The following is a 69962-nucleotide window of genomic DNA, read 5'->3' on the forward strand; positions in this document are numbered from 1 at the left end:
AAAAAAAAAAGAGGGACCACAGAGGGAATCCTTCATAAGTTCAGCAAATATTTAAATGACATTTAGGAATTTGATGAGATCTTCTGATGAGATGATTTCAAACCTATGCTGCTACTAGCACTTGATTGATCTTTGAAGGCAACATGAAATCAGAAGAATCAAACCCAACCCGTCTGCCCTGAACAAACATGTAAGGTAAGATATGGGAGGGTGGTGACGCAGGCGAGAAAGCCGGAGTGTTGCTGCTGCAGCTATTTTTGGCTGCGAGGAACCATAAATCAGCTCCATTTCTCCGCCCTCACTCACTTCCTACGTCACGTTTTACTCCAAGCTCTTCTCTCTGCTCTGCATCATATGACCTCACTGCTGAAAATGTGAGAGACTGCAGAATACTAAGTGCTTTCTGTGTACATCTCCTGCCAACGACTGAACCATGAAACTGGGCAAGACTCAGATATGCAGCTAAAATCTTCACTATGCTTTTCTGTGCACAATACCAGCCGGGCAATGTATGCAAATCTGGAATTTTCATGGCAATTGATAAATTAAAAGGGTAACTTTTCAATGCACCCCCACAATATGACAGTTTTTTTGTTATGGCTTTATTGCAAAGTTTCACTTTACCAAAATAGTACACAAAGTGGTACACTTGTTAAAAAGAAAAACCTTCACAAAAGAGTGGCACAGTTGCTAAACATGATGAAAGCCGTAGTTACAGCTCCATATCTAAACTTCTGAATGTTGCAGTGAAATGGAAGAACCTCATTCCCTTCACTTTTTCTCTCATTAAATTCCTGATAGAGTCAAAAGAAAACAAAAAAAGAACAAAAACTGCTTTACAAGAGCAAAAGAGCATTTACTGAGAGCTTCCAAAAGACCTAAAATAACTTGTCACATAAAAGTAATAAGTAATGGACTTAACTTCAGTGGTCCCTATACACACTCTCTGCACAAGACTCCACTGCTGAAGAAAAAGTATGTTGAAGCCTGTTTAAAGTTTGCAACAGAACATCTAGATAAACCAGCAAAATACTACGGGAATATAATCTATTTAGATTCTATTTAGAGTATATTTAGATTAGGCCAGTGCTGAGCTATTTTGATTTCACCATTTTTGGAGGACAAATTGTTCCACATATCACTCTGAAAACTCCCCACAAAAAGTGAAGTTTGTAGACGGGAGCATTATGATGTGGGTTACCTTCATATGGTTCTGGCAGGTTCATCTAACTAAAGGAATGCATGATGGAGAAACACACCAACTTTTTGTCACATTTAAAACACAAAGTTCGGGACATATTATTAGGATTTTTGTAAGTCTTTGGAGGTAAGCCTCTACTTTTCCAGGACTTCTCTGGATTCTCATTCATCTTCCCTTCAACTTCAGCTTCTCTGGTCCTGTTGAAGAACAGCAATCCCATGGCATGAGGCTGCCACCACCATGTTTCAAAATGGGACGTACTGTTCCCACCAAATAAAACCTTCTGTGAGTCTACAGGCCACAACAAATTCAATTTATGTCTCATCTGATACAAGCATCCTCCTTGAGGTTTTTGTGTCTCAGTCACTACATTGCTGCGCTCTTTAAGTTGAACTTCTTGTGGCTTACTTTCATCAGTATTCTGGCTATTCTTCCATAAAGTCCAGATTTGTGAAATGCCTGGGTTATTGTTGTATTTTTCAGAAGATTCTCCTACCTAAGCTGTGCATCTCTGCAGCTCCTCTAGAGTTGGCACGGACCTCTTGACTGCATCTCTGTTTAAAATGCTGCCCTATCCAGCCAGTTTGTTTAGATTTTGCAGTTGTATCATACATTAGCATTTTCTGATGATAGATTGAAAATGAACATTGGCCCATGAGATGTTGAAAGCTTGGGATATTATTTTAGAGCCTATCTCAGCTATTTTTAACTTTTTAAAGACTATATCCATGACCTGCCTGGTGTGTCCTTTGGTCTATTTCTTGGTCTATAACAAACCTCTGAGATCTCCACAAACATTCATGACATTTGATTACACACACCTGGCGGTTACAGGCAGACTTCGTTTACCAATTTGGTGGTCTATGAAGGCAGTTGATCGCACCAGATTTTATTTAGGGGTATCAGAGTAAAGGGAACATAAACACAAGTACACAATGCTTTTTTAAATTAAAAAAAATATATATTCTGCCACAAAAAAAACAACATTGAGGTTTATCGTCGTTTATTGTGACAAAAGTTCAACAAGTAAATAATTCCAATGGTGTGCCACAAAATACATTTTTTAGTTGTTCAACAGGTACAAGCGGAAGGATGTGCAGTGTCAGCGAGAGACTTTACTCCATATATACAAAACAACAACAAACTCAAACGTAAAAATTGTAAACTGTGGAGGTGATCTAGTTAACTGCGGGGGTTATTAGTCATTTCTGTTTTATAAAAAAAAAAAAAAAATCTATTTCAATTTTTTCCTTGTGAACTGCAGACAATCCCTAGATATTTAAAGTATGTTTTATGAGAAAAACGGACATTTCCACATAGTGACATCCTGTACGAACCTGATTATGTTGCATCATTTATGAATGGTGAGGAAAGAACAAACATGGGTGGAGCAGTGTAGACACAACGGTATCGGATTGGACAAACTGCTTCCTCAGTAGTGTTGTAGCGCTCACTGATTGGCTGCTGGTTCCAGTGGGCGGGGCTTATTCCTAACAAGGATACGTTTTACTCTTAGCTTAAATCGGCTCTGTCACACTCAGAAAAAGCAGCTGTCACACCGTGTGCTGCAGTTAAATCGCTTGTTTTTGGAGTTTTAGAACATGTCTAACCACGGATGAAGTAGTCTGGCGATTCAGTTCGATTGCAGCTGCTTGTTTTCACCAGGGTTTAATTTTTAAAGACCGACTAAAGCAGTGACTCTGCATGGAGCAGCCGAAGACGCAGCGTCGGGGCTTCCCTACTCCACAGCCTGCAGGCGGGGAGCCACCGATGCGTTTGACCATCACTTCAACAACCGGCTGCCCGGTGGAGCTCAGTGTCCAGCGGGGAGAGACTGCGGAGGGGCTGAGGAAGCTCATCTCCCAGAAACTGGGGCTGCAGACAGACAGAATCATAGTGGTGCATAAAGACAGGTAGGTTAGCTCTGACTGTGTGTGTGTCTATGTGTGAAACCAGTGGGATGCTGGCTTGAGACACTTTACCCGCTTCCACTGCGGCTGGTGGTCGTGAATGGGTGAATGAATGTAGTGTGAAGTATATATGTACAGGTCATTTACCATAAACTTGTACCCTTTTTGTGTTATAAAGCCACCTGACTGCAGGGACACTGATGGAGCAGGGTGTGACAGATGGCAGCAGACTGACTCTGGTCCCAGTTATTGAAACTGGTTCAGTAGTAAGTTTGTCTCCCACGTTCTCTTTTTACAAACATAACAAAATTATATGCAGCCATGAACAAAAACTGAGCTATTTGGGGGATTGCGGTTATTTATTGCAGAGTTCAACTAGAGAGAAGACGGTGATGGACACGTTGGAGAGTTTGACAGAATCCCAGGTGAGAACCTGCATTAGGCGCTAAGCGGACGTTGTTTTATATATAATGAAAAAAATTATTTTCTTGTAAAATATTCTATAATTTTTATTTATAACTGAAACCTGAGCTGAACTGCATGCAGGTGATCTTAATTTGTAATTTAATCTTCGTCTTGCACCAATATTAGCACCACAAGGCTCAGTGTTTGGTACAGTCCAGTTTACTGAATCTGCCCATGCTTCGGTTGAGAAAATGTATATGATCCATAAATTATAAATCTATAATCATTTAATCAGATTAAAAGCTGGTACTACAAACTTGTTGACTTAATGCAGAAAAGAAATATATATATATATATATATATATATATATATATATATATATATATATATATATATATATATATATATATATGTCTTTGGGCTACGTCTTCTTAAGAACAAACTACTTTTTCACTTTGTTATTAAATAAATGAATGTCTGGATGGCATTCATTTGGCTTCAAGTACTAAAATAAAGAAACTTATTATCTCTGACTATATTTTTGACTGGTGTAATATTGCCTGGTCAAATACTTTGGCATTTTAATTGATTTAAAGTCTGTGACTTCAATCATTTGGGCTTACTTTTTAGCATTTAACTGAGTTGTTTCATAACAGATTTGTTGATTTATATGAGTTTTAATCAGAATGTCTATATGATTGGATTGTGTTGAATTTATACAAATTCATTGGATTTGAATATATAAACTTTACACAAAAAATGAGGAACTGTGTGGTATTTTTTTTTAATCTCTCTTAAATTGTACTGCATTTGTAAGGAAAACACAGAAGTGTTGTACCCAAGAAAACTTGACAAACATCTCTGCCAATGCCAAACAGTTTATGGTGGCGGCACTATGATGGTGTGGCACAATACTAATAATGAATGCCATCTGTGTCACCGGAAAAAACAATGATCGTCATCACTGGAGGTAGTCTAGGTTCAGGGGAATGTCAAGATTATAATAATAATAATAATAATAATAATACATTTGAATTATTATGCCCTTTATGTCTTGGGGCAAAAACAAAACTAGCAATTCCAATGGATAAAAAATAATTAAGTAAATGAATAAATAAGAGATTAAAACCAATATCTAAGGAAATAAACCAAAAATGTTGCTAAAAAGAAATGTCTTGATACCTTTTTTAAACAGTCAGTGGATTGTGAAGATTCACAGAGTGTCACGGCGTGTCATAGACGGCAGTAGAGAAGGCCCTACCTCTACCATGGTTCTCAGTTTGGTTTTGGGTATAAGGAGTGGAGGGAGCGTGTTGTTGTGTTAAGCAGTTCTTTGACCAAGGTGGGGCCCTTTCCATAGATGCATTGGTGTGTGAGGAGGGAAACCTTGAATTCAATCCTGGTGGAAATGGGAAGCCGTGAGATTCTTTTTGACATCGGGACCATTCTAAATGAAATAAACAGGGTTTCTAACACAACGCAAATTTTCTTTATTTTGTAAATTGCAGCTATAATAATTGATTTATTATGTTTACTATAACAAACTCATGTTTGTTATTTATTATTTCTTTAAACAGAGTTTTGTCCTTCTTTGTCCTCAGATTTTCTCTGAGCAGTTCTTAACTCACTTTCATTGTCAACCAAACAATGGTTTTCTCATCAGCAACTTTTCTATCAAATTCGGAATGAAAATCTTGAAGATTTCTTTTTCCCTGATTATTTTGCAGATAGAGGACTTCCTTTCGGGTCGCCTGCCTCTGACCCTCAGCCTTGGAGCCGGGGCCCACACGATGTATGTGCAGCTCCAGCTGTCGCAGGAGGTCAGGGAGCTCCAGGGGAACATGGACTCAGTGGTTCAGACCAGACTCAAACCTCAAATTGCACAGGCGAACAATGGGAATCTCCTGGAGGCATCCTCTGCAGGGTCCTCCTTAGGATTCACCAGCTCACAGACTTCCTCTCCACCCTTACCCTCGGCTCGCTCAGCATCCTCCCTCCAATGTAGCACTCAGAAACCCAGAACTTCCTTTATCTCGTCCACAAGCGTAGCACGTGAGCACTGCATCGATCCTCCGTTGGTGCGACACTCGCAATCTGACTGCAAACCTGCTTTGCCTTTGGACTCTACACATCCTCCAAATCTACCTCCTGCAGCTACACCAGTCTGTTCATCCAGACCCACCAGTTCTGAACCAGGACCAACTTCAGCCTTCATAGAGGTCTGTGATGATACCTGTTTTCCTCTTCCAATGACTGTAGTTAACAGAAAACATTCAAAATTCACTTTTAGTTTTTTATAGACATTATTGACTTATTTTTTTTAACAGGGAGATGTTCCTGCACATAAGCCACAGCCTCCAGGGGCGGTCATTGACAGCGTCGTGAATCACTCTCCAGGCGTCTTCTCTGGAACGTTTTCTGGTAGGTCTTTGTAGAAACAGCAGTCTGTAAATACATACAGTAGATCCTTCCAAAAGTTATTTTCACATTTCAGGTTAGAAAAGCAAACTTTAACTAAATGTATTGGGGTGGGGGTTTATGTGTTACACCAACATAAAGTAACATATGTGAAGGGGATATAGTTTTTTTTACTAACTTAAATCTGAAAAATATGGCACAGTTATGGATTCTGTTCCGTTTATTCTAATACTTAATAAAATTTGACACAACACCTCTGGAAGTCATTTACTTAATAAACAGAATCCTGTGTGTGTAGTTTAATCATGACACAGATCCATGATTCATGCTGTGGAGCTGTTCAGTAAAGGCTTCAGAGTTCATTAGTGAACAAACATGAAGACCAAAGAGTGCAGCAAGCAGATCAGGGAGAAACCCTAGGAGAAATCTGAACTAAGTTTGTGTTTAGAACATCTTAAAGAACACTATCCAGTCTATCTACTGAAATTACTGTAGAGAGATTTTGGGACAACTACAAACCCACCAAGACATGGCTGTCACGTAAACTAGGAGAGGAAAGGAGAGCACATAGCGAGGCCACCAAGAGGCCCATATTATCTCTAGAGAAGCTGCAGAAACCCACAGCTCAGGAGTCAGAATCTGTCATCAGGAGCCCTATTATTCATGCACTTTATGATCCTTGCCTTTAGGAATGAGCAGTAAGAAGAAATCCAGATTCAACATGCAATGCAAAAGATTATATCTGGCAGGAAACTAGAACTGCATATCACCCTGAAAACGCTGCGAAATGTGGTGGCAGCATCATGCTGTGGAGATGATTTTCCTCAGTGAAAACAGGAAAGATCGTCAGGATGATGAAGCACATTTTTCAGACTTCATTATTAAAAATGTTGATCATTTTCCATCCTCTGTGTTGCAATATGATATATCACATAAAATCACAATAAATGACATTGATTTGTGTGGTTATAATATGATACTTAAACTTCAATGGGCACTTTAAAAATGTGCCAGACTTTTTTCTTTTTAATGTAATCAAAATGAATAAATAAACATTGTAACAAGTTTACCAAGAAGGTGAAAGTTTACACAAACTGTTACCAAAGACCTAGCTCGACAGCTTTTACCATTTTATCTGTATATCGATCATTAATATTTCTAATAATTTACAATCCTATCAGGGACTCTGGCCCCGTGCAGTCATGGAGGCATCACTCATCCTCGTCGCGGCATCGCCATCATTCTCCAAATCCTCAACGACTTGCTCAGAGCTGCCTGTCACCACCAGGGGGCGCTGCTTCCCCCTTTATGTAACGAGTGCACTGCCTCAAACCTTCCAGGCAGCCATCTCACCGCAGAGGATCCCTGCATGGGAAGAAACAGACAAACACCAACCCAAAGCACAGCGCGCAGCGGTAAACTAACATTTGATGCAAAATTTGGTATGCTGATCCACTGTTTTATTGTTGTCAAATTATAACAAATATCATCTGAAAGCCATTTTTTTTTATTTAGACAAACTGGTCCAGTTTAGACTCAATGTCAATTTGTATTAATTAATTTTATTCCAAAACTATCCAATCATCTACGTAATTACATGTTTAAATACATTATTTCGAATATTATTATAAGATTTTCAGCTAAAGTGTTCAATTAGTCCATTTTCCAACAGAAATGTGTAAACAAATTCAAAATTTTGAATGCTATATATATAGATATATATATATATAAACGTGCAATTTCACTCTTTGCAAATTAATTCTATAAAACCTATTTGTTTTCACACACATGCATTGAGTATAACACAGTTTTTTTCCTTCTCTCTCCAGGAGGGGATGCGAGTCAGACGCTTCACTCTTCTGAAGAGAATAAGACGATGCACTGCAAGATGGAGCGCCTGCAGCTTCTGATGCATCAGAGGCGTCGCCATAGGCGGATTCGTAGGTGTTCTCTCCTCCATGGATTCGCTCAACCAAACCAGCACCGGCTCCACCGTTCCTAGTGTACGCAAACAGCTCACTGTGATTTCTTCTTGTAGCTATTTGAACAGAAGGAAACATGTTCATAATATGCAGTACATAAAACCAGAGCAGGTTTTTTCTGTTTATAGTGACGTATATTAGACATACAAAAACGTATAAGGTTTATACAGCTCTTTTCCTGCGTCCGTTTACCGAGCATGATGGGGATAGCTCTTTATGTAGTATAACATTACAGAAAGTTCTTTTTTGTTTGTTTGTTTCTCTGTTCTACATTTTTTTAGAGTTTAGTTACTGTGAGCAGAATGCATAAGTACTTCTGATAAAGAGGGTTTCTGTCAGCTCTGTGGGCCTTGGGGGCTTGTTATTCTCTGAACGCAAAACAAATAGCAAATCAACCTTGAAAATGATGCAGGACTATGTCGTTTTTAACTCATGAGTTGTGCCTTACAACAACATGCAGTATTTACAGATGGTCCTTCTAGTTTTCCTCCTTCACCAGTAATACTATCCTTAGCTCATGAAATATACATTATGTTTTCCTCCTCATCCTTAAAGGGATATTTTAGGATTTTTAAATTGAGGGTTTTTAAGGTTTTACTATCTCAACTGAAGTTAATAACCCTTCTTATTTAGTAGAATCTTTGCAAACATGTTTTCAAATAACGCCAGGATTATGTGTGCAGGTTAGAATTTAAAACAATTAGTGTTCTAGAGCCTTACTGAAATCCCTTTAAAAAAGGGATTAATCAATAAAATTGATTAATATTAAAATATTCTTATATTCCTAACAAGCCTCAATGGTCATTGTTACTGTAGGACATGATATTTTCACAATCAAAAATGACGACAGAAAATATTCTGCCTTGAAACAAAACATTCAACTTGTTTTATTTCTAAATCTTTGGTGGAAATAACCTTGAAAATGATCATTGGGGATGTGTTTGTGCATAAAATAAGCTGATTTTTAGTTTCTAGCTCATTGAAAATACATTATTTTTTTTAAAAGTCGTTTATGTTCTGTAATCAGAACATGCTTCAGGAGGATCATTGGTGGCGCACCGCCTCCAGCCTACGCTGCTCGTGTACATCAGCTTCTTTGTAAATAACCACTTGATGGCTTGACATTTCATATGAGCATTTGCATAAACTTCTACCACGTTTATGAGACTTGAGTACTTTTAAGCTAGAAGTGTACTTATGTCGTGGCTCCTCTTGGGCCAGCATTAGGTTCAGCCTCCAGGTCTGTCTAATCTGATTATTGAACGGATACTAGAAGGGTTGTATTATATATTTATAATATATTAGCAGCTCAAAATCTTTGACGGCAACTTTAGTTTTAAAATCTTGAATTATCCCTTAAAATATGCATTGATATGTCTGTGTTGGTTTCTGGTTTACCTTCACGCTGTAATTCCTGTAATGTGAACGACACAGTCCAAACACTGTGACTTGTCTTCTTTGACATACTGTTCTGTAAATTTTATGTAAATATTCTACTTGGTGATGTAGTTTGAGTTAATTTTAACTTCAAAAAGTTGAGATTTATCTGTGACTAGATGAGATCAATGTATTTGATCAGGTGACTTACCTCTTTCATGTTTATTAAAGAGTGTGCCTCTTACAACTGACCACAACTCTAAGCAATATATTGCCTTATCGTGAATGTTAAGAGTCTGTGTCATCTTTGGAGAATATTCCCTTTAAAAATGAAGAAGAGCATATACACAATAATAAAAACAGAGACTTAATAAAACCTTGAAAAGACTTTATTAGTTCATTCGACTGTTCTATGTGGAGTTCACCCTTTCATGTTGAGACATTTATTGGAAGAATCAACTGGTTTTTGTGATATTTGTTGACTGAAGGAGTGTCCTCTACGTGCTATTCTGTGTCTTTTTCTCTACCTCTTTTATCTGCTTACACGCACATTATTCCACGCTTACATAACCATAATATAAGACTGGCGTCAGTCACACATAGCATTAGATAAAACTGATAAGGATTGTCAACACTTTTTGGCGAGGGTGGGGAACAAGGAATAGATCAAATCAAAACTGGCTCTTCATCCTTTATGTCATTCAGTGTCATCTTAAAGGTGTGCTGAGTGGTGGACTGTGACTGTATCGCTGCTCCAAAATGAGTTTGTGTTATACACTGCATCATTTGACATTAAATCTTTTTATATATAGTTAGCAAGATCGTCACTTCTTTACGTTGAAAGACAAATCTCTGGTCTGGAAAAAGATCTCCAGGTGAAAATTCTTTTTAAAAGTATTTAAAGGAATATTCAACTGAATGAATATTTTAAAGAATATTCTTACCATAAAAGCAAAGAATGCATATTTGTATATTCTCTGTCTCACTGACAGTGTTTATTGCTTTGCTTCCTGTGTGTTCACGCATGTGAAACGCACAGGAGATTTTTCTGCTGGGTTTTAGTGTGTTGGAAAGAAAGACATCCATTTCCTCCTACACTCTCCTTCATACTCCTCCTCCTTTTAGCACTGCAGAGAGAAGCTCCCCTCCCCCACACCTTTTGTCACAATCCCTGCCCTGTGGTGAAAAGACAAATCTCATTTGTAGTGTGACATGCAAATACCAAGTCTGAGCCAGACTATTCTTCATTAGCATTCAAAGTGTGGATTTTGTTCTTTTTCGAGGAGAACCTCCCAGATCTCCTTCAATCCCAGGATATATTTTTAGCTCTCGGCAGTGTGGCTATTAGGCTAACGCTAGCAACATACATGCTTTGCTTAAATAAAGAGAAACACAGGTTTGTCTAAATCCTGCCATTCATAGCTGTTCATAACACTCTCCTGCCTCATTACTGGGGTGGATCAAAAGTGATGAACACCAAGCGTTGCGAACAGCATCGAGAATACAGATGGCGTTGTAGGTGGAGCTCTGCTTATAGAGACAAATCAGTTGCACTGAGAGGAGCTGCAGCAGCCGGGGGTGTGCTGATAACTGATAAAACACATGAGCATGAATGAAAATACTGTCTGGGCTTTGTACCCAGTGTTAGAGAGGTGACATTATGCTCTGTAAAATGAAGACTATGTGTCACAGAGGCCCTAAAAACAAGAAATGCATTGGTTAAAACCAAAGCAGGGCTGGTTTCAGGTTAAAGGACCATCGCTCAGAGGACTACAGCTTTTGGAGAGGAGAGAGGCTGATTTCTGTGCAAACCTGAACAGCCAGTTTTCAACCAACGGCTCTGTTTGAATGTTGAGAGACCTGAAAGGCCTTTTCAAATGCAACTACATCTCTGCAGGATAGCAACAACTGGCTGATGACCCTCTGGTTTATTGTTAGGCTTCTCACCCCCACGTCCTGTCTTTTTTTTTTTTTTTTTTTTACAGAGACAGCTGCAGAGAGACAGAGCTGAAACTCCTGGGGGTGGTTTTACATACTGAAGCACTGAGAAAGAGCAGTGAGACTGTAACCAAAATTAGTCAAAACAAGGTCATCTGATATGCAACACATTTGATTCCCCAATCTACACTGTCTTGAAAAAGTATAAATGTGCATTTTTATTTTGTCAAACTTCTGCATCACTCTACTCCCAAGTATTTTATTTATTTTGATAGACAACATTCTGAAAATTGTTTAGGGCTAAGAAAATGATTCATGCTTTACATTGATTTTTTAAACAAAAATAAAGAACAACTTGTAATTCACCCTGGTTAGACACAACTAAATAAAACCAGAACCTCTCCTGCTTGGTGAATAGAGTTCACATATGTCCTAACTAATCCATAGTTCGCTGTTGTTTCCTCCTGCTGCTTGGGAGAGTGTCTCCAGTGTTTAATATTTTTTGCCCTTGGTATAAAACTGTTATGTGGTCTGCCTGCTGATGGAGATTTAATCTGACCTGTTCACGGGTTTCTGATCTTGTGGCTCTCATATCATGTGCATGGTATAAAATAAACAGTGCTTGGCAATATTTTTTGTATTTTAAGTAGTAACCACAGTTTTTCAATTTTACACTAAATGCCAAAACAACCTGCTCCAAATATCAATTGCCATTTTAGTTGCTAATATTTGGTGGCCATTGTAGCTTTTTAATGTTATGGATGCTTTTAGAGATTCGTTTACTTCACACACTGCCACGTTGGTTATTGGTCTTCATGAAAATTTACAAATTGATCAGGTCTTGCTGCTTGAGTTCACATAATCTAACCAAAAGAAAAGGAAACAAACAAACAGACAAACAAACAAAAAAAATAACAATTCTAAGAGGGGAACCCTTAAATTCATATTTTTAGTTAATGTAGGGAAATGCCAGTTTGTGTAGCATACACATAATATCTAAGAGATTTGTTTTCTTTTTCATATTAAATATGACACAGATGAAGATAACAGTGAAGTTTCCAATCCTCATTTCACAGGCAAGTGGATTATAACAAAGTTCATGACTGACACCACCCAAGAGAAAGAAGGAAAAACACGTACAAATGCTGTATATTATTATCAAATAGAATATATGTAAGAGAGAGAAGAAACACGAGATATCTCAACATGTTTTATATATACTGTATATATATATATATATATATATATATATATATAAAAGACACTGTGTAAAATAGGCAGACAATGGAAAACAAAATGCTAACACTTTCATACACAAACACATTTGTCGCGGTGACAAAATGACAAATGGGTATTCCAAAATGGGACTTTTGTGTTTTTTGGACAATAAAGAAGTTGGATCAATGAGGTTTGCAAAATGGAGGGAACATGAGGGCGAGAAGTCACGGGAAAAAAAAACACCGCCCCTATAATTACCACCCAGAGATTCGAAATGATAAATGTAATTATGCTACTAAATAGTTTGCACACAACAAATATGGTGGACACTATGAAGAACAGTTGAGGTTTGAGTGCGAAAAGTGGAAAGACTTCTCGTTCCGTAATCGAAACGAAGTGTTTTCAGCATGCCGACAAGTTGTTTTTCAGCCTGGATTAGTAGTTGTTCAATGCGCTGAACGGGAGATGGCAGTAGAGCTACCATACTGTTCAACAGCAGAAGAAGTGTTCTGAGCCCAAGCTATAAAAAGGGGCGCCTCCCCTTTCCCGGTCTCACTCGTCTCTAATCGGCACCGCTTTACGTTCTCCTGTTCTCCACATAAGGACAAAAGGTATTCGCGCCGTTCGCATTTACTGTAATTCTGATATTTACGTAGGGGGAGGTCGACCGTTCTGCATTTATCATTGTATTTTGATGTAAGGTATTGGTGTGTTTGAAAGATGTTATATTTTTAGTAAACGTTAAAGATTAAAATTCTAAAATTTGTTGTATTCTTCGTACAGAACATATGAGAAAACCAGACCAGGCAATTCTTAGCCGGATTTGGTTGTTTTGAATACTTGTGTAACCCTAAAAGTAGGGCAGCGTGCTGCACTTAAGTAGGTCACTAAGACAAAGACCAGCCCGGTTACACAAAATGGCGACGAGGAAAAACCCGGTTAATGGCTAAATCAAACAAAGGCATCCCTTGTTATGAAATCGAAACGATGTTGGGTTTTAATGAGGATAATTAGGTTTACACCGTATATTTCCCACATTTTATTAGCTAAAAAGGCATTTGTATTACTTGGAAAAAACGCGGTGAGCGTCTGACGAAAAAGTGCGCAACTGCCAGGCGCCATTTTGTAACTGACCTACTTTCTGTTAAAGCTGCGTCATGGTGGCTGCTGTTTACTCGACGAGGCTGGAATGCGACTTGTGGGATTTTCTTTAACACTCTTAATATTTTTTTTTAAACCTCTTTCAGTTACTTTGTGAAAATGTCGGATGAGGGTAAGCTGTTCATCGGAGGGCTGAGCTTCGAGACCAACGAAGATTCTTTGGCTGCAGCTTTCGGCAAATATGGAACCATCGAAAAAGGTAGCATATTTAGATGGATTTATGTAACCGTATTCTATTCTGGAAAAGGGTTTCATTATATATTAAATGTAAGTTTAAAACTTAAAAAATATATATATATTTTTTTAGTTGACGTAATCAGAGACAAAGAGACCGGAAGATCTCGTGGCTTTGGCTTTGTGAAATACGACAATGTTGAGGATGCTAAAGATGCTCTGGATGCCATGAACGGAAAGGTAATTTTTATGCCTTCATATACCACCCTAGCCGTCTGCAATTTAATATTTTAAGACACAAAAGCTTATTTTTGTATCATTTAATGCCCTGCAGACACTTGATGGACGGGCAATTCGAGTTGATGAGGCAGGAAAGGGTGGCCGCTCCAGAGGAGGCTTTAGCTCTGGCCCACGTGGAGGCAGGTTCAACTCTGGTGGCCGTGGGGGGAGGGGACGTGGCTTCTCCAGTCGCGGTGAGTATTACAACCAAACTAATTCACTTTTTTTTCTCTCTCCTTTGTATGTAATATTTGCTCTGTGCATTTAGGTGGCAGCTACGGCGACAGAAGCTACGGTGACAGAAGCTACGGCGACAGAAGCTTTGGTGGTGGAGACAGAAGCTTTGGTGGCGGTGGATACAGAAGTGGAGGATATTCCTCAGGTGGTTACAGGGACAACAGGTAAGTCTGCTAACCAGCCTTTAAATGGCAATATCTACAAATGATAAAGACAGTAAAACATACTTTGTCATCTTTTAGGGGACAGGGTGGATATGGAGACCGCTCTGGATCCTATCGTGACAGCTATGACAGCTATGGTAAGCATCTTTTATGATACTTAAATGTAGCTATTTTTGTGGGCTGTCAAACCTTAAGTGATACCATATGTTGTAGTGCTGTACTAAAGATGTTGACAACTTGCCATAGCACAAATTTGGAGGATTTTTAAAAAAAGTTCTTTCAAACTGCCATATTTAAGTAGTATTAAGGATACCTTTTGTAGCCCTAATATTTAAGACTCATGTGTGCCCCTCAGTTCTGTACCTGAGCCCAAGATCAAGCCTCATTGCATACAGTTGCCTGTCTTTGCTGTCCCGTTCCACACTGAAAGAGGCTGGCGGAGACATTTAAGCTCTAAGGCAGATGACAATGCCACCTTCAAAAGTCGCTCACTTCTCAACTGATGGAGCCCTTTGAGCAAAAAAAAAAAAAAAAGGGAGGGTTGTAGCACTAGCTCTAGTGGGTTGAATGGATATTGTGAAACACCAGTGTCAACATTCAGTGTCTTTACCTGTGCCCACTTCTTATCCTCCAGCGACACACGAGTAAACCTCCCTGATTCAAGATTCATCACTTGGCTGGCCGTATTTGAAAGCTGTGCTCCTCAAGGAAAAAAACATGTCCACGTGTATTATGTAGTTCTGTTGTAGAAGCTTGGCATCTGACTTAAATGTAGCCATGAGTTTTGGTTATTTCTCAACCATGTTACAAATTATAATTTACTAGTCTTGCTCAATTGACCACTCCCATCGTTCAAAACATCTGTATGATCTCACTACTGTACGGTCCCCTTCTTTTATTACGTGGGGATAAAGCAGCTATCCACATTGCTTTCTGTCGATCAGTTAATCAGCTAATTTCTTTTGTCCAGCACTTTAAAGTGTTTTGTTTTTTTATAAGATCTTAATGGGGCTTTTTTGTTATCCTTGTTGATAAACTGACCTACCTCCTACCAAATCTTTAAACTGAGGAAAGAACTAGCATACTCAGATTAACCTTTGGGGGATTTTATTGTTAAATTTCTTAAACTATTGAGAACCTTAGCTTACCCAAGGCTCATTTTGTGTTCAATCTCCCAAAAGAGTGAATTCCTGGTGAACTACACATCCGAAGTGGCCGGCTGTTCATGAAGTTGCAAAATGCAGCATGCTACAGTCTGCCCAAGGTATCTTCTGTGCTCTGCTCAACATCTGCATCTTAACTGTGCTGTAAATGGACTCTTGTTTAAAGTGATCAGAAAATGTAACTTCGTTACCAGAGTAAACTGAACGGGAACAGTTTTTTTGTACTTTATGTTCTTTGTATGATCCAAGATTTTTTTTTTCTTTGTCAGTTTGGCTTCATGGAGCCTATTAAAACAATGTGAAATGATCCTGATTCCGTTGCCTCTTCAAAATGATCACATGGGAAATGTTAAGGTGGTGGCTAACTCGTTGCTGCGTGGGAACACTGTTTTATTCCCAACATCACTTAAAATGGATGTTGTGGAAGGGCACTAAAATTTGGCTTTCTTCCATGAAAGATTAACTTGTGCAGCTGCTTAATTTCTATCATGTAAGGTTAGGCAAATTTTCTTTTGATCAAGTGCCTCTTGTACATTTGTTAAGGGAATTTGATTTAAATCCTATCAAGTGAGTTCAAACTTCCAGTGAAATTACAATTGAAAGTGACACGAGTTTTCAAGCCATCAGCTGGTGTCCTGTCAATGCTTCAGTATGTTCCAAGACCTCAGCTCCTTCAAAAACCTACAAGTCCTTGGAGAGAAGTGTTGCGCCTGCCAACAAGTGCTCAAAGATGAAAAGCTGCTCTTGCCTATATCATAAATGAAGAAAGTAGGCCAGTGCACGTGAGGTAAAAATCTCCTTTTGCTTTGCTCACATCCTTGAAACGCAGTTCTCATTGTTTCCATGAATACCTACAATTGTGTAAAGTCCTGTGCTTCAGATGTCTCCTGCAACCATGCCATGGCCTCTTCCCCGAATCAGATAATGCCATAATGAGGGAATGTTTTAAGGAAGCTTCCGGATTGTAGCGCTCTAAAAGTCCGCAAACATTTGCCTCTAAGTCACGGATAGAATTGTGCTCGGTCAAGTTCTGTTCACCCCCATTGCTCCTCAAAATTTCCTCCAGTAATAACTTTCCAAGTCACCCATATTACTGCAACCACACTACTGAAATGTCTGTTCTCCTATGGCAAGTTTAAGTGTTGCATGCAGAATCTCGTGCTGCCTGTGTGTTTTTAGGCCTAATTGATGTCTTTCTCTAGGTTGAACTGACCAGCTGAGACTTGACTGGATCTCATCACAGCGTGGTCTGATGGCTACAGCTGGCACAGTGCCTAAAGCAGACTCACCTTAGCAGGTAAAAAAAACAACAAAAACACCACATATAGACCTGTGCAGGTGAAACTACTTAACATTTTGAGTAAACTTGGCATGTTGATGTGTTGCAGGTCGCTATGAAGGAGTGGGTTTGGTGCAGTCGGCACCGAAAAGTACTGAAGGTCCTTTTGGATGGCTTGTCAGAAACTAATGTGTAAAATCTAAGCAACTGTGAAATGTTTGACATCAAAGACGATTGAGACATTCTGCAGCTAATGCTCCCTTTTATTTTTGTAAAATAAAGCTAAGACTAAATTACTTGGTCTTGTTTTCACTTTAAGTATTTATTTTTGTGATACTTGGGGGTTGGAAAAATTAAATGGTTGGGGTTGGAAAAATTAAAAGCCCAAAAGGCTTTTCTACTTAACTTATAAATATGTTTAAGTTTGATGGCCTTCTCATTTGGGAAAACTATTTCCCTTTGATGGGTACCTGGCAAATTAACGGCTGTTGCTATAGTCCAAGAGCATCCCCTCATTGGTTGCTAAGGCAATTGTCCATAGCAACAGATGACTCGATGCTTTGACGTAATCTGTTACCAAGGGTGTTGACCAATAGGTGGAATGTTTGCACAAGTGCAATAATAGGTGGAGGATTTACAACTTTGCAAGTGAGCATCTCATCAGTCCTGATTTCTCTCATTAGTCTGCAGTGTTTATACTAGATGGGCAGTTTATTTGTAAGACGGGCAGAAGCCAGTTGACAGGCTGGGTGCTTTCAAAATCTCAATTTATCCTGTTGCACTCGACTGGATTTAGTGGCATCACCATCAAGTTTTGCAATTCTAAGCACTCGAATCTTTACAGATTTGTGAAATTTTGACACCTGTCATGCTTTTCAAAAAGCTCAAGTCTACTGCATTGAAAAGTGTATTCCTTTTTTTTAATCAGCTCTTCTGGAGCAGAAAACATGCAGGACGGTGATCCTCGAGCACCAGATTTGAAAAACTGATCCAACATCCATCCCACAAACTGACAGCTGCTATATTTAAAGCTGCCCCAGTGCAAATATCTGCCAAAAATGACTATTTTACAATGAAGAAATTAAGAACTCCAGAATAATTTCTTTGAAAAGTGTACTAAATTAAAATGAGAATTTTTTTTTACACCTAAATCAAAGCCAAAGTTTAAAAAAAAAAAAAAAGCATAAGGGTAAAGAAAGAAAGAAACTTTATTATTGAACATTTACAAGCTGAAGTGAGCGAGGGCTCAGGTCCACATGGGCGCTGATGGAGTCTGGGACGATCTTCATCACAGCTGGAATCACACATACCACAGGAAGCCAAAGCGCTTGTGCAAGTACTGCTCACGTGGCCGGAGGCTGAACATCTCGTCTGACAGAGGGGGAACCCAGCGATCGGTGTGGAAGACCCTCTCACCCACCTGCAGGAAACATCACAGCGGCAGATTTTACTGGGACTTGAATTTGAAGTCAGATAAGATTGGAAAACATTGGAGTCAGAATTTTGATGAGATTTTACTGAAAAGGATATATAATGGTCATCTGGTCAATTTGATCTCTTTTCACTCATTTTCTGATGAATTTATGGCGTTCATGAAAGTATTATCATTTTTCCAACCAGAATATTCATGGGTTTAATTCTACCTGGAAAACAATTTACTAAGTGCTGCAGTGTAGTAGAAAAATTAATATACTTATTGATCACCATGTTTACTCAGCTCAATTCTGTGTGATTGAGTCTTCAATTTAAAACGTTTTCAAAATATTGTGGCGTTCAAGTAGGTCATTTATTACAAGAGAAAATAATAAAGATAGTAAAGTACAAATATTAATGTTCCCTTTACCTCACTTCCTGTAGTTTGATCTTAAGATATTGGAATAGAAGGTGCAGCATTGTAAACTTGTGTATGAAAATAAAAGCTAATGCAAGAATTTAGAAGTTTATGCCTGAGAAGTGCATGTGATGCCTCAGAATATTATATAACAGTTATGAAAAATATAATATATATTATAAATATAATCTTGTGGATATATATTCTCTACCTTCCAGCCCGGCACATCTTTCATGATGATTGACTCCTCTTCCAAGTTTTCCCTCAGCATCCTTAAAGTTCTGTGGGAACGAGAAACACATTTTGTTACACGACGATCCGATCCCACTTCTGAACGTCGCCACGCGAGTCCTTGTCCTCACCTTCGGTCGTGCTCTGCCTGAATAAGCGGCATCAGTGCTATCCTCGCCTCCAGCTCCTCGATCAGCAGGCGCCTGCGACACAAACATCACAACCCCGCTGTGGCCATCGCAGACAATCTGACAGGATCCAACACGAGAGCCGTGCCTTACCTCCTCTCCCTGTTCCAGCTAAACATCCGCCAGTAGCCGAACGCCATGATGCCGATCCCGATTCCAAACATACTATACCCTGGTAATTAGAAAAATAAGTCACGCGTTACCTCTTGACTCTCCTCACATTAATTTCAGCTGTTGGAATTCACAAATATAAAATGGATTACTTTGCATTTAATTTAATTTCCCTTTGGGATCAATGAAGTACTTTTTTTTACTGAATTCCACATGTTTATATATGTGCAAATACAATGAAAGATCATTTTTCTTTAAGTAACACTGATGCATTGTGTGTTAACAATGTAGATTAGATTTGACTACTCTAACTTATCAAGCAACACCCCTCCTGTCAACTACAGCATCAAAACAGCCTTATTGTTTATAAAAACAGAGTAAAGGCTTCAAAGACTTTTAAACAATCTCTAATCAATCTAGAATATTTCAGTCCCATTTTAAATTGTCTTAAATATTGGACTTTACACATTTGATCTGATCTACGGACTCAACGTGATGATGATGTCTGCCTGGAAAGCAGTAGTGAACAGTAATATACAAAGATAACAGAACTACACCAGCAGTTTTTAATGAAGATTTTAAGTATTATGAAGAAAAGTTCATTCAAACTGAGGTACACTTAACAGGCAAGGGTGTGGTTAGTTTATTAAACTAAAGGGGAAAAAAAAGCTCATATCAGATCATTTATAGTCTACCAACCGGCATAATACAGAGATTTTTTTTTGACAAAGTTCCCTCTTAATAAGTGCATCATTGTTAGAGACTGCGTGTTGCGTTAAATCCTGGTTATCTTTGCCTGATATTAAAAGTTGTTTGATCCATTAAACTATTGTTCTGTCTTACAATAGACACATTTGGTAGTCGAGATTCATTCAAAGCAGTAATTAAACCGAAGTATTCCAGGAATTTCCTACTGCAATTGAAGTAACCCTCGCTCAGCTGCAGATATGCGTTAAACGAATCAGATCATCACAGTTTTTCACCCCAAACGAAGCTGCATCCTTGAAAGCGACCGAAGTAAACAAAGCAAACATGCTAGCAGTTTAGCAAATCCCATCGCTTAAAGTGTTTTCTTAGAAATGTGTACGTTTAATTCACTGATACATAGCACCGGTGCAAATCATAATACTGTTCCTTTACGGGAGAAGCACAGCTAGATAAAAAAAAAGTACCAACAGCGAGTCTTTCATTTCAGATTGTCTCTATATGAGCTTTATACACCGATCAGTTAGCATGGGCTAATGTTGGGACACTGCAACCTCTCCAGTCGGACTGGAGTTTCTCTGTTTTCCCGGATATAAGAAGGTTTATATGTACCCGATAATCCTCGTTTCGGAAGATTTCTCTTGTAATCAAAAGCAGGATATCCTCCCGAAGGAGGCATGTCCTGCTTCACCTTGGACCCCGCCATCTTGCCCAGGCCTCCTCCTTCACAGACAGGGAGAGTCTTCTTCTTTAATGCACAGAGAACGGACTGCAGATGCGCTCCACATCGCCCCCACGTGTTCGATCAAGAAAAAACATTTTAATGCACGCCAAAGACCAGTGACAAAATTATGTAGATATACAGTATATACTGTAGAGGTGAGCAGAGTAACTAAGAGTCTTACTTGAATATTATGTTAAAATTATGATAATGACGTGGAAACAAAAAAAAGCAATCCAAGTAAAAGAAAAACAATAGTATTGGGCAAAGACAAACAGCATAAACTCAGACTTGATTATAATCAGACTCTCATTTACCTGCAACATGTCCATTAAATCCAATAAGATGGTAACAAGTCAGACAAACCAGGCATGTCTGAAGACTTTATACATCCAGCTAGACATTAACAGATTTAGCAATAGCAGCAGAGCTGAGATGACAGCCAGATGTTCTTTCAGCAACAAATCCATGTTTGTACTGGAAAATAATTCACTTCCTTGTTTGCTCAACAATGGCACATTGGTGCACAAATGGCTGCTTAGAAATTGTTAATAGAATGCCCTTGAATGACAGAACCAGTGCACTAATAAAATGTCCAAAGATTAGTTGTTTGTTGTAAAACCCACCCCCCACACACACACAAAAGAAATGAAAGGAGCCATTTAAAATGTATATTTTTTTTATTTCTTTAGGAGCTAGGAAAAGGTAAACCAAATAAACTTTAACATAATTCCGAACAATGCAATAAAGATTTTGGAAAGCAGAGACATTTACCCATGATGGTGAGGAATTCTGGATGTTCTTGTGCAGTCCCAAGTCTTGGTAGCTGGGAGGTGTAAGAAAAAACGTCTACCCAGCTTCTTGGATTCTGAATTATTGGAGGCAGGAGCTCTGGCTCCAGTGCAGAAAATTCAGCTCCGTCAAGAGTTTGCAGTGATGACATATTCAAAGTCTTACAATGTTGACAATAATATAAAATAAGTAGATGGTAATTACAGATGAGTTAAGCAATGACACCGCGCTTCTTCTGCTAAGGTGCAAAACAGGCGTAAGGATAGGCATGCTGTTAAACAGGGGAAAAAAACCAACAAAAAACAAACAAAACAAAGCTAGAATAAACTCAGTAGAAAACACTTTCATACTGAGCGATTTTTAACATCAGTCAAAAGCAAAATAACTTACTGTAAATACAACGTAAATTCAAACCTTTAACTACACAGAGAGGATGTAATGAAAATTTTACAACTTGGTGATTTTACCTAAAATAAATGCATTTTGTTTAATGTGAACTCCTGGGTTACAACTAGAACCATTCAAGTGTCAAAAATTAGGGTTCATCTGACCGCCACAATGGCTGATAACCCTAAATCTCAATACTTTTCTCTTTAACAGCAGATGTTAAACTCTTCTCACACCATTTCCCTGCTCAGTCTGAAAGACAGAGCTCAGGGAAAGCCCTTCAAGTATTGTTTATTTTTATTATTTTTTTATTTTTTGACCCACTCAAATAAAAATGGTTTGTCCATAATTACCAAAACAACAGCGTGAACTTCAAAATAAAAACAACAAGAATAATGAAAACTAAAACATAAAATCTTACAAAGAGATTTCAGGAACGTTTCTTCACTTTGAGAGATTGTAATTGCCTAACAGTCCTGTGGGGGCGCTGCGGACCAGGTTATCGGGAGATGGGGAGCTTGGACACAATTTCTGAACAGCAGGGCACCATTTATGCGGTTATTTCCACGTGTTTGCAGTCTGCGAGATGGAAGAGCGAGAGGGGATCATGTCCAGCAGGTACTCTCTCTGACGGGCGTCCACAGTGGCCGAGGTCTTGTGACCGGTCAGGCTCGGGTTCACGTAGGCCATGGTCACTCCTGCGAACAAGCAGCGGTCAGTCTGTGGAGCTCGTTGTGGAGAAATCGGTGGAGTAGTACGACTACTTGAATACGAAGCCACCCAAGGTCCCCACGATGCGCAGGCAAACACAGGTGCAGTCAGAAGTTTACATACACTCGTTTTCTTTTTTGTAATTAATTTGAAAAAGGCCTGGGTCCAAGAGTTTCTTTTTTTTAAAAACGTACAGGCTCAAATCTGATAAATATTTATACACATATAAATGATGTAATGTTACCAAATGTTCATTTGCGAATGGCACCTCGATCAGATGCTTTCTAGCTTGTGGCATAATATTTATGCCTGAATACTTGACCACTCTTCCTGCCAGAGCCAGAGTTTACTTACGTTTATTGACTCTTTGGGAACTGACCTGCTATTTATTTAAATGTCCCAAGGTTTTAAGCAGAGTTGAAGTAAATTCATCCAACATCTTTTCCACATTGCGGACTAATCGTTTGTCTCCTTTGATCATAAAAGCCCTCCAAAGAAGGCATATTTCTGTCCTGATTGAGGATGTCAGTTGTGGAAGCAATGCCCTCTTAGCCCGTGTTGATCTCACCTCCCTTTGGAAATTGGCACTACTCTGCCAAAGGTTTCTAGTTCATGTCAGACTTGGGCCTTGGTGGTTCCTGGGTTGCTCCTGAATAATCCGAGGAAACCCCTTTCATCTGAGGGTCACAGTTTGGGTCAAAACTGTGACTGCGAGTTGCCTCAACAGGACAATGATCCAATCAAAACTGGCTTTGGAATAAATTTAGCAGGCTAGCAGTAAGCCTTCAGAAAGTCCACAACTATAAGACAAAAGTATTTTATAGTTAAAGGCCAGCATCGTTCAAGAACACAAACTAGTTCAAAATATCATTACCTAATTGGGCCTCCTTTAGCTTTGACTGTCGAATGCGTTCACTGTGGTATTGTTTTGATGATGTCTGAAGATTCACTTCAGCACATCCCAAGGCTTCTCAATGGGGTTAAGGTCTGAAATTGACGGTCGTCGACGTATGTGTGAAAATCATTTTTCATGCTCCCTGAATCACTTGTTCACAATTTGAGCCTGATGAGTCCCGACATTGTCCTCTTGGAATGTGAACACGCCATCAGGGAAGGAATAATTAACTGATGGAAAAACCTGATCATTCAGTATTTGGGTAGTCAGCTGACTTCATTATATTGCTGAAGCTGGACCTGGCAAACTGCAGCAACCCCAGATCACAGCGCTGCCCCGCCCCCACAAGCTGCTACAGAACACTCTCCGCACTTCTTGCCCTGATGCGCCTTTCCTTCTGGGTAAAGCTGGACTCAGACCACATGACCTCCCTCCGTCGCTCATGTTTATGTTTCCCTGCAAATTGGAGCTTTTTTCTCCAGTTAGCCTAATGTATTATTAGTTTTCTTATGGATGCGTAGCTGTTCGGTGCTTTTATACTATTAAAAATATGAGTGAGTTCTAGTGGTCTTTTTCTTCAATTTGATTTCAAACATTTAAATAATTACTGATTATTCAGGATTCATTTCTGACTGTATTTCCTTCTCAAAGACGATGGTTTCCCACTTCCAGTTTCTATTGATGCGTTTGACGGTTTGCAACCCAATTTTTGTAGCTTCTTCAATCTCGTCAGAAGTTTTCTCTGCTTCATACCGATGATTTGACCCCTCTAAAACACACCTTAACACCACTTCCAGGACCACAGGACGATACGTGAAATAAGAAGCTACTCGTTGCATCACTTGGGGTTAAATAACTTGTCACCTTGTATAAATTAGAATTGGTTTTCTTTTTCTAACTTTTGGTGTAATCGTATTCCTCACTGAAAACAGGAAAAGTAAAATAAATGATTGAACCATGTTGTAAACTTCCGACTGCCGCTGTGTTGGAAAAACTGAAAGATTTTCTACTCTAACACACTTTACAGCAGACACCCAGGAAAAACATGAGCTCACCAAAACCAGGGGACTAAAGTAGGAAAAATGGGATCAATTCCAGGAAGGGAACTCCAGAGTGGGTTTGCCTTGTCCGAAAACATTTCCTCCCGTGTCATTTTGTCTTTCTGATCTCAGCTAATGTTTTTCACTTAATGCGTTTCTAGGCACTACTAGAATTTGGACGAAACGTGCTCAAGGATTGCTTTTGGACCAGACAGGAGTTGAAAGAGAGGAGATGTCAGGCGCCAGAGTTGGGCTGGCTTTAATGCGGGTCTACCTGCGTTACTGCTGCTCTGCTTCTTCCATGCAGCTGATGAGGCACTACCTCCGCTGACATTCCTGCCGCCGCTGATCCCACTGCTGCTCACCTTTGAACTCTGGACAGAGCGGTGGGAAACGTGGGCATGCTTACCTGGCCGGCTAACCAAAGCTGCGGCCGCCACCGCACTCTGCAGCTGCGAGGAGGAGGAGAACGAGTGGGGGACGCCCCTCATCCCCAAAGAGGAGACGCCGTGGGACAGGTGGCCCTGTGAGCTCTAAGGCGGACACAAACGGACAGCTTGACTTGCACCGACATTTGCTAAACAAACTCTTCTCTTAGATGAAAATAAAAGCATTGCCCCCCCCCACCTGCTTAATGGAGTGATGATGGAGGATGTTGGCTCCCCTGTTGGCCTGGTGGTGGTGCTGGAGGGAGGAAACTCTGGCCTGAACCTGCTTCAGCTGCTGAGACACCAGCTGCTCTGCCTTCAGTGACGAGGCGGCAGATGAGGCAGATGACGAGGTACTGTGGGAGACCGGGGAGGACACCTGCTGGATAATGCGCTGATCTATCTCTTGCTCCTGCTGCAGCGCTTTGACGAACGCAGCTTTCAGCCGATTGGTGTGCTCAGCTTTCAAAGCCTTTTTCTGATTGGACGACATGCAGTCTTCGCAGAGCACAACCCCGCCTTTAGCCTTGTCCTGCCTCCAGCGGCAGGTAAAGTCAGTATTGCACTGGGTGCAGATGAAAGGGTCTCGGATGACTTGCTTAGAGAGTGGCACACCTGTTTTTCCTGGGTAGGAAAGGACGGAAAATTCTTTAGGACTGATGGAAAAACAAAATCTTGGACTAGAATGGTTTGCGATAATAAAAAACTTTCCTCTGTCTAGCCAACACACCTCTGTGGATGGTATCAAGCAGGTTCTGCACCACTTCCTCCAGTCCCACCAGGTAGATGAACTCATTGTTAGCTGCAGAGGGCAGGAAGTTAAACTCTGGCGCAGGTGGCTTGGGTGGGGGGATCTCCAGCAGGGTCTTCTCCAGTTGTTTCCGCAGGGCTAGCTTAGCCGCAGCCTGGCGGCTAGCTGGAGAGTCGTTGACACCGACAACAGAAATACCACCGCTTCCCAAGGAGGAGGCCTTCAGACCGGATGCAGACGCCTTCGTAAACAAGCAGAGGCAGGAAGGAGCTAATCATCAGGAACAGCTTTGATTACTGTGAGCTTTGACAGTTATGAAATGGTTCTTTGTTTCACAACGCAAAAATAATGACACTCCACAGATCAGCAGAGGCCTGTTTAAAACCTAAACTGATTGACAGTTTTACCGCCATCATTGGCATAACTGTATTTTAAGATTTCAACTGAAAAAGGATCATTTCTAGACATCAAAAGTCGCTTTAGTGTAAACTTTCAATGCACTTCTAGTGAAAAGATTTGATTATCATATTGTGAAAATTTTATGCATAATAGTGCCACTTGATTAATTTTAGAATGTTGATTACTGTTTTAGTTTGAAATTAAGCCGCAAAATATACTGGATCACAATTTTAATTGCAATAGACTGCTTGGATGCAATTGTTTGTATACATTACATATAAATATACATATAAATAAAGCATCATTCATTCAATCTCTGTATGCAAAGACCTTCTTTGGCTGGTTGGAGGGACTAACTCCCCTTTATGCTCACGTCAAGTGTGTATTTTTAGTGGCCAAGATGCTAAACCTCGTGTAAAATGATTTAGCTATCACAACGCTGGTAAACACCTAAACAAGCAAACCGTGGACTGGCTTATATTGAAATGACGCAAGATTCCAAGTAGAGATTAATAATACTAGAAAATCATGCAACTGCAATATTACTGATGAATACGTTGATGAAGATGCTGACTGTGGTTAAACCACATTCTCAGTCCTTCCTGGGCGCTTTAACATCTTGGTCACCAAAATCATTAGCAGGCAGTGAAACACTTGCTAAAAAATTATTAGCAGGAGATACGATTACTCGAGCAATCGTAAAAATATTCTATAGAGTACTCGATTACTAAAATATTCTTTTCCAACAGCCCTAGCACAAATGATGGAAAAAAGTAGATAAATTCTGAAATTTATAGCGTAGGAATATCACGTCTGAAAAAATATATATGAAATAAAAAAAGGGGAAAACAAATGCATGACTGAAAAACAAGACTTTTTTTTTTTTTAGATTACCAGTTCCATACTGACGGTAGTTTTACTACTTTTTACTGAAATGACATTATTATGACGTATTGCTACTATTATCTGAGCAAAATTTCTGGATATTTTATCCAATCCAAGTAGCTTAACAGAATGAAGAACAAGTTTGTTTTAACCATCCATTGATAGTTATCCTACTACATGTATTCATTTTAGTATATTATTGAAAAATGGCTGGGAAAAGCGCTTCTTCTGCCCGAATGCATTAGTTTTTTTTTGTTTCCCATACTTTTTTCATTTTAGTTTTTAAAGTGCCACCATTTGCATGTAACTTCACATTTTTAGATGAAATCAGATCAGATCATCAGTTACTCTATAGCCTTTTTACATGAGTATTTTTCTTTACATTTACATTTTACCTTTACTTGAGTAAAAATATGTTGAACAACAGAGAAAAAAACAGGTTCTCAACCAATGGCCCACTTAAAGACTGTAGGCCATTGGTAGTGATTTATTGGATGTCTGACATTCTAGGGATGTAAAACAAGTGACTTAAAACCTGTTTTCTTTTCCATTTCTAAAACCTCTCCTTCAGTTTAAAGAAACTCATCTTGATCTTTTATTTCCTAAATTACAAATCTGAGCCCCTGATAGATACGAACCAGCGTGTTTGCACTGTTGCCGACCCGGATCAGGCCCGACTGGACCATGCCTCTTTGTCCCTGGGCCGTGGTGGCCGAGTTCCTGGTGCCCAGTAGCAGAGGAGGGGGGCCAGATCCTGAACCTCCGGTTGCTGCCAGCTGCTGCTGCTGCTGCTGCTGGCGGAGAGCGTGGATCTGCTGTGGAGACACGGAGATGGGCTAACCAGGACAATGAGCGGGAGGACACGGAGTCACGTCATGGATGAGGGAAGCGGAGGACAAGGGAGGGGACATAAAAAGCACCAAAGCAAAGAGAACATACACAAAGAGACAGAGGTGCAAAGAGAGATAAGTTCTAGTTACCATAATTACTTTGCAATTGGTCACTTGTGACCCAACTGCGAGCAGTAAGACTGAATATTTAGACTGTGTATATCCAACAAACCTAACTGTGTAAAGACAGACAGATTAACACAGTACCAGTGAGATTATTGTTACTTTCGTGGCTTACCTGTGCCCCTCTAACCAGAGGAGGCATTATAATCTGGGAGCCATGTTTGGACGACACTTGCTGTCCTCCTCTGACCAGAGGGGGAGGGATGACGGTCCCTGAACTTCTTCCTGTCAAAATCTGGTCAGAGATAAATGACACCAATGTTAGATGAACAATGACTGTCCTTTAAACATCAATGACCAGCCTGAAAGCATGCGAGGAAAATAAAACATTAACCTGCTGAGAGCCTTTATTGCTTGAAATGGTTCCTCGAATTAGAGGAGGAGGAGCAGAGGAACCGGATAAACCTGAGGGCTGAAAAATTACAGAGAACATTAATCAAAAAAAAAAAAAAAAAAGAGTGCTCATCAAGTATTTGGCGCTTTTACAAAAATCCAACACGCAGATTTTGTAACTGCTGAACAACTCAAAAAGGTTTCCTCCATCAGATTATTATTGCTTTTGAGGAAGGAGTCATACATGGGCGGTGTCACACTTTATGTTTTATTATTTAATAAATCAACTAAATACATGACCATGAAATATTTAGATGCTCCTCCAGTGACTCATTATGTTTGGCTCCACACTGACCTGCAGTGAATGACTAATCATGACTCTCCCCTCCAACTCCTCTGATCTTATAGTGGCACATTTGACATGACCTCAGCCTCATTCAGGTTCACTAGAAACGGACAATCTCACAGGAAGCCTTAGCTACCATCTTTGTCATCCCAACACAAGTGGAGACACTATGAACCTGTGCTCCAGACTTCATCAGAAGAGCAGCTAAACCTCTATTCAGGTATCGGTCACTTGCACAACCGTAAGTGCGAGATACGGTGGCTGTTGGTGAAACGTATCGTTTACCTTTTGCAGAGTGTCCCTCTGAATTTGGCTCTGTCGAAGTTTCTTCAGCAGCACCAACTTGGCCTCCTCTAGTCTCAGCTCCTCTTTCAGCTGCTTGATGATCCGTTCTCTTTCTGCTGGGCTGCTCTTCTGCACACAACAGTAAAATCAGAAAGTCACTCATTTTGAATGCAAGATAAAAACATTTTTTAAAAACTGTAAATATGTCATACTATGATCAATTGTTCACTGAACGAACATTGCATTATTATTATGATTGCATTATTTTTTTGAACAATAAAATGTTTAGTTTCTTATTTAATAAAATGCAGTGAATTATCTGTTTGCTTACACCATCTAATGTATTTCTACAAAAAACGTGCCAAATTATACAATCCAATTAATCACCACAATAACGGCCACAATTATTAAAATAATTTTAGGATTTATTTTAATTACTAAAATAAGCTAAAATTGTAGCAAAATGCAGTCTAAACACATGAATACACATTTTTCTCATTTTGTTATGTTATTGTTTCACAAGCTTCAGTGTATTGTATTGTATTAAACTTTATGCGATTGGCCTACACAAAGTAGTGCAGGAAAATTATACGTGGTTTTCAACATTTCTTTTTTTACTAAAAATAATCTTGGATTCAGCTCCCTTTACTCTGACACCCCCTCAATAAAATCCAAGTGTTTCATTAATACCTGTGCAAAGAATTGTAAATGTGCAACTTATAAACATTGTGTGTTTTTGTCCAACCATGAGCAGGTCCGTGTCCAGCTCCTTGAAGTGGCTCAGGCCGTTCATCGGTGGACTCGGGGAGTCGTTGTCAGACAAGATGATGACGTCGTCGTCTTCTGGGGACGGGGGACGCTTCTCCCTTTTTATACTGCGAGTCAAAAAAGAAGGCAGCAACATTCAGCATTATGTTTGAATACAAACTCAAAGGAAGAAGTGAAAGAGACTCGTTAAAATGTTTTTCAAGAACGTCATGAAAAATTTCGAAGAGAAGCTTTTAATCCTGAATGAATACGCTGAGAGATCCCGCTTTCATTTTTATTATTTAAAAAAAGGCTTCAGGATTAATATAATTCAAATAGTGTCCCGCCATTTTCCTTCAAGGAGGTCTGCAATACTGCAGCAATTATACTTTATGACCACAGGTTTATCTGCTCCACTGTAATCTAACAAGTCTAGTCATGTCTATGCTATTCCAACTAGAGGAAAATACACCTAAATGCCAAGGAGAGGCAACGTAGTCCCTTAAAGCTCCAGAAAATGTCTTAAAGTCACAATGAAACGGCTGTTTTAGAGGGAACCCATTTCCTTCTGGAATGGGACAGGAGCAGGGTTTTAGAAAAAACAAAAAACAGGCGTCTAAGGCATTTGGGAGTGACCCATACAGGGGCTAAATACGTCACACAAAGAATGCAAAGAAAACGAAAGCAAATGGAGATCCAGAAGAGAGTATGAATCTACCCATGGCGATCAGCCTTCGCTCTGCTAAACCACACTGTTGCACATATTTTATTCAACCCCTCCGCTGTATCCTCTAATGCAAAGTAACAGGTTCCGCTGCAGGGTTTTAATCGCTTTTATTTGCTCAAAAACCAAACCGGTGTAGAAATGTTTCCAGAAACCAAGCAATGATTGCAGACATTAAACATTCCTACAAGGCATAAACATTTTCTTGACAATATGAGGCCTGCCTCCACTAACTGTCCTCCTTGTGTGTGTGTGTGTGTGCAATAATCTCTCCTCAGGGGCTTAGCGCCATCATCATCACTTCCTGTGGATTAATCACGACTCTTCCAAAGAAGTCACATGACCTCAAAGTCAGAGTCACGTGACACATTAACTCCCCCCTGTTCCTTCCACGGTGGAAACCATGGCAACAGCCGGCTGGAACCAGTTTGTGACACACGGCTTCATTTTGTGTGAGGGGAGTTTTTAGGGTTCAGGTGGAGAGTGGAGGGAAAATGGAGGTAGACTAAAAGATGCGCCCCCACGCTTAGCCTCCCATCAAAACAGAGTCAGAAGCAACACAAGGGTTTCTGAAGTGTCCCAATACAGCCCTATATGTTCACATAATTAAAGCTTCAAAAAGTGAGGTGTAAAGAAAAATAAAGTAGACACCAAAGTAGCTGGCAGTCTTCCAGTGAACAAAATAACTTTTGAAGCTGAAACAACTGATCATTCATGTGATCAGACACACGAGTTAAACCTCGGTGGCATCAGGATCTACAGCTGGGAAAAGCCAGCGTTGAACACATCGAAGTTTTTCCTCAGTAAATGTGTATTTCTATTACAGCTATTGACATGAAATTCACAGCACATGTTGGGAACAAGCCATGTGACTTGCGTAAAAGAAATCAACACAAATTAGTCCGTAACCTATGAGTAAAGAAGCAACGCATAAGGTAGAAGTATTAAAAGGATGAAGAAAAGCTGCAAAAAAGACCCAGAAAGCCAAGAGAATAGTCTGAATCTGTCAGTACTTAGAAAGGAATCCTGCTTCTTATCCATAATGGTTAATATTCATTGGTTTTGTGCAAACTAATGGCCTATAAAAAGGTTTCTCATTACTAAGGTATCCCACAAGCACCACGTAATGATGGGTAAAAGCAAACAGTTCTTATAAAACCTTCCTAACCCTGAAGTTGCAAAACGCAGTGATGCAACGGTTTTAAAGGCATATTTCTGAACTTTTGGAAATTCCAGTGAGCACCATTAGGGCAAAAATTCAGAAGTGGAAAGAACACTATTTCATCATAAACCCGCCACAATCACATGCTTCTCCCAAGATTACCAAAGGAAGAGTCAAGCAATTATCACAAGAGGCTCCAAGAGCCAATGACCTTCTGGGGCGACCTTTAGAAAGACCTGGAATTAGCAGTTTTTCCCTGATCACATAAAAGGTACAGTGCCCACTATGAATGCTCACTGCGCAAAACTTCACTCCTGAAGAAAAGGCTAATTTAAAAGTTTGCTGTAGAAAAATTGGACAACGGCAGGAAATGCTGAGAAATCATCATCCAATCACATGGCACTTTCTCTATAATTGGGCAAAATTAAAATTCTCACTTTACTCCCATTAAATTTCTGTTATACCCAACATAGAAAAAGAATTGACGCATTTTAGTTCAAACCTCTTTTAACCTGTGAGTTGGTTCGATCCAACTCACCCTGTGCACTACGGTCTAAAGATGAAGTAAAAAGCCTCTTCATCTTGATGCGATCTGTCCAGTGATGGAGCTCTGAGGAGGAACGGTAAAGGAATCTGGATCTCAGTTAGCTTTATGAGGGTTATAACAGTGCTGAAAACCTGGCACAGCTTGCACTGTTCAGGAGGAGGCTGCTCAGACCTACCAGTCTGCAGCATCACCATGTGAACACACACAGCCATCTTGCATTCTCTGACTCCAAACACCCTGGCATTTGTAGAAACAGAATCCGATTGACTATTTTCTGACCAAACCTAGCTGTGATCTCTTTATATAGTTTAAGGCATGCCAGAGATCAAACTCAACATCTCCCACACATTAGTAGAGTTCAGTTACGCTGTGCGACTGAAGCATCTTTTGTGTCAAAGTGGATATCCAAAGAGAACATATCCGCACATAAAAAAAATAGAATAACTTCTTTTTTTGTGATTTTCTTTTCAACCCACAAACCACCACGTCAACAGTAAAGTTAGAAGGCCACTGGGGGACCATCATGGTGTTTCAGCATATTGTATTTTCCCATTCATGTAGCTGAAGGAGGAATGTCACAAGGATATTTTTGATAGGAATCTGGAGAAAAACTAAACATGGATTTTTCAGAAAAAAAATTCCTAATCATACAACCAAAGGAACTCATTTGGTTTTCGAAAAAAATTAAATATACGAAGATGAAAAAATGCCTCAGTCACTCACCTGACCTGAATCCAATTAAAAATCTATGGAAAGATCTAAAGATCAGAGTCATGGATGGAGCCCCAACAACCTTCAATATTTGGTTGTTTGGAAGGATGGGTCGGAAACACACAATTCATGTGACTAGTTTCTCCATTTAGGAGACATCTTGAAGTTCTCACTACCAGAAAAAGGATTTTCTCCTAATTATTGGGAAAAAATCTGTTTATGTGTTAAATGCTTAATCTACCACTGCCCTTTATTATACATAACTTTTAAATTGATCTGTTTTCATTATTTTTCTGTGAGGACTACTTGTTTTGCTACAGACATCTGGTGTGAATAGCCCCAATATAAATAGATTCACTAAGAAAAAATAGAAAACTACCATATTTGGAAGTGTATGGACTGCATAAGTCTTAAACAAAGCACGGCAAAACTATCAAAGGTTTCCTTTAAGTTTGAAATGCCTTCTACTGTTTGGTTGTAACAAAATAATCTAAAATGTCGATAAAGAAACTTTGAGAGCGTCATTGCTTTGCTTTGTGTCTCACCCTTTAGTGGTGCTCATGTCCACAGGCTGCTCTGTCTGCACTTCCACTTTAATGGTTGCCTTCACCTCGCCTGCAGCAAGTATTCCACCTGAGGCCTTCGGCTCCGTCTGCCGGAGCCGGCTCTTTTGGTCCGTAGTCGGCTCCGTCCTTGCTCTGTCATTGCAGTGAATTCGATTGTCTGAACCGGACTCAGCCGTCTGGTGTCTCTGTGTCCGATCCCGATCGTCCTTCACCGACTGGGAAGTTGGGGGTAACACTAATGGTAACGGCAAGCGGCTCTGCTCAGGCTCCGTTTCAGGATCTGATCCGGGTCTAGTCCGGCTCGCAGCGTCCTGTGCCAGTAAAAGATCAGACTTGGGTTTAGTTTGTGCCTCTGACGCAGGGTCAGAAGGGTCCAGTTTGGGTTTTTTGCTTTCATTGTCGACATTGGAGAGGTCCACAGACTGTGGGGCAGCCTCCCTCTCCAGCGCCCTCTTCTGGCTGCGAGTCTGGCGGACAGCCTCCTCAGACATCCCCTGCAGAGAAGAAAAAACATTAACTGAGCTGCTCCATTTTCACACAAACCGAGGTTATATAATAACTTGGAGTTATATAATAATTAAAACTTAGAATATTAATTTGAGCTCAACTTAAAAGTAATGGCAAACATTTAAATCATATCAGGTCTATAGAAAAGGTTGATTTTACACAATTAATCTGTGAAAAATCCAGTTTAATCACTTTACATCAGTTTGACAGTTCCAATAAGAACAGGCAAAACATAATTACACACAGGATAACTCAGAGTAAAGAGGGAATATTAATTTATGAATATTTTTTACACTTCCATTCAGTACTTTCTGATTTTTTACACTTCCATTCAATACTTTCTGATTTTTTTTTCTTTTCACAGCCATCTATTTTTCTTAAATTGGGTCTGTTTTACATATGGCTATTTTAAAGGTATTTTCTATCCCGGAAGACAAAAGTTGGACTTTTTGGACTTCAAAAAGTCCAAAAGAAACAAAAGTTGGACATGGACATGCTGGATAGGAAATACTGGCAAGCTATTGGAAAGAGTTAACATTTGGGTCCACAAAAATACACATGGCGCAGAGTTGATCACTAATTAGATTCTAAATCAATTAACAACATAATCACATCTCATTTTAACACACATGCATAGAGTGAATAATATTTTTAAGGTAATTATTATAATGGAAAGAAAAGAATATCTTGGATGCGAGTCAAGGTTGAATTTTTAGAACCCTCATGATTTAAACTTCAGACCTACATAAGATGTGAAATATAAAGTAATCAAATTAAACAATATAAGTACTAACTATATACTCATTTAGATATAAAGGAGCCCTAAGAAACAAGAGCAGGATTTCTTAAGGGTGAGCCAAACGTACGACAGCCATTGCAATTACCCATAAACAACAACAAAAAATCACTTTAAAATATTAAAATTAAAAAAAGAAAGTTTTGGGATTAGGTAATTAATGAACAAAAACAAATTTAAGATGCAACTAAATGCAATTTATGGCCAAAAATCTAAAATGTGAGCAACTCTGATTAATGTCTTCTGGTCATTAGAAGAACATTAAAAATCAGCAAATCAGACTTAAAAGAAAACCTAATATCAGCACAATCCATGTATTTGTACTAAATACATTAATATAACAACTTCAGTCCACAATAGTGAAATCTAATCTGTCACCTCCTCCTCTTTAACTGTCATTGTGAAACCACAGACCTCCATTACTGAGGGATTACCTCCAACAATATGATTCTCTCGTTCTCCCAGCCAGCACTGTTTTGAATGCACACCTACCATTAAGCAACTGCTGGAGACAAATCTGACCTTGAATCTGCAGCAGGGCACAGAGCTGCACTGACATGGCCCCAAGACAAAACAAGTTGGATTAGAAGCCCGGTCACATGACCGAGATGTTGACTCCAGCGTAATTCCAAAACATCTAATTATCCAAATTTCAGTCTGAACCAAAAACCAAAGTAAGAAAATCTGACGCAAACATGGTACTATTTAGCAACTGTTCAACGCTACGTGCAAAAAAATAAATAAAAGAAGAAAGAAACTGAAAAAGACATCTGAGGATCATTAAAGTGCTGCAAGTTTTTTTTTTTCTTCTCCTAGAATGACTTTTAACAAACATGCTGGGAGTGAGACAGACAGCTAAAATGACAACATTATCATCACTTCAACTAAACTAAATGATGGACTATTTAAGCACAATTTCAGTTAAAAAAAAAAAAATCCTCCTAATTTCAAATTTTATTTGTAGCTTGTGGGTCTCAGACCTTTTTCTCTGGGTCAGATGATCACCAGATCCATTACACGGAGCTATCCCCCCCTACTGCAGATTCTACCCAATCAGATGCTGAAACGCCACCAGGAGTTGAACCAAAGACAAAAGGCAGCTCTCTCTCTGTCACACAGATGAGCATTACAGAGAGTCCTCGCAGAAGTGCTCCAGTGCATGGCACGCAGTGACACACATTAACCCCGACACAGACTGCTCTGAATCCCTCCTGTCATGTCGGAAATAAGAGAGAAGCAGGCAGACGGCGGACAACATCAGTCAATGCATGATGTCTGCTGCTCTGGTCGTAACGATGCCCTCCATCACCATGTCCCCAGCTCAAAACTCGCATTCCCCCAGTAGGCTGAAGACCACTTACACTTTTTTCCTTTTCAAGCAACAACCATATTAAATTTTAGTCCCACCTATTTTGGATCACAAAACAGAGCACAGTTGTGAAAATGAAAATTTAGAAACAAGAAAGAAGAAAACAATCTGAAAAGTGTGGAGTCCATCTGTTTCGTTTGCCCCCACCAAGTCAGTACTCGTGCACCTTTTGCGGAAGAAAATTTAAAACTGTCTTCTGTACAGCTTAAACATAAATGTCACCATGTGAAGCAATGTAAGAGATTATAGGATAAGCTAATTCACATCTACAGTCTCTTTAAACAGGACTTCTAACGTCTATCTTTCCACAATGCCTTTATTGGTGCCACTCTTCTAATAAAGGCAGATTTATGGAGTGCCCGACTCCCACACACTCGGGCGTACTTCACTCCGCGTAGGTTCACGCCTGCTCAAGGAAGATGTGAAGCAAATATCCACCGAACCTATCCGTGCTTTGTGGGAAACAATGTTCACATTGAACTGTTTTGTATGTCACACCGAGCAGATGAGGTTAAAAGTCGTCGCGACCAATCACAAGGTCCTGCATCAGCCAGACAGTCACTCTCAGTACTACACTGGCAGGTCGGTGATCTGATCTGATGGCGAAGATCAGATCAGATCACTGATCTGATGGCGAAAAAACGGGCTAGGCACTCAACTAGTACAAACTTGCTAGTATTGGCTTCGGATTGTGGGAAATGAAGGAATTTATCACGAGAACTGTAGGCAATTGGTAGAATTGACTATGAAATCTCAATCGTCCACAGACAGTGCACGCCGTGTCGATGTCGTCACTATTGCGTACTATGTGCATCAACCGCTTTACATTTTTCAACTTTGTGTTGCGTCGTTAACCCGTGTGCACGTTTACATCAACATTCCGCGTGTACAAATTCCACTGGTCGCTTAGCTGAAGGAAGGCAATAGACAATGAATGGAGAAGGAGCGACTTCGCTGCTTGTATGTTGAGAACCTTACTGCAAGGAAACAAGAAGGGGAGAAATAACTCAATCCACTCTTTGTCATCCAGCATCTTTGGTAGAGAGAGAGAGACAAAAACAACCAAGCATGCAACTAGAATTATCGCCCTCATTTTAATGTATCATGTGATTAATAGATTTATTACTTATCATGACAGACCTAAGCAGCATAATTCAGACGAAGCATGTCTTAGAAGACTTGCAAGTCAGTCAACTTGCAAGTCACCTTAATGAAAAAGCACCCAACTTCATTATAACAACCATTTCTAACACTTGGATATATTGGTTTGGATCACTTTGATACACACACAAGTGGCCAGACGAAGAAAAAAAACCTTATGAAGTATCACATCAATGGTGCATCAGGATGAATGTAGCCAGAAACTGGGCTTGAACCTCTGACTCATTCCTTTCTTCTTCCCTCATATTTTCTTTGTATAGTTTGTTTACACTTCATGAATGCATTCCAACAAGATGTTTGAAAGTGCCAACACATATTTTCCTACAATGTACCTACAAATTTTAGTCAAAACTTACAGCATAACCAGAACATAAACTGAATCCACTGATATTAGATGAACAGACAATAAATCTGTCATCAGTGGTAATACAGGTATTCAGGAAAAATGTAATCAAATTGAGCAGGAGTTTCTTAAATACAGCCTATATTTGAGCACTTAATAACAATAATCAGAGTTTGAACTGAATTTAAATATCATGAAAGTTTAAAATTTACTTTATTTTGAAAAACCAACAATGCCGGCTGTTTGTCTGTCTCACCGTGAAGCTGGACATTGTGCGCTGCATTCCTCTTATGAGTGAAATGATCGGTGGAACGAATACGAGTTTGACTTTCTGAAATATAACATTTTATCATGATATTTCGATTTTTAAAAATCAACTTGAATCAAATAATAAATACTCATGTCTAATGCAGAACCACTATGCGATTTTGCATGCAGATACCTTGGATCGACTTTAGCCATTAATAGATGTGTTGTCCAGCCTCACATGATGCAATAAGAAAGGGTCCGCTCAAAGGTCACTAAATGTCGAACAGGAACAGCAGGTAAGACTCAAACACATCTCAGCAGTCACTGGGTGATCCCAAGTTGCAAAAGCTGCACAGCTATGATTCAAATCATAAAAAAAGGACCCAGCCCTTCATATTTGTTGAGGCATGCCTGGAGTCATTCTACAGGAAACTATTGTTTCTTTTGAAAGTGGGGTAACAAATGAGTACAACCAACCCCAACAACCTGGCTGCCCAGACCTTCTATCCCCTCCCCTTTCTCTGCTCCAAGTTGTTACAGTGGTGAGCATCCAGTCCAGTTGGCATATTCAAAGCATACCTATACAGGACATGCACACAGTGCCACAGCTCAGTGTGCAAAGCAACCATCTGATAACCTAGAGCTGATGAAGTTTTTTTTAATACTCTGACATCACTGAGACACACATGACATGACCCTTCCCAGGATTCAGTGGGACACACAAAGCACTTTTCCTGGGAACCGGTTTAAACCGGTTGTCTGGTGTGTGTGTGTGTGTATATATATATGAGTGTGTATGACGGAGAGAGGCTGAGGCTTTTGTTAACCCTTCAGGTGCTGGAGTGAGAGTGGAGCTTGTACACAGAGTCATTATAAAGTGTGCGTGTGTTGATTTGCTGTTATGATTCTGATAGATTCAGAGGTTTGGGGTAGGTGGTGGGGAGTCTGTGGCAGGGGGATGACGCTGCTAGAAGAAGTTTGGACACAGGACATGCCAGTACAACCGCCTCAACCTTACACGGACACCAGACCTATCTTTGTAATGGGGGACGTGAATGGCTGACAGGTCTCGCATTTCATCTCCGTGGCAGTTTACACATAATTCCTTGTACCTCACACACACACGCGCACGCACGCCCACACACCCCAACCAGCCCAAGAAACTGACCTCACAGACGCCCTAAAAAGAAAAAAAAAGCCCCTAGAAGCCACTCCCAACAAAACATAACTTCACCATGTAGCCAGAGTTCAGATCAAACGGCCTTTGTCAACAAATGCACCAGGAACCCCAGCAAAATAGTCCATTTCACGATTATGCAGTCTTTGAAATCAGGAAGTGCAATTCTCAAAGTGTCACAGCACAGTTATCTGTCCTGTCTAGCATACATTACCCTGATAATTATTCAAAAAAGATGAAAATACTCTAACAGCTTTCAGGAACAATGAAAGCCACCACTGCACTGACTACTAACGAGGATGCATATTATTCAGATTATTAACATGCAGTTGAGGCAAATTTCTCAATATGGGATAAAGAAACACCTTGCGAACTATGTTTCTCTTCAAAGCAGAATATACAGCTTTTACAATGGATAGATAAGTAAGATGGATGCAACACCTGGATTAAAAATTGCTTTAAGGTTGTACCATGTGTCCAAAATATTGTTTCTCTTTAAGAAGACATGTTAGCAAAGAATACTCAGACGTGCTGCTAACCTGTTTAGAATGAGAACCGCACAAAATATCAAATCACAAATGCCATGGTAATAATCAATATCTGCAACAACGCAACCAGAAAGGACTAAAATTGCAGCAAAGAATTATCATGGACTGTAATTGTACAATTTTCAGTTTTAACCTTTTAGGAAGGAAGCTTCAAAAGCTGATCTTGAGAAAAATACTTTTTATTCAAGTTTGGCAAAAAAAATAAAAAAACACTTTCGACCTTCGGGGGGGGTTTTTTGTAGTTTTTCCTTTGAATCATTTTGATAAAAACTAGAACAGAATTTGAGCTAAATGTCTAAAGGCATCTATAAAATACTTCAATAACATTAAAATGACAACCCCCCCCCCAAAAAAAAACACAAGGCAAATCTGTGTGCATTTACAAAAAATCACAAAATTATTTTTCAGGCAGAGTTGAGTTGAAATTTCATGAGGAACTCTGAAACTAAAGTATGAGTATCACCATGCTCGTATTGATCAGACAATGATTTTGAATTTGGTATCAATATTTGCGATATTTTGGATCGAGTTGTCCACCTCTGATAACTACTAAAAGATCTCTTGACAACACATTTCGGTGTTGATGCAGCTTAAAAGATAGAGATTTTAAGTATCGGTGAGGTATTTAAAAGGTCAAAGGATGTTTATAATATGTAGCCAGCTATTTGAAAGGTAACCATTTTACACAACATACTGAGTTCATTCAATATGACAAAGATAATCATTTGCTACCAGATATCCAATAAGAATGTAGCTGTCTATATATTTTCAGCTCCATAAAGTTAAAAGTCTCCAAACTTAAAAGAAAAACTTTGACAAGGTAAAACCTCTTTGTCACTTTGCTAAACTCCTTTTTGAGGGGATAAAGAGACACATGAATAGTAGCTTCAAACAAACATGTGGACAACATCTGCACATTAGCTGGTGTTGCAGTTTCTGCAAATCGTAGTTGTCACAGTTATCGTCAAGAATAGAGGCACACTGCCATTTTCCAATTCTTCCCCATGCCTCACTTGCTGACTTTGGTTCTTTAATACCCCAAATTTTTTAAAAATAAAAGTAAACTGAAAAATCTGTGCTTTAAGTGTTGCGACCTGTTGAGTAAACTAACCCAGTTTGCACACAGAGGCCAGTGTCATACATCCAGCACAAAGCAGGGCTTGTTTAGATGAAAGCTGGCCTGCAGTTTCTCTTACTGCAATTGGACAGAGGAAATTTTAATGTCCAACAACAATTAGCATGCGAGTAATTAATATGGACGCTAAGTAGAGATAATGCTCTGAGCTAATCTGTTCCGGTTTTCAGGACAGAATTATGCAAAAACATTTCAACAAATTGTGAGATTAATGACAGAAATATTTATAGCGTGGATCAGGCAGTGATATTATTGACTGTGTCACTCTGTGTGATGTAAACTGCAGCGTGGGTGGTGTGTAAATCATCTATGTGGTCAGGTAACATCCGAAAATTACCAGTCATTCACCAAACAGGTCAAGTAACAGCCACTTAGCGACTCTGGTCAGTCTATGTAATTAACCAACAAGCATGGCCCAGTTCCAGGTATCAAAGTATACCAAGCTTTCTTTTTATTTTTAAGGATCGCTTCAGTCTTCCATAGCACCACTGCTGGTGTTTTAAGGTCCAAGTCTTTGGAGTACAGGTGCACCGATTGCTGTTTTGTGGCGGATTACCAATTTTTTAAAAGCCTGCCTATGATGATTTATATATATTTTTTTAGAAATATAGCAACATTTCACTAAGTTGGCAACAGCAGGTTGACTATTGTTAACTGTGCACATGAAGACGTGTCCTGCTGGATAATCTGTCGGTCAGCCCTAGCTCAAAATAGGACACTGGGTGATTTTCAGACCTTTGAAGAGGCCTGAAAGGAGAGGCCGATAAGATCGGTTTTTCATGCAAGTGTCAGCCGACCTCCGATCTCCCAAAATTAAAAAAAAAAAATCAGGATCGATTTATTGGTGCACCCCTAGTTTGGAGCATAGAGCAACACAGTGCTGCTCCATCCCAACTTGTTGCCTCACACTGACATTCTTGGGAATGTGTATGGGTGCAAAAACTAAACATAGTTAATGCAAGCAACAAAGATAGCTTATTAAATATAAGAATATTCATTGTAGTTGCAGAGTAGCTCAGCCATAAAAAATGGCACAGAACTCATTAAACAAGTTTTAATTGAAGGTTACCACTAAATTTGTGGCTTAATATTCAATATTCTTGCTGTGAAGAAAAGTATTAACATGTAACAAATATTAAAACTGTAATCAATAAGTCATGCTATTTTACCAGCAGCTGTATTGATTATCCCTTCCTAAATAAATAAAAACAGTTACAATAAAGTAATATATCAAGATATTTCTCCTAATATTCTCAATATTAGCCTTTTCGAGGGACTTTATGAAATACACTTTTCTACAGTGTCATTGCTAACTAATGCTCATGATTAAAAACGATATTTTTTATGTTAGTTCCCTATAATTCAACGGCAGTGAAGGAAACTGCATGGTGGTTGCTTTGCTCTAGTCACTTCATTGAAAAGGCTGAGTGCAGAGATACACAAAAGAGACAAAAAGATCGCAGTTCTGCTGCAGCCCTCGCTTCTATGTGTATTCATTGCTCAAGGTACAGTAGCATCATAAACACAGGGCTTACTCTGTGGAAAACATCAGCTCCGCCACGTCCCTCCTCATTACACCAGTAATACGAAACATTATCGTGTTTAGATATGTTTTAGAAATCATACTGCAACCTATATCGCAGGTTGATGCTTAACACGTTATTCGTCCCCGTTATTTGGGGTGATGGTGAATTTAACCCATCATCTCACTAATATCTGCTGTGTAATGAAGTTGCAGTTTTCACCAGCAGATTTCAACATTCCAACATACACAACCTTTCGCCTGGCCGCTATCGTGGCACATTTCATCTGATTTTTTGTTTGGAGGTGAGTGTTTATACTGTCGCTCTCAGATCCTCAGTCGAACCTACAGTATGTGCTCAGCATGCTATTTACACACAGACAGACCTCTAGCCTGTGAAAACCAACGACTGGATCACACAAAGATTTCAAAAAGAGAGCAAGTATGCAGCCACACCACCTCGTCAAACTGCGGCGCCTGCAAAAAAAAAAAAAAAAACCTTTCTGAGAACCTTTTTGACCCGGCTCTGTCTATACAATGAATTATATCGAACATACTTTCCATAACTGACCGTAGAGCCAACCTGTGACCCCGAGTTGTGCTGTGCAGCAACTTAAAATATGGCCAGCAGATGACCCTTTACAAAAGCATGGATGATTACACAACAGCACTAGACCTGAATCATGTGTGATCGCTGGAATGGTGCTTTCTGGGAAGGTCATAACTTATGAGAAGTTTCTGACTCACATTTTTAATGTTCATACAACGATAAAACCAGCACTCCTGGGTGGACAGTACTTCTACGGCACCAAATTTCCACTTAACCGCTGTAGTGGAGAGGTAGTCCAATACAGCTGGCCCAGGGTCAAAGCAAGGCCTTTTCTAACAGCTGGCATATTGTTAACATGTAAACAAAACTTTACATGGCCTTTGTTCAGATAAACAACTGATGGTTTATTCTGGATCCTGACGGAAAAAAAGGCTGATTGTGTTTTGGAGCAATCTGGTTATAGTACTAAGTATCCAATAATGACTGATAAAAAAGACTAAACATTGTCTGACTGATTACTCAGCAGAACTGATAGCTAAGTTTTATAATTCTTCCCACAAGAGAGTTAGAAACATGATGGAAAATTTTGAGCTGTTGCTTTAAATTAAAAAAAAGCCCCAAAACTATTCAATTGTAAAATTTCAAAGCTACATTATTCATGATTTAAACTTAGTAGTGGCACACCTGCAATTCTACCAAATAATGGTTGTTTACAACACCAATGGAAACTTTGGAAGAGAAACTTTGCAGAGATCTACAGCTCTGGCTAACATAAAAACTATTAGTTGTGCACAACAATGGAAGAAAAGCCATAGTTTAAAGAAAGCAATAAGAAGCCCTATTTACAACATACCATGTAGTACTTGGTCACAGACGTAACTGTCTGAGTTACGTGCAGAATGTTATATGTGGATAAAATCAACACTTCATATCACACCAAATATTTTTTTTAGCAGGACTAGACATGGAAAGACAATGAGAGGATGGATGGCAATAATCACAAAGCAGGCCTACAACTACTTTTGAATATGTGGCAGGACTTAGAAATGGCTATTTAGAGATGTTCTCTATTAAATCTGGTTGAGTTTGAGGTACTTTGCGAGGATGAATGGGAAAATGGTTTCAGTTTATAGATGTGCAAAGATGGTGGCAACACACCCACAAGACCCACAGCTGTAACAGAAGAGAACGGTGGGTCTACATAGTGTTAACTCATTACATCAACACACTTTTCAGATTCTCCCTAAACCACATTTAAGCACTCCTTTGTGTTTGTCTGTTACATTAAATCCAAATAAAATACAATAAAAAAAATGCCAAAATACTACCACAAACAGCTGTTACATGATATAACTTTGTAAATTAAGGACAGTATTTACCATGAATGCAAATAAAAAAAGTTGTTATAACTTAATGTAAGAGCAGCAGACACCAGAGTCTGCATGGCGTGTTGCTGGATGCTGAACGTGGTTCCCGCCGGCTTCAGTCATATTCAATCATCAATTATTAAATGTTATAAATCCACCTTGGCGCGTCATCATAAGCTAGAGATCAACTTCTTAACATAAACCGGTTCGATGGCAAAGAAAGCCCTGAGATACAGCTTTGTCCTGAAGCGCTGGAAACTCGTGTGGAGAAATGTGTGTGTGGCTGTCTGGCTGAGAGGAAGAAGCGGAGTGGGAGTGTGTGCGTCGTGTGTCACCGAGCGAGTGTGAGTGTGTGTGTGTGTGTTCAGCTTTAAGAGGAGGAAGACTACGGTTGTCACAGAGAGAAGTAGGAAGATTAGCTATCAGATAGCAGAACCAACGGTGGTGCCACGGGGCTTAAAAGCGGGCAGCCGCGTCCACCATTACCGTTTCAGCAGCCTCCACACCGTCCAACACCACAGTCAGCCCTTTAAAAACTAAACCCAGCCCACAGTACATGTGCAACTAGCCGGCTTTTTATTACTGACACCGCCTCGGAGGAGGTGTTATTAGTTAGCGAGCTAACGTTAGCTAGGTCGCACAAACAAAAACACTAAGACCCTTTAGCTTCGGATAAAACACGGTCAACGTCCGAGCAGCACCAGCTGACAAGACACTTTGACTCCAACTAGTAAAAGTCCTTCATCCCAGCTCCCGTTCGACACTGCGACCCGAACCACCAGAACCGAGCCCGAATCGCTGACCTGGCTGCACCCCGATGCGGGACAGCTCGAAAGGAGGCACAAACTTTCACCGTAAAGCCCTGAAAGTGGGATTTGCTCGACTCTGGCTGGGACTGTTTACCTGTTTGCCTCCTCCCGAGGTGAAATCTTCCACTCGGAACTCATAAATTTCACCCACCGGGCCCACGGACTGAGCTTGCCGCCGACGAGCCGCCGGCAGTGCGACGTCGTAATCCTCACCTCATTTAGCGACTTCTAACGCACGGAGCCAACTCCGGCTGTCACATTTACACACCGGCGAGCCTGAGGAAGGGTAAAATAAAGCTAAATTTCGGCTGAGCGAGCCCCCCCTCTGCCTGCCCAGCGCTCAACCTTTGGCTCTGCGGAGAAGTGTTACTTTTCAACAGCCCATCAGCTTCTTTATCGTCACAGATAGGTGGAGGAAAACCTGGCTCCTCTCGTCGAGTCCGAATAAAAGGCTCCCCTCGATCCACTCACTAAAAAAACTTAAGCTTCGCATAAGTCAACTTACTTTGAAGCTTTGTCGCCCGTTCTTCGCCGATGGTCGAAGAGGGAATGTTTAATCTGCAGTTAACCTCGATAAATCGTTGCTTTTTTTGAAATCCAGGGGATATCCTCTTTTTTTCGGCCCTCCCCGCTGCCGCGTCTGTTGCCAAATAATGCGCCTCAACACACATGGAGCCGCTGCGTCCTCTTAGTGGGCATGCGCACCTCGGCATACCAGGGCGACGGGAGAACATCATGTAAGCCGGTGGCCACCAAGGGCCAAAGCGGGGCCAAGGTGTCAGGGTCTTTGGGGTGACCCGTAGAAGGACCAGCGAATAAAAAGCACATGCTCACACTCAGGATGTCACAGTGAGGGAATAATCATCTGAGTACAACTAAAGATTTCCCCTCCAAATACTTATGTTTTCGTCGTAAAAATGCAACCTCAAGTCAAGATGTGGGACTTAAGCTCTACTGGGAGAGCACTACACTTTAGTGGCAGAGGCCATTGGGGCGCCACCTGAAATAACCTACTAGTTCAAACTTAAAGATGCTTCAGAAAGCTTCAGAAGAAAAAGAGGTCAACTCCACAGGTTCTCTTCCATACTTCTGTGGAAGTTGCTTCAATGAAACATACTTGTTAGAGAAAGTTCTGTTAGCCACCAAGACAATCACCAATTAAGCCAAAAAATATATCTAAGATAAGACATGCCACAAATCGATCATAGAATTGCATGAAAGTCTGCAAATTAAGTTGGGTGGAGCTGCCTTGATTTGGCCATCTGTTTTTGATCAATGTCCTGATTAAAGACTCATTGACAACCTACTATCATTTTCTTTCTTTTAATAGGCTACCTGTTTTTTATTTGAAATTTCCTCATACCAACATCTTGGTACTAACATTCCTACAGCTTTTTAGAGAGAAGCACACCCTCAGCATAATGGGTCCTCCACCCAACCTAATAGCTGGTTTGAAGTCCTTTTTCACATTATTCATCCTCGCTGTAAGGTGAGGTCCAACCAAACTGGAGTATTCTTTACAGATCATATAATTCCTTATTCTTAAGCTGCCTCTTGTCCTTCATTAATCACCAATAAAACAGAGCTTGTAAAAAGGGGAAAGAATAAATCCACTAAACTGCCAAAGTGTTTTTATTCCAACAGATCCCTGAAAGAGTTATATCCACTCAAATTTTGATGAATTTAATATACAGATATCAGAAACAGATAACTGTCCAGTGGAAGCAGTTCCACTTAGACTTTATTTATGTGGTGATATTGGGCTCGACAAATGCAAGAAAATTTAATCTAAGAGATTCTCTGTGTGGTACTGATACAACAATAAAGCTTTGACTATGCAGTAATCAGGCATAACATTATGACCAGCAAGGACACTCTGACATGTCTGCATACACAACAATGTGTAATGTGCTTTGTGTTCTGACAGAACCAACCTCAACTTATCCAGGTATTTGAAACACAGGTTGTCTGTTGAATCAGACCACACAGCCAGCCTTCACTTCCCTATGTGCATCAGGGGCCATGGCTGCCCATGACCCTGCCAGAGGTCACCGCTGTTCCTTCCTTAGACCCTCTTTTACTAGATAGTGGGAGCTGTAGTTTTGGGAATACTCTGACCTAATAGAATACAATGTGGTTCTTGTCAACCTCACGCAAATCCTTATGCTTTCCCATTTGTCTTATTTCTAATCCACCTTGAAGACAAAATGTTAATTTACGGACTAATATATCCCACATGAAGAGATCATTAGTGGTATTCTCTTCACCTGCTGGGGATGAGTAGGTGATGTCTGATTGGTGGAGACTTTAAAACACCCGGAAGATGGAGGTGTAGAAGTAGTCAAGTCAAATCCTTCCTCTGAAACCGAAGCCACAACGTAAATTTCTGTAAAGAGCACATGTTGCATTCCTGTGGAAACATAATACATTTGTGTTTCCCCCTTCTCAAAAGGTTTATGAACTATAGCACCCAGTTATCCACTGAAGTCATGGGTTCACCATAACAACCCAATTTGTCCCTGTGACCTCAGATTAAGATCTAAATCACCTCACACGAGAAACCATTCAGTTTTCTCCTCATTCAAAACCTCTATTACGTAACTACAAATAAGGGTCAATGAGCTACGGTCATGTCTCACTTTTGAGTTGTCTTCAGAAGAGTTTTGCTTTTATAAAGGTACATCCTGGTCCAAACGTGCAACTCCAGAGCGTTTGTAGCAGGATTACTCCATTAACAGCATGGTCGTCTCTGTAAAGACTCCAGTTGGCATCAACTCTCCTGATGACAACTCTGTCCACTTAAAGCATCCCTCTCTGAACCAAACTAATCCTCACTTATCCACAAGCAGCCACGGAAAGACACACATACAATATATGAAATGCTGCGATCTAAGTAAAAGCCTAAAGTGGGGAAGCTATTCTCCAGCCCCGCAGAGTGGGGGGCATGAAGTGCTTTGTCAGCCTCACCCCTTCGTTCTTTAAATGACAAAAAATAGCTCTTTCTAGATGTTGCTGTGTCATCAGGTCTAGTTGTTTGTGTCCTCATCCTAACACTCCAGTCTCCTGAGGTTGGACAGTATGTAGAAAAGCAATCAATGCTGCAGCAAAGGTCTTATTTTAGTATAACTGTAACATTGTACGTTAGAAAATACTCTTAGCTAGTACATTTGTTCATGTGGATCCAGAGACGCACAAAACCTACCGGCCAGAATGAGCTCCACAAAAAAAAACTGTCAGGTAACATTAATTATAAAGATAAGGTTAGTCTTTTTAGATTATTGTCATATGCATGCTTTTTTATATGTTTCTTTCAGAGATTTTGGCAGTTTTTTTTATGACTCAGGGAGAATTAAAATAATTGAATTGTCATAGTTTGGTGAGGTTTAGCATAAACTCAGGGACTCAGCATGGGGCTACCCTCAGATATAGTGACAAACTGGATAAGTGACTAGTTTACCTTCAGCCGTTGATCCATAAATGATTAGACAATGCTGTGAAACCCGTTCTCTGAGGGGTGAGAATGTCTGTGAAACAAGTTCTTTAGATCAGTTTCACATGTTGTTGTTTCACTGAGTGGTTTCAGTGCAGATTTAAATGATCAGAATTTTAAGGACTTATTGTGCAATAAGTCAATATTTACCCACCAGAATGGCTTTGTTCAGAGCACGGAAGAAATGAAATCCACATATGATAAGGATTTTGGTGTCTGGTTCATGTTCTTATAGGTGAGTGGTCCAACTCTTACATGACAAGGTTATTTGTTGTTTAAATGAAAAAAGAGCAATAGCTGACAACAATTAGCGGCTTACAATAAAGTTTATTCCAAGTGGGTTATAATTCCTTTAAACATTTAGAAAAGGTTACAGGCAGTGGTGTATGTTTAAACAACCCTGAAAAACAAAGTTTGCGTATTCAGTAGGCATAGCCCATATAAATCTTTAATTATTTTTAACAAAATCGCAAGCAACATACTCCTCCAGTGGTCAGAGGAGCTGAAAAAACTACCCTTAGCTGAAGTCCAGTTATCCAGTCTGTTCTGTCTTGACACACTTCTGCATTGCCTGTCAAATGTGTGTTTATGGCAAGAAATGATGCGTATGTGTGTGGCATGTAGTTGTTTCGTTGTGTTTGTGGCACAAATTCCCTAGCCAGCTGGTCACACATTTGTCTTTTTTACATCACATTTTCTTGTCACGAAGCCAGAATGGACCGTTATGAGACTGTCAGTTCGCACCTCTGACGTTGTGTGAAAGACTATTCATACGCCACAAAAACAAAGAAACGTTTATTTTCCTCAAAGTGGTAAGAATAACAACACATTTGTTTTTGGTCAAGGTTAAATCAAGTTAAGATTCAAGTACAGAAATATTCACACAATTATGCTTACAATGTCAAAGACGGCTTTTTCCAGGCCTGCTTTCTTGAAAAACTGTTTGGCATATGGACTTTTAATGAATGTTATGGGAAGATGGACACCCAAAGTTTTGCAGCATTTCTCTAGTGAGCGGTGGAGAAACCTTACCCTGCTTTACCTCTCAGTGCATGAAGACTGGTGCATGATTGCAAGATAAAAATACATATTGTCACTCAACCTTGTATGTCGTGGTTGTTTCGTTAATTATGGCTCTGACTGTACTTGTGGGGTAGTTTAGGTGGGTCCAAATTTTCCTGAAGTCATTTCCTGCCTTACAAAGGTCGCATCACATCTCTCTTACTCGAATGACATGTTCTATTGTCTTTCTTATGTTTAATAGGATTAAGAGCAGAAATGAAATTGACTTATGTCATGCTATTCATACCCCAGTAAAACGGATATGTGTGTATTACTAGAAAGTCCTAGACTATATCATCAAATAATAAAAACATGCATTAAAAACTATCTATCTATCTATCTATCTATCTATCTATCTATCTATCTATCTATCTATCTATCTATCTATCTATCTATCTATCTATCTATCTATCTATCTATCTATCTAACTAGACTGTGACTAACACTTGCGGTGATGGGGGTAATTTTCAGTTTGCAGATAAGACTTGAATTTTTCAGAAATATAAGATCAAGATATAAATGGGCACATGTATTAAATTAAGCACATCTGTATTTGTTAACAGAACACAATTAGTGAGCTGGTCCTGTGCAGGTATCAAACCCTAATGAGATCATCAAGCCTCCACGGAGATCCTCCGTCTCTTGCCCTCCGTGCGGAGCACCATGACAGCTTCAACTTAATCCTCATTAAGCACTGTAACAATGCAGGAAGTAGCTGCTGCAGTCACGATTATAAGGGCTCACTATTTGGCAGGAAATGGCTTCTTTCAGCTACTGCGTCCAAGACACTTAGAGCGTCCAGAAACTTTTCTCTTCTCGGAGTCGCAGCCTCTCTCCTCTCTGCGGGGGGAGGTCTGCCGTGGGGGCCGCGGGGCACGAAGACATACAAAAGCGCAGAAGGAAATATGTTTAGTGAAATCAGGGCAGTTTATGAAGATAGATATGTTGATCTTTGTAGTTTATTTTTGCACAAGACAAGAGCGCAGGCTGCATTTCATCCCTAATTAAAATAAAGCCAAAAGGAACGCATATTTAAGTTAGTCGACTTAAATTTGCTTATTTGATTCAGACTAGTTGCACATAGATGCATTGTAACAATAGAAAAAAAATAATTCATTAATCAGAAATTGAATGCTTACAACATTTTTCACTCTGATTTTAAATGATTTATTTGCGTAGCGAATTAATAAATTCATTACACTTTAACATTTAAAGTATAAAACTGATTTATTCTGTCTGTCCCCAGCTGGGCCCTTGGTTGCATTTACTTATAACAATAGCATCAAAGGCAGAAAATTGGCCAACACATATTTTAGCTGGTTCTGCTTAATACATTTCTTCATCTGTAATCTAAACTGAAACTAGTCCGAGTTCAGTTTTAGTTCTGCAGGAAGAGAATTACACATTAACTTTCCTTAAGAGGAACCAAAAGGTGTCTGTGCTCCCAGTAACCCTTGCGCTTAAAAGTGAATGTAAGATTTGATATCTTCATAAAATTTTCAAAATTAATCAAATACAATTTTTGGACCACATGGCAGTGATGTGCACTTCCTGGCTTCTTGTCCAAAGTCTTTGTTGCTTGATTATTAATCATCTTTAGTAGTTGTTTGGGCAGCTTATAACCGCAGGCCTTTAAACAGTAACTTAAATGTAAAAAAATAAAAATAAAAATGTTGAAGCGGCAAGGACTGGCAGACTCATCAGAATAAAGAGAAAGAGGAATGCAGCGACATACAAAGACATTCGGGATGAAAACTTGCGTTCGTTGTTCAGGAGGACAAGGCCTCAAAGCACATGGCTAAGATCTCAAAGGAGCAGCTTCAGAACCATTCAGTGAATGTCCTGGAGTGACCAAGACAGAGTCCAGACTTGAATTCGATTGAACATCTCTGGAAAGATCTGAAAATGATGCAGAGACGTCTCCCACCCAATTTGATGGAGTTTGAGAAGAACTGCAAAAAAATGAATGGGACAAAATGCCTGAAGACAGGTGAGCTAAGGTGGTGGCAGTTGCTGCCAAAGGTATTAAGCAAAAACTGAATACTTTCTGGATGCACTAACCAAAAAGAACTGAGTGTTAATTTTTAAAAATGTTGATTTCTCACCATCTCACCACACACTTTTCACAGTCAATAAGATATATTTGTAACTACTATAAACTTAAAATAAAAAACTTGTTTTTTTTCAAATAACTATTCCGAGATTTAAAGTACCAAAATTATTTTTAATGATAAACTCTTTCAACATCTTTACTTTGATCAAGTAGTAATTTAATATGCTAAACTAAAAAGCAAGACCACATGTTTAATAATGTGGATGATATCCAGATTGCAAATGATGCAGATAATTATGAACTTGTAAGGATCTAATGAGTTTATTTGCCATCTTATCCAGAACCTTTGGAAAAACTGGCAAAATCCCAGCTCCCCTGTTGTAATGGATAAACTAATGACACATGTGAAAGGAATTAAAAGTACATCTTTGTATTTTGTTTAGACAAGACATACCTTGATAATTTATTATTCATTGCAAATATAGTTGAGACCATAGACAAGCAGAAATGTGCTGGAAGCATTACTGTTTCCTCGTAAGCTCTATGACAGACAAGCTATAAGTGTGTTTGTGTGTTTCCAAGGTCTTCTCTCTTCTAACAATAGACTTATGCAGATGTATTACAATGGAATGAATTACTCAATATTCTTGCAGGATTGTTAATGTTTTTCTTCTGTGGTACCATGTTTGGGAAAAATTAAACAAAACCTTTCTATCCTCTGCACGTTGTCTTCCTTTGTTATTCTCACGTCCAGCCAGTCAGACTCCGGAGGGATAGCAGATTTTCAAAACAGCTTTACAATATTGCATTTCACCAAGGGGCACATATATTATGTGCAATAAGCTGGTATTGTTCTGTCTTCAAATTGCAAACATCTGGTTTCAAATATGTTGTGACATTTACACCACATTCCTACATCCTGTGGAGCTCATTCCTGTGCAACTCATTCGCTGAAATGACTCCAGATGACCTCATATGACCTCTCAGATAAATGGCTTTCACCTCCCATGACCTGAAACAAGACGCCTTTTGATGACGTTTGCTTCAAAAAGGCAATGGCCATAGTTTTCTCTAAAGTTCACATCCACAAGTGTTAAGGCTTTGTTGTTTAGATTTTCCCAAATCATTGGGTTTGCTCAACATCGTTTGGTACAGGACCAGCATGATGGTGCAGCTGGTAGCACCGTTCCTGGGTTTGACTCTGAGCCTGAAGTCTTTCTGCATGGGATTGCAATGTTCCATCTGGTTTATCTGGTTTCCTCTCTCAAACAAATCCTAATAGGTTAATTGGTCTGGCTAAATTGTCCTCTGGTGTGTGCATGGATGGTTATTTGTCCTCTGTCTTTTCCAGATTTATTCCTCTCAAATACTTGCCCCTACTTCTGTGCAATATAGACTCCATTGAAAGTGTCTGTGGAAAAACAAAAGCAATTTTCAAGTTCTACCACTACAAATTGTCAATTGTATTTTTGGTCTAGACTTTGACTGGGCCATTCACACACACCATCATGCTTGAATCTGAATCATACCCATGTAGTTCTGCTAAATTTTTATGGTTGCTGGCCTTTTGTAAGGTCAGTTTCCATCTAGTCTCAAGTTTCCAGAAGGTTTTTCTTCCGGGATTGCCGTGTAGTCAATACTGTTCATCTTTGCAACAACTGACCACCTAATATTCTCTAACAAACCTCTGAGGCCTTCACACAGTAGTTGTATTTATACACAGAATAAATTACACACAGGTGAATTTGTTATTTATGTTGTGAGTTCAGCCAGGAGGTATTGCTTTGGATTTTATGTATGGGTGTCAGGAAAATGACTTTGAGTGGAAATACACACCCCACTTTTCAGACAGTATTGACAGCCATGTGTCATTTTTCTTTCACATCACAATTATAATCGACTTTGTGTTGGCCTATCACGTAAAGCTCAATAAAATACAATAAAATTTGTGGCTGTAATGTGACAAACAAGGTAAAAGGTTCAAAGTACAGTATACCCGGTTCTTACTGCCTCGCATGCCAACAATAAGTTTGATTACTGAACCTTTCAAAAACGTTTTCTTTGCTCCACAAACTTTGCTTTATGGGACTTAAGACTTTTATGGAAAACTGAAAGACAGAGCAAAGAACAAACAAAATTACATTTTTAGCCATTTTTTTTGGTCTTTCAAACAAAATAACAGACACATGATTTGTGCATAAGCTTATAATTTACAACACTACTTCACATTTCAAGTGCTACATATGACTAAGTTGTACAGCTTAATAAACTAAGAATGTTAAGAATTAGTTTGTTTTGCTAATTCTTAAACAGCTGCAAAATCATTTTCAAAGGCTAACATTACTGTGAGAAAAGCATTTTATATATTCTCTATTTATTTTAAGGAGATAAAAGCATCGGCATCACATTTCAACCACAATAAACCCTGTGCAAAACTTCTAACCTGGTAGCCTACGTTATCCTCCATTTCACTGTCACTCTGAAATATGTGCAACAGACTGTACAGAATAAAACAAAAACTTTAATTTTCAACTCTGGCAAAATAAATTTAACATCTGAGCAGTAATTTTACATAATATTGAAACTTTAATCAACAATACTCACAAAGTGCTAGTGTTTCTGATGTGACGAAAACCACCAAATATACATCAACGCAGATTTATACTGCCACCTACTGGAAGAGATGAGAAAAACAGGAATAGAAACAAAGGCTTTTCCACGGAGTTGAAGAAAATCAAGAAAACAAATAATCATTCATTGTATAAGAAATAAGACAAATATGTATGTCTACAATAAGTAACAGAGACCTTTAATGACCAGAGAAATCATTACATGTCTCTTCAGCCCAGGTAAAAATGATGTAACATAGAACAATGGAGAGCAACCAACTATGCACTGCAAAATTAAACTGATTGAAAATACCTCAATATTTTTCTGATTAATAGCAGTTTCAGTACATATTTACACTTCGAACAATGTGGAACATCAAATTATGTATGGGATATCAACAGTTTTACAGCCTCTCTTCAATTTGTCCTCCATGAAAACTCACACTTAGTTTTCAATATTTAAGCACAATACTACAAAACATATAAATACTTACACATATTTAAAAAACAGGATTGTAATTCTAAACTTTCATGTTTAATACAAATATGGTAGGCATGTTTATGAAATACACTAATGGAAGAATGTCACTCCTCCAGATGCTTCAATGGATTAAGATACACACATAATTATGACACATATACGACTCAAAGTCATGTGTGAACGAAAACAAATAAATGCTTCTTCTGGGAATATAAGGTATGTCAAACTACATTGTCTGACATCCCCACATTTCTTTCCTGTTTATGACACAAACAAATTACACTTGTGGTAAGTTTGTGCACACAAAGTCATCACTCAAAAAACAAACAAACAAAAAAACAATGATTGGTATTATGAGTCAAGTTTAAATCAGTTATCAAATGTTTGGGGGAGAAAAGGCCTTGTTCTACTTGGCTACAAAAGTCCTGAAATTATTAAAATAAAAACTATGACAGTTTTAAAAGAAAAAAAAAAAAGCTAAAATAGGTTCAGTGCAAATCACAAAAATCACAATTAAAACACTAACATCTAATAGAACAGAGAAGAAATACATAAGAAGAGGTGCATTTTTAGAGCAGCATGTGTTTAATTTTATTCATTGTCAGGTTTTTAGAGTTTTCACATCAGAATTGACTCATTAAAAACACATTTTAATGTTAAACATTTAAGCTTTAACATAAATATACAAGTTTTCCGTACAATTCTGCTAAAGGCAGAATGTGTCCCATTCTGAAAAGTAGTTGCATCACTTTGTTTGTATATCAGGAAGAACACTTTCTGAAAATGTGAAGCTACTAATATTTTAAGTCACTAAAAATCTATTTTTGATGGCCCAAAACTCTTAAGATTAAAAAGTAAGGATCTTAGATGTAGTCTACCAAATGACACCATGACGCTATTTCTAATTTCTTAAATTTTCATTTCTTCTTACACTGCTCTCAGTGGCTCTTCCTTCTACCCTCTGCAGTGTGTTATGACTGTGGCGTTGCATCAGCTCTCCTGTGTCTCATTGTCCCAGACAGCATCTTGTTCTCAGAGCACACTGCACATGCTGTTAGTGGGTCTGTTCTGACTGAGGCGGAAACTAAACTGCAGGGGTCTGCCTGTTCCCGAAGTACTTAACACACCACCAAATATTTTCACTGTCAATCCAATTAGGATGTAACAAGTCATGATATAAAAGGCTAGTGTTGCATTCAAATGAGCAGGATCTATATTCAAGAAGCCTGAATGCAGTTGCTGCACAATTATTCTGTGGGGTCTTTTATATTTTTTTATAGTGATTATTTGAAACTGGTGCAAGGAGGGAGTGCATAACATGTAATGTCTTTGATAGCAAAATATAAGCATCTTAATTCTTTGAAAAGGTAAAGTGTTGTTAGTGTCTTTATAAGGTTGCTTGTCTCTGATAACATAATGGTAGCAGCAGTTTGCTTTAATATAATCCTGAGTCTGGTTTGCAAGTGCAGCTGGCGACAAACTCACAAAACATAAGTAATTGACCGTAGTAGAAATATTCCTAATTTAATTGTAAAATCTTCAAAACGAAGTAATGCAGAGGATTAAAAATAGCAAGGTCTGTATTAAAATCGGTCCACATATCTTCAGCTGAATTAAAATAACATGTGAGACCAAGTTATTATTTTGAAACAGTACTAATATTTATACCCAAATAAATGTTCACAATTTTATTACATCATTATCAAACATTTCAATGTGATTTATTGTGATTTTATTTGTTAGACCAGTAAAAAGAGACCTTTTCAGGTTTTTATTTTCAAATAAACATCTACAAAAGTGTGTTAAGTGTATTTGCATTCAGCCGGCTTTCTACTGATTCTCCAAAAATAAACATCCAGAACTTCACAAGTCTGAGATCTTGGTGTTGCCATGTAATTGCTTTCTCTCATGCCTTCATGCAGAGCAACAGCTGCAGTTATGATCCCATCTGCTGCTCTAAGATTGCTGTGCAACTGTTTGCATGTTTTGATGGATAAGGGATGTAGTGATCAGCAGACACACCCTGTGGTTTCCCAGAACAAATAAGATGGGGGAAGCAAAACTGGAGCAGATGGGCCAATCTCTTTAGATCCTCTGCAACAGGCATCTCCAAACTCCTAAAAAAAAAAGCCTTGCTTAATTACGTGGTTCTAAATCATTTCATCTTGAAATTTACAAAAAAGTGGACTTACGAAACTCAATGTTGGAATAAAACCAAACACTCTTCATCCTCTCTAAAAAAAGAAGTTTGTGGCTATAATGTGACAACCTTTGTGAGAAATGTACACAGACATAGATTAGATTAATCTGTTTTGTAAAATTTACAATTGTCCCACTGTGGTATTCCCAGTGAGATACACCAACAACAGGAGAATTTGTTATGTAGAGTTTATCTCCAAATCTAGATAAATCCACAAGTTCAAATTAATTTAATTCTGACACCTAGGATGAACATGAGAAACTGAACTGTAAAGGAGCCGTTTGCCTGTGCTTTAGCACCAGAGGCCATGAGAAAGAAAAAGATTATATATTTGTTAACATGTTGTAGCTCCTGCCAAAGAGTTAACTGAAAAAAATAGGAGACGAATAAAGAAATGTTTCAGTATGCTCTTCTCATGCAAACGACCCAACAGCATGTGAAGCCAGTAAATGAGAACCTGGGTTACAAACCGTCATAACTCAGAGAGCATTCACAATGCATCCAAAAAGTCTTCACAGTGCTTCACTTTTTCCACATTTCTTTTTCCAAATCAAGCCACATCAACTGAATTTACCACAGGTGGACTCAATTTAAAAGATGATCAGTGGAAACAGCTCAAATTTGAACTTCATGACAAATGAGTGAATATTTCTTAGTTTCCTGTTTTTAATATATTTGCAAAACTGACAAAAACATTTTTCCTGTCCTTATAGGTTGTTTGTGTATGACATTTTTAAGGAATAAGATTAATTAAATACAATTTGGAACGAGGCTGTAAAGCAACAAAATGTGGAAACAAAGAAGCAATGTGAATACTTTCCAGATGTGCTGTAAGAGACTAAAAGTGTTTTCTTTTTTTCAACAACAGTCTGATGATCTCTACAACTTATGACTCACTTCTTAAATGGACTTGTGCCTTGACAAGTTGGTGCATGACAATGGACTCCAGATGGATGATCTGGAACGTGGACTGGATCAGAATATTATCCCAAGAGTTGAGTAAAAGCAAGCAGATCTATATAACTTAACACTTTCATGTTAACAGATTATAATAAAAACTTTAATAAAACTTTAAATTTGAGCTCACTAAACATTAAATTGTCTAATATTGTCGCCACACTTTTTATACATTTATTTAATCACCATGTTCCCTTTATTTTGAAAGGACGTTCATTGAAATAACCTTACAAAGAAACACTGCCGCACTCTGCATTACTTTTTTTATATGCATTTTATGCATATCTGCAGAGAACTTTACTCACCTAAATGAAATGTTTGTTTATTTACTTAAAACTGCTTAAAGGAACGAATGTTTGCAGTCTTTGTTTTAACGGGCAACATATCTGCGTGCACAAAGTTGGGCGGATTTTGCTATTCACAAAACTCACTTGCGTGCTAATGCCCGCTTACTGTGTTTCCAGCTGCGCTACTTTCGTACATCCAATCACACCGCGAAGCCGGTTGTCTGTTACTACATAGAGGTAACTGTTTGCTGTTTTTCACAGATGTTTTTCCAGGTTGCTATTTTAGATAAGAGCTTTATACTGTACGATAAAGACTTTATTTAACTGTGGGCTTACTGCTGCTAACACAGTGAAAAGGAGAAATAAAATGAGCCATCCCATTAGCTAGCAATAGCGAGCATCATTTGTGGTTATCCAAAGTATGGCTTGGTTAGCATTAAAGAGTGATCATCTTTTAACACCGCCATGTTCGTGTTTTATGTCAGAGTTGGGAAGTAACAGTGCGAAGAAATGTCGAAGCGACGCATCACCCAAGAAACATTTGATGCTGCCGTCCGGGAAAACATGGAGGAGTTTGAGATGGATCCAGATGAGGCTCTGAGGGAAGCCGTGGAGCAGTTTGAGTCTCAGGGTAAAATAACTAAAGAAATACACACTAAAATCAAGAGGCAAAGCCACAACAACATGTGGCTATTTAAAATATCACTTGTACTTGTTTTTGTGTCACTGGATATAAAAACATTACAATGATCTATGCAGTATTTTACAAGTCTATGTAAGCATAGAAAAATTCGGGATTCTATTTCATGCAATCCATCCATTCATCCAACCATCCTCTATCCATTCTGAAATGTGATATTTGAACTAGAGCATTATTATGTTGAAAAGCAGTCATAATCGCAGTACTCCTATGTGGAAAGTACTTTTTAGATACAATATTCTGAATAGCATAGAATAAAATCTTAAAGTCCTTACACTGACTCCTTGTATCTCAGAGAATTTACTTTAAAAGACGTTTTTTTAGTTTTTGAATTACTGAATGGCATAGCCCCAAGATACCGTAACTATTGAGCGCATCTAAATACAAGCTGCAGCCGCTAACTTTAAAAAGAAAGTTAGTGGGTTTTTGGCCAGGTGCATGAAGAATAGCCAAAAACCAGTCTCTGTATACTTAAGAGACAAATATGTTAAAGTTTACAGAGAGTGATGGGAACCTTGTGATGATAGACAAGAAGGAGAAACCTGGGGCAAAGTTGGGTTGATGAATTTCCAGCATCATCATCACTATTCAGCAATGATATCCCAGCAATCTGCAACCCTAATTCATACTTTAAAATTTCAGTTTGTAAAAGGTTGTTATTTTGACCCGAAAAATGTTTAGAGCCCGGCACCAGTGAGTCACAACGGATGAATGAAACCTCTGTCTCCTGTTTGCATATATTTTAACTCAACACAATAAGACCGAAATGATATTCAAATCTATACCAATTCAAATTATGTGCAAATTACATATGAAAAGATGCAACAGTTGTCTAAGCTCTAAAACAAAAGCAGCAACACTGAAAATGAACATCAACAAATATTGAACATAGTTTAATAGATGACAAGGTAAAACATAGGTGAAACACTCAGAGATGGAATGCAAACACAAATCTGTTTACAAATTGTTTTGGAGCTTAGATCATCTTAACATGGGAATATGGCTGATAACAGGTTTATTTGCTGATGCAGGTGTGGATCTCAGTTGCATAGTGAAAGTTGTTCCTGCTGCATCATCTGATGACAATCAAGAAGAGCAAACTCACGAGGTCTTACAGGTGAGTCTTGATCCAGCTGAGAAAAACATTTGTTTTTTACACAACCTGCAATTTTTACTGTGTTCACGTCTTGTCCTGATCGCAGGCTTTGGAATCTCTCCGGATTGGAAACGACACCGCCTCTCTGCCTGATGCGATAGCAGACATAAAATGCTTCACTGAGCAGTGCTCACTTGGATTTGCGCAGAGGTACTTGGCTGCTCAGAAAGGCGCGTATCCTGTCATTCTCTCCTACTGCAAGAAGAGCGTGGAGGAGCGAGATTGCGCCTTGGCTGGGCTGTCTGCTCTGGCCGCGCTGACAGACGGACAGCCAGACCTGTTGGACAAAGAGGGACAGCAGTTTCTTGTAGATGTTCTTCAGAAGTACCAGGCAGATTCATCGGTGACGTGTGTCGCCATCTGTGCGGTGCGTCACTGCTGCATAAAGCATGAGCAGAACAGACAGGATCTGGTAAAAGGCGGAATGCTGCCGCTGCTTACCTGTGCCATAATGCGACACAGCGGCTGCGCTATGCTTGTCAAAGAGGCCTCCTGGGCCCTTCGGGTCATGACATTTGATGACGATGTCCGGGCTACTTTTGGGCATGCTCACGAACACGCCAAGAGTATTGTTCTAGAGCACAATGGACTGAAGATTTTAATTGAGGCTGCTAAAGGTGAGGCCATCTGATCAAGTTTTTGGTCTATAAATAATGCACATTTCATTGCTGTAAGAACTTTTATTTTGTGTGTATCTGCTTCACAGCTCATCTTAGCAACACTTCTGCTCTGAGTGAACTGTGTGCCACTATATCCCGACTGGCTGTCAGGAACGAGTTTTGCCAAGACATCTGCGATCTGGGAGGATTAAAATTCATGATGACTTTACTTGCGGACAGCTATGAGTCACCGGTAGCGTACACAGAAAAAACAAACAGATTCAAGTGTGCTTTTCTTCTTCTCTGAATTGTTTATTTCTCTTGCAGGAGTTGGTCCGGCAGGTCCTTAGTGCCATACGGGCAATAGCAGGAAATGATGATGTGAAGGACACAGTCGTTAATGCTGGTGGGGTTGACCTTATTGTTATTGCCATGAACCGACATATCAACAACCCTGCTGTGAGTCCTACATGAATATTACTTGCCTGGCTTTAACTTTAAATGTCTTGTGCAGTACCTTGTGAAAGTATCCACACCCCAACCTGTTGACATTTTTGGAGATAAACAAATGACGATGCTGGACTGTGTCCATGCTGTCCTGCAGGTCTGTGAGCAGGCCTGCGCGTGCCTCTCTGTTCTTGCACTGCGAAAACCCAACAACTGTAAAGTCATCGTGGAGAACGGAGGTGTCGTAGCTGCTGTGCAGGCCATGAAGATCCATCCGGGTTCTGTGAATGTACAGGTAACACGAGATGACTAAAACTAGTTATGCTCACTTAAAGATTGTCAGCTCTTAATGTCTGATTTTTTTTCTCCCTTTTATTAAACAGAAACAAGCATGCATGCTGATAAGAAATCTTGTTGCGAGAATGCGTAACTACTGCCAACAAATCCTGGAACTGGGAGCAGAAGCTCTGATATGTCAGGCTGTGCAGACACACGAAGACTGTGGAGACATCGGTAAGGCTGCTCTCAGAGATCTGGGATGTAAAGTGGAGCTTCGTGAACTCTGGACTGGGAAACATGGCAGCATTACCAACTAAGATTGGAATAAAACAACAATGGTCATGTTACAGCTTTAATATCGTCAAAGAATGCTGTAAGATTGCTACACTGTGTTAATGGACAATGATGAGTACAAATACACCTATCTGGTTTCAATGTAGATGTTAGTACACAGTTAATGTCCATCCATTAGAATTAATGTACTCTGGTAAAACCCAAATATCAATATAAAAAAAAACAACAACAAAGAAAAAAGAGTGATACAGTATTGGAAACATGAGAAACTCAATGCAAATAGGATTTTGTACAACTTTTTTATTTCATTTTTTTAATGTTCATTAGGTGTACATTTTTGTTCTTTCTGTATGAATTTTCTGTTCAATATTGTAATAATTTATCTCCTATATTGGCTGAGCCTCAACACCAATTGAACGCCTTGCACTGCTAATTTTCTTTTTTAGTTGGTAGTTTCTTTCTGTTTAATTTTTATTCTCCACTTACCATCAAACATCTTCATATTATTCAATTTTGTTTACTCTTCTAATTTGCATTCATATAGGCATATTCAATATAACTGTGAATATGTCACGTTCATAGTCTTTGTGAATATGAATGTGGCATTTCCCAGAATGCCACATTCATATTCATAAAACAGGCACTACTGAAGTTATGAATTGACCCTAAATAAAAAAGTAAACAAATGCAACATATTTTATTTGGTTATTTATTTTGTACCTCACCTCTCACCCCATGACTGCTGAAGATAGGCAACATCATCCTCTTGTGTTACATATATAAGAGAGAAATACATGTAACATGGATTCCAATTGAGTTGTGTAGAGTCAGATTTGCATACTAAAATGTATTCTTTGAAAAGTTTTATCAAGCTACTAGAATGGAGCATGTTACTCAGAACTGACTGTCACCGAATTAGTTAAGTCAAAGTTTAGAAAAAAAAGTAAATCAAAAATTGGCCACAAAATTTTTATCAGTGCATTTCTAAGTAAATATGATTAATATCATCAGCGAGATATGTAATATTTTTGAAGATTATTGCAGATATGGAGGTATTTTTAGCTAAAAATAATAATGGAAAAGAAAATCCCATGGAAAGACTTAATTTTTCCAAAAATAATATCTGAAAAGTGTGATGAAAGTTAGAAGGTTTAAGACTTCCTGGCTAAGACATTACTCTGTATTATGACTTATTTGTAAAAATCTAAAATCAGAAATCTACTAGAATAATCTCAATCTATAGAGTAGGAACAACTTAGATCAATTGACAGATTATTTTCCTGAACTTTAGTTTGCAATGTTATGTTGTTTTACTTACAGGCTATGCACAGAAAAATAGAAAAGTGTTTTTTTTTTCTAATATATATATTTGTGTATTTTATTTACCCCGGATAGGTATTATTGACTAAATAGCCACTAAATGACTGAAGGCTGTTAAAAGTAACTACATGATCTTTTCTCAACAATCTCAATTTATTCACAGCAGAATAATTTTCCACAAAAAAAAAGAAGAAAAAAACATCAGTGACCTGGAAACATTACAGTAACCATGGGAGAAAAATAAAACAAACGGGGAAGGCGTCTTTTAAGGCTGTCGTTCACGCCCCTCTAACCCACCTATCCAAGCGTGCTTCGTCTCGTTTACACTCCATTTCCCACAATGCCACGCTGCTCGTCCTTGTCAAACCTGCCTTGGGTGGCTGACAGGAGTAGTAACGGTGGAGATACAAGAGCGTGGATGATGTCTGTCACATGAAGTCACTGCTGGGCGGCTGGCGTTTTAAGCTGTACAGAAAAACAGTGCCGTGGAAGTCCAGATATAACTTCTGTTGGCATTCCTCCATAGTTCATGTCTGAGCTGCGCTGTGGAACAGAGTAGCGTGGACGGTAATGTAGCGGGAGGAGCTAACAGCTAGCTTACATTACTTAACCTAGTACCAGTTGGTTAAACATCCGCTGAAGATCCCGCAGACGACTCAAAGTTAAACATCAAGAGTGGGATAACCGTAAGAACCATTCGAGCTGGCGTGAGCTTCGAGGTAAGATACCGGGTGAGTTTCTTTTATTTTTTTATAGATGGCTTCATCCAGCTGGATGCAAATATTCACTGGGTTTGTTTGTGGACGAGTTTCAATAAGCCTGGGGCACCAAGGAGAGCTAGACACTTAAATTATTTCAGCAATTAACTTTATAAATGTCGTCACAGCCTAGTTGAGTAATATGAACAGTCACAATACAGAGTATTGAGTAATAAGTATAAAAAGAGCCCCATGTTTTATATGTTGCTCCTCTTTAACACGCCAGATTCAGATGACTGCAGCTCAACCAAAGCCTGCTAATCAGCCATCAAATGAATTCAGGTCTGCTAGAACAGGGAAACGCCTAAAAAACATGTAGAGCAGCGTGCCTGGAGGACCAGGGTTGGGAAATACCGGTTTAAGGGATGAGTGGTGGTTATAAGACTTGTCACTTATAAACAAATACCAGAACATTTTAACAGATTTAAAGTAAAAAAAATGTTTAGGTGGACAAGTTTGTTTGTTTCATCAGATAAGCTTAAATTATTTCTCCTAAATAATACAATTTATTAGCGTGGGGAAAAATGTAGGAGCCTTCTTTCAGCCAGCTGAGCAGCAGTTTGCAGCAACAAGTGAGGTAGGGTTAGCTTAGTTTTTCTTTAAGTGCCATACCTCCTCTGCCATTTCATTAAAAATACTTTTAAACCATACCATAGTGGTGTTATGGAAATATTTTCTCTGCTTGTCTTAACTAATGAGTCTGTTTTTGCATTTTTCATCCATATTTTTCTGAAATCTGTTAGTGATTTTCTTATCAGCCCAGTTCAACCAGAAAGTCGGCTAAAATATGAGGAAGACTTTATTAGATAGGCAGGAGTATTAGTCAAGAGAGGAGAAAAATCTCAAGCATAAGGAAGAAGGAAGAATTGGGGAGGATGTGAAACAAAGGCCTCACCTGGCCTGTTCATCTGAGAGTCTGTTCTCTTAAAGCTCTGGCGTACTGAGGCCAGAGTTGGTTACCTCTAACAACACGACTTTCCAGGAGTCTCGCTGTTTGTACTCATGTTTCATTGCTCTCTTTGTCGTTCTGCTTCATTTCTGCGAAATGTTCATTTTTAATTTGTAAAAGTTTTCAGCATCCAGGGAATTTAAACAGAGAAGTCAGCAATCTACCACAATAAAATTTTCTTAAGTTTGGGTTTGATTTAATTGTTCTGAATCTCTTGTTATTGTTTATATATTAATCTGAACTTAAGCACTGCTTTTTGCAGATGAACTGTGTCCTAGTAGACAGTGACTTCAGTTTGTGGCTCCTCTCAGGTCTCAGAGCATCACAGAGGTTTTTATCTCATTGTCTTTCTGGCTAACCCTCACTATGCTGCTTTTGTTCCCTTTTGGCACAAAACAAAGGATGCTATTGTTCTTCAGGGCTTTGGTAATGAGACACACAGCTAAATGCTAGCTGGGACAGAGTAAAGAGCTAGAGAGAGATTTCTATCTGGTCTACTATCCTTTTTTTTAAAATCGCTATCTCAATTTATTGTGCAAATAAAGTTTTTGGATTAGTTGTCAAAAGGTATCTTGCCAGAAATTTTAGGATCTGTTCTATTAATTTTATTAATGCATGCAAAAACAAATAAAATTTTTATGGAATGCAGGAATCTTTTAAAATAAATGTACATGTTAGCACACAGATTTACATTTAAAGAGAGATTTTTTTTCACTGCATCAAACAAAATATTTGTTCCCTGCCTGTTTAATACATTGTCTGAGCTTTTCCTGTTCAGGTTGAGTTAGGATTACTGGAATAATTTCTAAACGTAATTGATGACACCTAAGATTGTTTTACTTTTCTAAAATTTAGTACTTGACAAAAGTAAGATTACTATGCCTTTAAAACTTTGGAAAGCCCAGTTGAGGACATTACTTGTTTAGCTTAAGCTAAATGAAGACACATATGATGATGTATTTTGAGGCACACCTTAAACACACTGCTTCCTTAAGTGACATCACAAAAAAACTATTTGCAATAAATTACCTAAACTATAAACAGATTACTCAAAACATTACACCCAAGTCATCCAGTTCCCAAGTTTAAGCCTGAGCAATTTAAAAATTGCCCAGTCTTAAAGGGCAATTCTATCAAATACAAAGAAGGTTTTTCAAAACATTTGAATTTAAAAAAATTCAAAAATAACCCATGTTGTTATTCTGGCAACTGAACTGATTTTAATGTCTGACTAATGTCTTTTTGTTCACCTTATTTTAATATCTGCTTTAAATTGTACATAGCAACACTCTCAGGCTTACGCATGTGATTAAAAGTTGTGAAGCTGACACAATGTTCAGCAGCCACTAAAAGGGTTAAAGGTTGCATGAATGACCAACTTGTGTGGTGAAATGATTAGCTCATGGGAAAGCAGGCAAGTCCCTTTGTTTCCAAAAGTAATGGCATTTCACCTCAAAAGGTTTGTCACTAAAACCTGATCTCAGTCAAGAGTTTTCAGATTAGATTGTCCTGATAGTGGAGGACGTGTTGTAAAGCCGAGATCTGGTGTCTTTGGCACTGGAGTTTGCTGAAAAACACAACAGACGGACACCTTTCACCTACTTACAGCTGGAAGTCCTCAGCTGTGTCCTTCCAGGTCCTGTTTTCTTTACTACAGCATAACATGTTGATGGTTTTCTCGGCAGTCATCTGACGCAACATTTTGACTACTCTGATTCTTCTTGCTCATAGTGTCCTAAATGGAATAGATCTGTTTGTGTTCACATAATGTAGCTGTTCTTAAGGCAAACCCAGGTTTGTAAACAGTGTTTGCATGGGAGCAAAGTCATGCTTTGTCACTTGGTCCTGATGCTTTTCCATAGTAGCAAGAGAATACATTTAGTCATGACACCATGCTTGTTTTATATTTAGTCCAACCTGAAACTGAACTGTCTTTTCTTTCTGCTGATCTCTTGCAGCTCTCACCTTTCTGTGGTACTTGCACCCCCACCCTCCTCGTGAGCTGAATGCATGAGTGGTGAATCCGCGGGGATGGGAAGTGGAGTCCAGAAACAGCTGTCCCCGCTGACGAAAGGAGAGGTGCTGCCTATCACTTCCTCCAGCCAGTCGGAAGCAAGCTATGAGGTGACGTCCCTTTTTTATGAAGTTCTATGCATTCACTTATCTTGAAAAGGTGAAAAAAAATAATTTGGGCTATTTGAGTTAGTTGTCCATTAGACTTAACACGATTGATTAAGTTAATAATCTGTTATTTTTAGTAAGCAAGCATTTGCATCGTTCTACATCACGTTTATTTTTTCCAATAGTCAGAAACCTAACTTGATAAAAAAAAGGATATAACAGTTTGGTATGCATTTATAATTAAAGCAAGTCATTATAAAGAAATTTGTAATTAGAGATCCAGTGTCCAAAACTTAACATCAAATCACCAGCCAATACTGATTCTTGCCTTTAGCCACTTTCATTTGAAGATAAAATGTTTGAAGTAAAAGGGAACAATGATTCACAATGACTTCCATAAAAAACTATTTAAAGAAATCCAACTAAAAGCGGTGAGCCTCCTTTATCATTAAATGTAAATGGTTGTCTCTTTGTTTCCAGAATTCCAAAGTCTGCCAATATTTCTAAGTCCAGGATGTTCCATTTCAGTTTAAAAGTGATGAAACTTTTCTGTATTTTAATCAGTTACTACTTCCAGACCAGAGTGTTGTTGCTGGCATGAGGTACCTCAACCAGTTTGGCTAAGGTGAATTCACTGATCACAAAATCTGAATTTTGTGTTCTTGCCTGGCTAAACACCTGGTAGAAATTGTAAATGGTCCATTTCCAGTTACAAACTATTTTTTGGTGTTTAAATTATAGACTAAAGTCTTTCTTTCAAAAGCTATGATGACACTAGGAATAACATTTAAAACATAAGCATACAATAATTTATTTTCCTCAGTTCCTCAGTGGGAATAACTGCTGAGTTTTGTTTCTTTATGACATTGAACTCGTTGTACATTAAGGCTGTGCCTGTATCGCTATCAGAATATCAGTGTGTCCGATGTTCGTAACAATTATTACAGACCAGATGACTGTCTGGTCTGCAATAATTGTTACTCAATATATTGTAAGTGTTATGAACTTACATTTTACTTACCAGTGTCATATTTAACCAGTTAGAGTCTCATGGGAAAAGATTCTCACCCTGGACACAAAATGCTGAAAGTCACAGAGTGACGGAAGCACAGATGAGAAACAGAAAGAAGAAAATGGGCATATATGCCAAATGATGACATCATGACAAGCGTAGAGACAAACTACAATATAAGATTCAATTGAACCCAAACTTGTATGTAAGCAGACCCTGGACTTTCATGCCAATTATTCAGTGAATCTGGTAACCTGGCCAAGAGGTAAAACACACAAATCAAGCATCTCTGAAGAACACATACATTCAGTTAAACATTAACTCACTTAACATTATCTGCAGCCACAGTGAATTAAGGCGACATCTGAAAGCGGAGGGCTTGACTCTCTTAAGCGTTTTTCTTTTCTATGTGTATTTTTATGCTGAAAATATTTTGTTTTTTATATTCCTAGTAGTACCATAAATTCAGGTTTTCAATTGATTTCATTATATGATGCAGCCTTTATTAATACATTTTGATATCAGTAAAGGCATCTTTTTAAATATTGCGTTATGAATGCCTTACAAGGCTAATATTTTATTTATTGTAGGATATCAAGTTCTACTGCCTGCAATCCACCCCCCTCTTACTGGATCTCAAATCAACTATCTGATTTTCACTCTGCTTCATGCTAAGTTTGACTAATTTAACATCCGTTTATGGGATGATTTGCGTTTATCCAACAATAACTCTGGCTTGATGGTAAACGGCATTTCAAACACACCTGTGTTCCTGTACGGACATTGTTTAGAATAACAGGATTTCTCCATGGCTATGCAGGACATCAAGCGCAGTCGATCAGTCCTCAACTCGCTTTTCTCTGGGGCTTTAGCCGGAGCCGTGGCCAAGACCGCCGTGGCCCCGTTGGACAGAACGAAAATCATCTTCCAAGGTGAGGGACATGCTCTGCTGAGCTGTATTTAGTTTTACATGGTAAAAGACCTTAAGGAATTGGAGGTTTATATTATTTTCCTTCAAAAAAATTGGATGAATGATGTATGGAGATTAGTCATATTTTCTTCATCTTTGTGGTTTTCTTCCAGTGTCCTCAGCAAGATTCTCTGCCAAGGTATGTTCATTAAATATTTGAAGCTACTCGAACCAAAAAGTGGAATTTATCACATTTTAGTCTGGATATAACAATCTGATTTAAACCGTTGACATATTTCTTCAGACTATGATATGGTTTAGAAAGCTATGAAGGTAAATAAATATCTTCTATGAACTATTACTAATTATTTATTTTGTAAACACTATGCTACAGGAAGCTTATAAGCTGATCTACCGCACCTACCTGAAGGATGGCTTCCTCAGTTTGTGGAGGGGGAACTCCGCTACGATGGTGCGAGTCATCCCGTACGCTGCTATCCAGTTCTGTGCACATGAGCAGTACAAAAGGCTGCTGGGGGGATATTATGGCTTCCAGGGGAAGTAGGTGTACTTTATTTTGCTCAGCTTGTTGGTGAAGTTTATTATTCATGACGAATTGGTGCCGTTATCTCTTTGTTCCAGGGCCCTCCCTCCAATCCCCAGGTTGGTGGCTGGGTCTCTGGCTGGGATCACAGCAGCCATGCTGACCTATCCTCTGGACATGGTGAGGGCCAGAATGGCTGTCACTCCCAAGGAAATGTAAGGCCATTTTTCATAGTTTATGCATATTCTTCTTAAATGTTCTTCAGTAAGCTTCACAAGATTTTCTTAGTTGCTGCTGGACCAGTATGTACAACCACTTTAGCACAAATAGGATTAAATATGCAGCAACATGCCAGAACACCTGTGCCTGGACATAGTCATGCACCTTCAGAAATAATTAATTATAGTGATTTTCAAAGTCTAGACTCAAGACTTAATTAGAAGTCAGGCTAGGCCCAGTTCACACTTCACTCTGAGGCAATGTGAGTTCTGTGGTGCAAAATGAATAAATGAACTGGACAAGTAAGAGCAAGAAATGCTGTACAATTACACAATTTGTAGAATTGAACAATGTTTCAGCAATTTGTCAGTGTGCGATGGCAGACCTCAGGGGACTATTCCCTGGTTAAACACACCTAATTAAATTAAATGAATGATTCATTAGGCATCTGCTACACTAGACATAAAGCTGAGTAGGTAATTCAGTTCAGCCATGTTTGATGAGGGGCACAGCTAAAATATGTAGGATTTGGGCACAGAGTAAGATTGTTGCTGCTTCCTCTTTGT

At 39.0% G+C, this 69962-nt stretch overlaps 6 protein-coding genes across 21 annotated transcripts in view; 4 read left to right on the forward strand and 2 right to left on the reverse strand.

The window, feature by feature from the left end:
• Positions 1 to 715: 715 nt before the first annotated feature.
• LOC106700472 (midnolin) lies at positions 716 to 9580 on the forward strand. 2 transcript variants are annotated; one of them, XM_023334773.1, is made up of 7 exons: positions 716 to 3114; positions 3290 to 3377; positions 3480 to 3536; positions 5245 to 5736; positions 5845 to 5938; positions 7117 to 7377; positions 7765 to 9580. In XM_023334773.1, the coding sequence occupies exons 1-7, from the start codon at positions 2906 to 2908 to the stop codon at positions 7935 to 7937; spliced, it is 1374 nt and encodes a 457-aa protein (XP_023190541.1). In that variant the 5' UTR covers positions 716 to 2905; the 3' UTR covers positions 7938 to 9580. The 2 variants fall into 2 exon arrangements, with proteins under 2 accessions (XP_023190541.1, XP_014331490.1); XM_014476004.2 differs by having other exon boundaries at positions 719 to 3114; positions 7117 to 7350.
• A 3385-nt stretch (positions 9581 to 12965) lies between these two features.
• Positions 12966 to 17203, forward strand: cirbp (cold inducible RNA binding protein). Of its 5 annotated transcripts, XR_312682.2 has the most exons (8): positions 12966 to 13061; positions 13698 to 13810; positions 13919 to 14025; positions 14120 to 14258; positions 14333 to 14465; positions 14544 to 14602; positions 16831 to 16925; positions 17017 to 17203. XR_312682.2 is itself a non-coding variant. In XM_005797106.3 (7 exons), exons 2-7 carry the CDS (start codon positions 13711 to 13713, stop codon positions 15111 to 15113), a joined length of 552 nt encoding a protein of 183 aa, XP_005797163.1. In that variant the 5' UTR covers positions 12966 to 13061; positions 13698 to 13710; the 3' UTR covers positions 15114 to 15935. The 5 variants fall into 5 exon arrangements, 4 of the variants coding, with proteins under 4 accessions (XP_005797163.1, XP_005797164.1, XP_005797165.1 ...); XM_005797106.3 differs by lacking the exons at positions 16831 to 16925; positions 17017 to 17203 and adding an exon at positions 15100 to 15935; XM_005797107.2 differs by lacking the exons at positions 16831 to 16925; positions 17017 to 17203 and adding an exon at positions 15647 to 15935.
• An 894-nt stretch (positions 17204 to 18097) lies between these two features.
• ndufa13 (NADH:ubiquinone oxidoreductase subunit A13) lies at positions 18098 to 20725 on the reverse strand. Its single transcript, XM_005797109.2, has 5 exons — positions 20586 to 20725; positions 19251 to 19329; positions 19101 to 19172; positions 18950 to 19019; positions 18098 to 18327 (listed from the first exon to the last, which is right to left on the reverse strand). The coding sequence occupies exons 1-5, from the start codon at positions 20677 to 20679 to the stop codon at positions 18208 to 18210; spliced, it is 435 nt and encodes a 144-aa protein (XP_005797166.1). The 5' UTR covers positions 20680 to 20725; the 3' UTR covers positions 18098 to 18207.
• Positions 20726 to 21355: 630 nt separating this feature from the next.
• LOC102218595 (transcriptional repressor p66 alpha-like) lies at positions 21356 to 45618 on the reverse strand. Of its 10 annotated transcripts, none has more exons than XM_014475997.2 (11): positions 45455 to 45618; positions 33396 to 33910; positions 29705 to 29834; positions 28960 to 29088; positions 28330 to 28407; positions 28111 to 28230; positions 27621 to 27818; positions 25678 to 25939; positions 25147 to 25571; positions 24794 to 25052; positions 21356 to 22571 (listed from the first exon to the last, which is right to left on the reverse strand). In XM_014475997.2, exons 2-11 carry the CDS (start codon positions 33905 to 33907, stop codon positions 22432 to 22434), a joined length of 2253 nt encoding a protein of 750 aa, XP_014331483.1. In that variant the 5' UTR covers positions 33908 to 33910; positions 45455 to 45618; the 3' UTR covers positions 21356 to 22431. The 10 variants fall into 10 exon arrangements, with proteins under 10 accessions (XP_014331483.1, XP_023191479.1, XP_023191477.1 ...); XM_023335711.1 differs by lacking the exon at positions 45455 to 45618 and adding an exon at positions 45163 to 45338; XM_023335709.1 differs by lacking the exon at positions 45455 to 45618 and adding an exon at positions 45044 to 45337.
• Positions 45619 to 58243: 12625 nt separating this feature from the next.
• On the forward strand, positions 58244 to 62258 carry armc6 (armadillo repeat containing 6). Its single transcript, XM_005797168.2, has 8 exons — positions 58244 to 58325; positions 58574 to 58719; positions 59820 to 59905; positions 59991 to 60561; positions 60651 to 60796; positions 60871 to 61002; positions 61148 to 61285; positions 61374 to 62258. The coding sequence occupies exons 2-8, from the start codon at positions 58599 to 58601 to the stop codon at positions 61584 to 61586; spliced, it is 1407 nt and encodes a 468-aa protein (XP_005797225.1). The 5' UTR covers positions 58244 to 58325; positions 58574 to 58598; the 3' UTR covers positions 61587 to 62258.
• Positions 62259 to 63231: 973 nt separating this feature from the next.
• Positions 63232 to 69962, forward strand: part of LOC102224724 (mitochondrial coenzyme A transporter SLC25A42-like) — a 10508-nt gene continuing 3777 nt past the window's right edge. Inside the window, exons 1-6 of one of the 2 annotated variants that reach the window (XM_014476002.2) lie at positions 63232 to 63614; positions 66549 to 66714; positions 68544 to 68655; positions 68807 to 68832; positions 69028 to 69194; positions 69276 to 69392. In XM_014476002.2, the coding sequence (XP_014331488.1) occupies positions 66601 to 66714; positions 68544 to 68655; positions 68807 to 68832; positions 69028 to 69194; positions 69276 to 69392 (536 nt within the window). In that variant the 5' untranslated portion in view covers positions 63232 to 63614; positions 66549 to 66600. The remainder of the gene's footprint in view (positions 63615 to 66548; positions 66715 to 68543; positions 68656 to 68806; positions 68833 to 69027; positions 69195 to 69275; positions 69393 to 69962) is intronic. The other variant, XM_023335720.1, reaches the window with a different exon arrangement.

This window comes from Xiphophorus maculatus, chromosome 6 (genome assembly GCF_002775205.1).
Source record: "Xiphophorus maculatus strain JP 163 A chromosome 6, X_maculatus-5.0-male, whole genome shotgun sequence".
Lineage (NCBI taxonomy): Eukaryota > Metazoa > Chordata > Actinopteri > Cyprinodontiformes > Poeciliidae > Xiphophorus > Xiphophorus maculatus.

What these genes read in the sequence shown, in the direction of transcription:
- LOC106700472 (XM_023334773.1), top strand. Translation starts at nt 2,906, where the DNA reads ATGGAGCAGCCGAAGACGCAGCGTCGGGGCTTCCCTACTCCACAGCCT. An exon ending in TTATTGAAACTGGTTCAGTA is followed by an intron (nt 3,378 to 3,479) that starts GTAAGTTTGTCT and finishes TATTTATTGCAG; the next exon opens with AGTTCAACTAGAGAGAAGAC. An exon ending in CAACTTCAGCCTTCATAGAG is followed by an intron (nt 5,737 to 5,844) that starts GTCTGTGATGAT and finishes TTTTTTTAACAG; the next exon opens with GGAGATGTTCCTGCACATAA.
- cirbp (XM_014476003.2), top strand. Translation starts at nt 13,711, where the DNA reads ATGTCGGATGAGGGTAAGCTGTTCATCGGAGGGCTGAGCTTCGAGACC. An exon ending in TGGATGCCATGAACGGAAAG is followed by an intron (nt 14,026 to 14,119) that starts GTAATTTTTATG and finishes AATGCCCTGCAG; the next exon opens with ACACTTGATGGACGGGCAAT. An exon ending in ACGTGGCTTCTCCAGTCGCG is followed by an intron (nt 14,259 to 14,332) that starts GTGAGTATTACA and finishes CTGTGCATTTAG; the next exon opens with GTGGCAGCTACGGCGACAGA.
- ndufa13 (XM_005797109.2), bottom strand. Translation starts at nt 20,679, where the DNA reads ATGGCGGGGTCCAAGGTGAAGCAGGACATGCCTCCTTCGGGAGGATAT. An exon ending in TCCGAAACGAGGATTATCGG is followed by an intron (nt 19,330 to 20,585) that starts GTACATATAAAC and finishes TCTAATTACCAG; the next exon opens with GGTATAGTATGTTTGGAATC. An exon ending in AAGATGTGCCGGGCTGGAAG is followed by an intron (nt 18,328 to 18,949) that starts GTAGAGAATATA and finishes TGTTTCCTGCAG; the next exon opens with GTGGGTGAGAGGGTCTTCCA.
- LOC102218595 (XM_023335704.1), bottom strand. Translation starts at nt 37,875, where the DNA reads ATGCAGCGCACAATGTCCAGCTTCACG. An exon ending in CTCTGGTTAGAGGGGCACAG is followed by an intron (nt 27,819 to 28,110) that starts GTAAGCCACGAA and finishes TGTCCTGGTTAG; the next exon opens with CCCATCTCCGTGTCTCCACA. An exon ending in GCTTGATACCATCCACAGAG is followed by an intron (nt 25,572 to 25,677) that starts GTGTGTTGGCTA and finishes TTTCCTACCCAG; the next exon opens with GAAAAACAGGTGTGCCACTC.
- armc6 (XM_005797168.2), top strand. Translation starts at nt 58,599, where the DNA reads ATGTCGAAGCGACGCATCACCCAAGAAACATTTGATGCTGCCGTCCGG. An exon ending in TTTAATTGAGGCTGCTAAAG is followed by an intron (nt 60,562 to 60,650) that starts GTGAGGCCATCT and finishes TCTGCTTCACAG; the next exon opens with CTCATCTTAGCAACACTTCT. An exon ending in CGGGTTCTGTGAATGTACAG is followed by an intron (nt 61,286 to 61,373) that starts GTAACACGAGAT and finishes TTTATTAAACAG; the next exon opens with AAACAAGCATGCATGCTGAT.